Raw genomic sequence first — 72,089 nt, forward strand, 5'->3', positions numbered from 1 at the left:
CGAGGATCTAAAAGAGTTCTTATGAATAAGGAGAAGAAAGAGCAAAGCGACGTCGACGTGCGAGACTGTCAAGGATAGGGTATGTAATAGCTTAAGGGGCTAAAGTGCGAAGACCATAATACACCATTGTAGACCTGAGAGGGGCGAGTGATCAAATATTCTAAGCGGTAGGCGAGACACCCAATCTAATACGCGGGAGAGAGAGGATGTGATAATGACGCGCTCACATATTTTCAAGTGGGGTCTTGTAATATAAAGAAGTGAGAAAAGACTTCATTCCATGAGAGACAGTGTTGACTCATGTGATTTCCCGATGCCGCTTTGAATGCAAAGAGAGTATATTATAGTTTGTTCTTTCCTTGCTAGGCACCTGAAGTGAGCAGACGAGAATCTATGCCCTGGGGAGATCTGGCTTGGCCCGAACAACGTAAGAGGAATGATAGATTGAATTGTTTTGTTGCTCGACGACGGATAAGGATAGGAGCTCAATTGTGAGTTAGACGCGCGAGTCAATTCATATAAACTATGATTTGTTTGCGACGTGAAAAGAGTTATGCTTGAGGAAGGAATCATAAGACTTCTGAATTTGCCTGGCGCCACCCAAGGGAGCGGGTCTTTGGCATGGTGCACTCAATCTATTTAAATTCCTCCCAAATATATAGTAAGTAGATCTTTCTTTCGGTTCCCTCAATTCTTTTCTTTTTGGTCCCGAACGATAGAGGGGAATTATATTCGTAATCAGTGCCGAGAGTCAGTTGGGGGCTATTGATAATGACGCGCTCGCTTGGGAGAGAAGAGGGGAAAAGTAAGGAGTGATAACGACGCGTTCTAGTGCTTCCGTAAGAGGAATTTGATTATACTAGTCAGAGGTAGTATAAAGTATTATAGCTCGACAATAAGGGCCGACTAAAAAAGAGAGAAGCTCGGTTCAAAGAGAGAGAGGGCCACGAGAATTGGTAGGTCGTGAGGAGTGCGTAACGAGTGCCACAGAATAGCGGAATAGATTCTTATGGCAGAGAGGAACTCAGGAGTGATTGCCATTTTCTCTTTCTTTTCTCTTCGGTTTCGCCCCCTAAAATCAATCTAAATAAATTATAGTAAGGGCTATCGAACCTACTTGACTTTAGATTGCGCTACTTCTATTCTAGTTTAGTTGATCAAGCAAGAAGATTGACCTTTCGAGTAAAGGGAGTGGGTCGGGACGAGGTGCGGAGCGAAGAGCCATTTAGCGCAGGCTCCACAGAAAAGTCGACTAGACTAGGTCGAGTAGCGTACCTACTTTCTTTAAGACTTTAATAATGCCAGGCCGACCAGTAATGGAGAAGTTTCATGTTCTGGGCTCAATTGAAGGTCTTGGATCGGGAGTGAGGGACGGGCAGAGAAGGCAATTTATTATAGTATGGCCACGGCTGAGTCATCCGAATCCAGAGTTGGGTTAGGGGACCGAGTAGCCTCTGCCTCTACTATGCGTAGGTTCACACGAGATGCTTGCGTTGCGCCAAGCGAAACTCATCCCAGGGGCAAGCAAGATAGTCAATAGGAATCCTGGGAGGCTAGTCCTCACAACTGGTCATGGTTACCGGTCAGAAGAAAGCCTAGCAAGTCATGCCTGGACGGATGTCTTTTCATCCCACTACGCGGTGACGAGCCGAGCTAAACTCAACTCATCTAGCTGCTCCCAGAAGGTGCCTGGAATGAACCTTGCAAGAGAGGTAAGAGGAGCCGCGAATTCATTATTATATAAGAGCAAGAGCCGACCGCATCTTCTGAGTCTTTCCAACGAAGCTCTATGCGTCTTCTTCAATTCTTGTCGATCTTTCTTTTCAATAGTTCTTGAGAGACTTGAGACCAAGTGCAGCTCTCGTGAGATAATAATCATAATAGAGACCGAAGCCGTAGCTAGGGCGAGGGAGCGAAGTATGAAGTTCAGTAAGGTAGGGACCCGTTGAAGTAAGGTTGGGTTCCTCAGATAGGGGTTAGGGGTAAGATCAAATAAGGAGATCCGATCCCAAATAAGGAGGGTCCTACAGGAAAGTTGCGCACTCGTTAGCTCCCCAAGGCAGACGAAAGACTAGTTCTGCAGAGTGTTCGTCTGAAAACTGAGCCTCGCACCGCTCGTCTTTCCTCTCCAAAGCAATGGGAACTCTCTCTAGCCTCTATAAGCATGCCTCACTCTAGACCGGTTAGGAACTCCTATCAATGGCCTCAGGCCTAGCATCGGGAATCGCACGCCAGCTCCTTTCCTCTCTTTCTGTCACTCAGCTCATGCCTTGTCAGCCCGGGATCGGAGAAGAAAAGAAGGGCTCAAGTCATCCAAGGATAGTAGCGACCTGAAAGACGACTACTAAGTAATCGACCAGACCACTAAGTCATCTTATTTAAGAAAGGACTTCTTAGTCAAATGCATGCCACCAATGAGACTCTTCGGGGATCGACTACCACCTCTAGCAATGCATCGGATCGACCAGCCCACGAAGCTTCGATAAAGATCAGAAAGAAGACAAGGCATAGGACCTCGAGTCGGGAAGAGATAGGAGTCGCTCGTGAAGAGATGGCTTTTAAGTAGTCGCCTAGAACTACTGTGCTTTTAAGTAGTCGCCTAGCCTATATTAATCTCCAATAGGAGGTAGTCGCCTAGCCTATATTAATCTCCAATAGGATCATGCCTTTCCCAATTCCCTTCGAAAGAATAGATTAGTTCACTGAAGTGCTTTGAGAGGGACTAGTTCACTCCAGTGTAGAGTACTTGCCCATGATAGGGGTCATATCGAATTGATAATCATTCTAGCAACTCAGATCATGGGTTCGAAGAAGCATCCCACTACGCGGTCTAGATCGATGAGCGAAATAGCACAGCACGCCCCCTAAAATAAATATAAATTCCGAATTTAATGTTATGTTGGGCTGGAGCTCTCGGAAGATCAGGAAAGAATAGATCGAGCGAGAGAAGTAGCGCACGGCAGATAGAATCCCAGCCAGCCCATCCGAAGGTTAAGACCATGCTCGGTGAGGATGGGATCAGTAACAAAGGCACCAAACTTTCCTGGCTACAGTAGTAGAGACCAGAGCTCCGTCCCTGGCTGCGAGAGAAGGACCGGCCAAGCAATGGAAGACAGCGAGGGGAGGGCAGCTGAGTCGGTTTAGAAGCGGGGTTCGGTGATAAAGAGGTCCTATTCAGAGAGTCCCTGGGCAGAGGCTAGTCTAGGAAGTGATCCACAGAGGGTAGTGGTAGTCTAGGAAGGTGCCTGAGATTACAGAGGGGAAGAGATCTTGACACACCTAGAGAGCTACTTATTCTTAGGATGGGCACGGGTACTATCTAACTTAGAAGAGCGAGAGTCCAGTAATTGACTACTTCCATATATGGTTTGATGTTCTTGCTTAGAGCCAACTGGGCCCATGTGAGTGAGACCCGGACATCTCTTAGTAGCCCTCTCCCCGCGAAGGGGAGCAACCCGGCCCAGGCCTACCTTTGAAAAGAAATAGAGTAGCAGCGCTGAACCAAAGGCATGTCAAAAGAATTATTCGGAGGTCAGAGCTTCGCAGCTGGCTCGGGTCCCATAGATTCAGGATACTTTCTGAGTTCTAGATTAAGCTAACTCACACTTAACGGCGGGGAAAGAGATTGCAGAGAAGAATAACCTCCCTTTACGTTCAGGACTTGGGAGATCTTTAAAAGTCAGTTGGTGCCCCGCTGCTCTTATATGTTGAATATAGCTGGAGTCAGGTAGGCTGAATATTAGAATGGAGAAAGAAAGAGGCCATCCCCACCCGAACCAGAACTAGAAGAGAAAGCAAGTGGAAAGCGTAAATAACTTATTGAGTGAGTAAATAACTTATTGAATATAAGGAATCCTTAGGCCCTCCGGAGCAGCGCAGCTTTTTTCAAGTCCCAGAGTCTGCTCACTCTCTTCTCTTAGTCGGGACTCTGATTCTCTGTTGAGGTCGAGAATTTATTATAGTATGGCAATTTCCTATCCTAGGCTCTTCAAGAGGTGTAATCAGTCAATCGGAGTCGGTTTCTTTTCATTCAGATTGCAAAGATCGCGCTGCGCTTGACTTCGCCGGTCGGTGCTACGCCTGCCATAGCGAGATGCTGGGACCGGGTTGGTAAGCTGATTCTATTCTTAGGTCGGTAAGCTGATTCTATTCTTATGAGATTCTCTTGTTCGGTTCAGTCTTTTGTTCTAATATAAGAGTTCAGTCGAATCACCATCTAATCTCAGGGCTTTGTAGAAGGCAGAGTGCCAGGCAGCTCTAACGGAATGGCCTACCCTACCGCAGAAGTCAAGCGAGTCGACCTTAGAGTGAGTGGAACCTTTAGTGGGAACTAGCGAACGTGAGCCCACCTCAGATGGACTGGGCCCGGTCAGCGGAGGCGTGCGGAATGATAAATGTTATCCGACATCTATTATCAAGTAGTGAGTGGCTATGAATATTTCATAGAACATAAAGATCTGAGTTCGTCTCCGTTCCTGGACTCTCGTTCAGTAGTTCACTAGCACTCATTCCTCTCAGTCTTCTCTCGCCCAGCCCACGTCTCGGATCTACTCATCAAACATTGCTTGACCCAAATATATATACAGGGCCGCCACTATAAATAAATACCCGTAAAATAGGAAGTCAAATAGGAAAGGAAAGAGAGAGTAAGATAAGATTCCAAAAGAAAAGAAAGAAAAGTAGTCTTCCCAGTTCTCTGCTTCTCTGGAACAAACCAAACCAAGGATAGTCTAATCAGCCGCAGTCGGTGCCATACTATAATAAATAGCTAAGGAAAGTTCTCGGCTTGACCATAGGGAGGCTCTGCCCCAGCTCCTAGAGAACCGACCTTTTAAGTAAGCATCATTTAAGTAAGCTCCAGATATAGTTGGGGAGTAGGTTTCTCGGTTCATTTCTTCTCGACTAAGAAGAACGGTGACTCATCGGTTCAATCAGAAATGGCTCGGGTAGAGTCAGGTGCGCTAGTAGCGAGTGAGACTGAAACTGAACCCGGTGCTAAGAGTCTGAGGGCATAGGAGGAGGAAGCGTATCCAAGGCGGGTCGCGTTAGCTACAGTGCAGTCGCCGTCAAAGGGAAAGAGTCCCCGAGCCAGACTCAGAATCAAAGGAGCGAATGACAGTGAGAGGAGCGGGAGCTACAGTAGAAGTAGGGTTGGCATTACATTAATAGTGAAGTAGGGACGGCATATCGCATATCATATCATATGAGGTCGTAGGGGTGAAGCCAATAACCCAACTTCAGCCAAGAGAATCCGAGTTGCGCCAATTCATAAGAGAGCTCGGGTCAAGTAAGTAATAGAACAAGTCTGCAATCTGGCTCTCTGTCCGGCCCAGCAAAGCGAATTTAATTCAGGCTTTCTTTTTATTTAAGAGAAGAGATCAAAGAGAGTTCGGTCGGAGGCGGGGCACCCGGCACTACCGGCACTACAGATAGGAGATCCCACTTTGCTTTGGGCAAGTGAACGATCGCGCACATGGCACCTAGCACCGTTCATAGACTTGAGTCGGGTCGGCGTAGTTCAAATGGGATTCGTAGGTTGGGCTACCATAGCATAGGTAGGGGAAAGACTAGTGGAGCAGAGGACAAGGCGGAGGACAAGACAGTAATCGCCCACGAAGGGCAGGTTTTCTCTTAAATAAAAAGAAAGTAAGAGCAGCACGGGGAGATAAGCAGCTATGCCGGAGAAAGCTCACCCGTAGAGTGAATGGGAAGATCAGTATACGTTTTGAATGTACTTATATTTTTGGGCACGACGTAGTTATTTATGCAATGCCATTCAAATATTCGACCTGTTGCTGAGTATAGTACGAAGCTCAGGAATGCGACGCAAAGACCACTAGGGAGGGCAAACTTGTGCCGATATGACTTTGCCGATTCATTCTTATAATTATATTATAGGAGAGCCTAATATAGTTCGGTTTGCAAAGAAGTCGCTTCTGTTGCCGACTTTGCAATCCGCTGCTTTACCTTTTCTTTCTTTGCAATCAAGACGAAGGCTGGGGTTCTAATGAGACTAGAGGGGTTCGGAGCGCGCAGAAGAAAAGAATGAGGTGCGGCGAGTTCAAGCGAAGTGAGGAGCCCGGGGCATAGTTCGGGTGAGTGAGGCTACGTTCCTGGGCTTAGTCAAAGGTGCGAAGCGGGGAGGCTCAGGTTCCATTCTTTACAAGGCAGGGAGTGGAGATTAGATGATCTGAGTTCTCCGTTCTTATTAGAATAGAATTAGATGAGAAAGGGGAGGAGGAGGCTCAGTTAGAGGAGCGAGAGCAGTGACGCCTTAGCTACTTATTTAGTCCGGCATAGCTGCACTTGGAGTGATGCTGGGAGATTCAGTGAAAAAATCAATCTTTCTTATCCTGTCTTTGTAGTCTTCATGAAAGATAGGAGCTAGGCGATTCCCTTCTCTGACGAGGTTGAGTTCTTGAGGTGCGAACGAGAATGACTATTAAGTAGACTAAGAAGCGCAGGGACAGAATGGGCTAATCCAAAGACTTCCCCCATCGTTATGTCGGCTCTCTCTTACTATAGCAAGATAGCAAGAACTAAGCCGGGAACCAAAAAGAGAGGTAGGGGAGCCCTGGTAAGCTATCGGGAGAAGAGCCATAGGATAGTGCTACCAATAAGAAAGTGAGGAAATTGAGATATTTATTTAATAGGGACGCGGAAAAGTTCAATAGTGAAAAAAGAGCTCTTCTTAACTGAAGTAAGTAAAGCAAGAGCAGTGAAAAAAAAAAGAAAGCAAAATACACTAACATATTTACGCGTCGTTGTCACTCGCACCTATCATTTCGTGATCTTTCTTCCTATCATTGCGTGAAAGAACGTAGGCACGGGTTCGATTCCTGGGCTGACTCGGCTTTTGCCCATGAGCGGTACGGAGGTGGACTAATCCAAGTAGCAGAGCAGAGGCACAGGCTCGTGTGGGAATGCATCGGGAGTGATTCTACCAAGCCCTGCAAAGCTTTGTCTTTTCATTTTCTTTTGTTCTGGTCGGCGGAGAAGACAACTCTCAGTCATGCGCCTACGAAGCTGATTGGCACTATATAGTTTATAGTGAAAGCTACCAGAACAGAAGAAAAGAGTTAAAGCTAGCTACCAGTTAAAGAAGAGGGTTAGGTATGCCTGATTCGCATTACTCTCACTGCTCTGCCCGGGGATTACTTTAAGCGGTGGGCCGTTCCTCACGAGCTAGGTGGGCTCTAACATTCCATATGAAAGTCGGCTTTCCGCTTCCGCATCTTCGCTTCTCTGAACTGAACGGGTTCTCTCTCCCGATAGCTATTCTTCGCACCTGCCCTGCTCTTTCGGTCTTCACTTCCCTGGCCTGAGAAAGACATGCAGAAAGACATGAACTCGGAAGTCGCCTAAAATAAATATAAATTCCGCTCAAAAGCAGGGCTCTCTTGGGCAAGAATCTCTGACCATGTCTGGTCGAAGTCCGGTCGAGGTAGATCAGTGAGTGTGTCTGCCGTGGCTGGTCTTTCTTCACCTGGACTAGTTAGAGCTTCTCTTCCCTTCCTATCTTCAGTCCTTCTATAGGGCCATAGCTTTAGTGAGCACGACTCCTATAGGGCCTGTCTAGTAGGCCTTCCAGTACGTGAGCACTACAAAAAAGCCGTTACAGCCCTTCTCAACCAGCAAGCAGTTTAAGCAGTAGGTAAGGCTGCTCCTGGCGTCCACGTCCTCCACCTCCACAATCTCTGTCCTTGCTGTCCTTCCGAGATCTCCTAAACATAGACTGAAGCCTCCACCCTGAAAGGATTCCCAAGAGACGCGACCAGATCCGCTTCATAGTTCTGCTTATGGCTCTTTGTAAGTGCCTCCCGACATTCTAACTGATCAGACTCCGCATCACTTTCTTGTCCCTTCTTACTAGCCCAGTCCCTTCTCTACTACTCAAGCTATCTACCCTTCTCATTAAATAAACAATCTCCACTACTAGAGGCATGCTTCGGATCAAGTACAAGAGGCATGCTTCGGATCAAGCTATCAGACCCGACATGCACATGCAATCCTTTGATTCCTTCTCACCTGTCCTTCAATCTTTTGACCCGACATGCAAGAAAAGAAGACCACCCGACATGCAAGAAAAGAAGACCCGAGAGCAAGCTGATCATCTGCCTGAAACCAGCTTAAGGGGGGCTTCCTTCGCTATCAACATCCATCCATTACTGACTAGAACTCGAGGAGGTTCTCACACATGGTGCCCCACTAGGAGGCTCAACATCTATGCAATCACTGCTGAGTAGAGGAGGCGATCTCAACATCTCTATCCAATACCTCTTCCTTCGCTAGCTCTTCGGATCATCCCATCCCTTCAATCCAAGAGAATCAGTTTGAGCAAGATCACTATCACTGACTCGAGGAGGTAATCCAGATCTTATTCCCACTACGAGTAGAAAACAAGGCTTTGATGGATCAGAGTCTCGGAGAGGTCCGTATTGACACTAAATTCAAGAACTACAACATTTCGATAATCAAATTAAAAGATAGCGGTTCACGAACTCTTCGAATCCATTTCGACTAAACTTTCATTTTAAAATAGGGCCGACCCTCACTCTTCTTGAACTTTGACTGCTTCCACTGGGACGACTTCCTCACTTCTATATTATATAGCTGAACTCTCTGCGACAGCTCAATCTTTGCAAAACTCATCGAAATGAAAAGACACCGAACTCGGCTCGGCTGACCTTCTCCGAAATATATAGTAAGGGCAGTTGCTTGACCGCCATACTATAATAAATTCCCGACCTCAACGCATTGAGTGCTCCCCGACCGTAACTCGGAGCTAGCCTTCTAGAATTGGCATTGGCATTCCGAAGATCTCCTCTGACGAAGCCGAACCGAAACACCCAACAAAGAGAAGAAGAACGGAGACGACCCGAACTCGAATGAATCTACTTAGCGAAGCCCCAATAATGGTCAACTGAGCCTCGTCACTGACAGAGCCCGTCTCTTTCAGAGCCTCGCACCTAATTGAGTGTTCTTGCCCTCGCCGCTCCTTTCTTTCAGTCGCCCCTTCGTCTCTTCCTTCTTCGGAGCTTGGGACTAATGGAAGGTTCCATTGGACAGGCCTCTCCCCGTCCATCGCACGAAGCCTAGGAATTCTTAGGTAGGAATATTCGGAAAGAAAGGACCACACTTATACCATTGGTCGCATCGTCGAACTCAGCATGCTTCCGCTCTCTCTTGTCTAGCTATGACTCACCACCTCTCCTATAATATACGGCATAGCTGCTTATCCGTGCAGAGATCTATGGCGCACCGACCTCAGCCTCTCCCATCCCGATGCCTTCTCTATCTCTACCCTGGCACCTCCACCAATCAATCCATGCTATTGACCGATCGATGACCGAATGCAACAGAGACAACGTGCCCTCAAACCGAGGTAGACTAGCGCAGTAGGAATGGCCAAAAACAAACTATGTAAAGCTGCCCCTCTTTGCCATGCTAGGCAGAAGCGCTTTCATGACAGGCAGTCGACCGCTTCACTATCTAGAATTTAACTGCTAAAGTGGTGCGCTCTCGGAATGAATCTACAAAGCCCTTCTGGGGGGTGCTTCGACTGAGCTTGGCTGGGCCTACGATAAGGAGTCGAGCCAGACCCGGAGCTACGTAAAAGAACCAACCGGAGCTTAGCAAGGATCGATCGAAGAACTAACCGCGTACTCGACCGAGCGTGCTTTGGCTTCTCTGCCTGAGCATTCGCATGAATGAGCGCGATCTCTGCAATCCATCAACTGACTGGTCTCGCACCGAAGAAAGGCAGTTTCAGGATTCGAACCTCCTTATTATAGTATGGCTTCAGGTCATGAGCCTGATGAGTTTACCCATTACTCTACCCTGCTTCTGAGCTCTGAGCCATTCTTTCTCTCTGTCCTTCTTCTACCATCAATAGAAGAGTCCTTATATTGCTAAAAAGAGTCCTTATATTGCTAAAAAGAGATAGAGGGCCTTCTGAGTGCTAAAAAGAGATAGAGGGCCTTCTGAGTGCTAAAAAGAGATAGAGGGCGAGCCTCTTTCTTCGCCTTCTTGGTCCAGGCATGACTAGCGGTGATGGGAACGCAGACTCTGCTCCGCTCCACTCCTAGGTTCTGTGATCTCGATCTGCCGTTCTGAGCCCGTCCTCACCGAGTCCGGTCTTTCCTCTGCTCTTTGATTCTTCTACCCGAGGTATCCCGAGTAGTGAACTTGCTTTGAACGAAGACTTGCGAGATGCGAGAGTTTTGCTTGCAAAGATTTCGGAGTTTGCAAAGATCGCGCTGTGAGGGACTGCAAAGATAGCACAAAGTTTGACTTTGCCGTTCCTCTGCCTGGTCATAGGCCTTGAACGAGCTACGAAGACCCGTCCTGCCTCCCCCGTCCAGTCTAGCTCGGCCTCTCATGCACTTGCCTCGATAAGGCTCTCTGCCTGTCAAAGCTTCGCAGTTGAGCATTCGCCTCCCTTCGGTCAAGCCTACCTTACCTGCCTGATCTAAGAAAGACGTGCCCCTAACCCCGCCTGGCCCATCGCACCCGCGCTACATTATAGTTCTGATCCCATCCTATTAGAGTCTGGTCTTTCCTCTTTAAGCCTTGGAATATTCTCTGCGCCTCTTCACCGATTCGGCAGAGCCAGTTAACTAAACTGACTGCGCTTTCCTTGTCTTCTTTCAGCGTCGCTACCTTCTCTTTGCTTCGTGGGCTGGGCAGGGCTCGCTCATTGCTTTCTGGTCGCTTCCCTTCCTACCGATGCGGATTCAAACTGAGCTCCTAAACCTACTTCGGCAGAGCTGGTCGCCTAGAGCCTCGCTTAGGATAGGGAAGGCACCCTCTAGCTCCGTATGGTCTAAACCCCCACCCTCTTCAACAAAAGTGCATGAAAATTACAATTTCCCATTCATTTGTGTTCAAAACTGCCACTTTCGTGCCCAAGCAGAAGTGTGTTAATTTGACAATTTCACGCATAGCTGCGCATCTCTCAACCTTCTTTATAAAGAACATCTCCGACATCTACTAAACTAAAGCATTGCATTCTCACTCTTGGTAGGCATGAAAAGAAGAGTCTGCTTCGGAATTTATATTTATTTAAGGGCATTCCATTCCACTCTTGAGTTCGGCGATCTCCGAAGATCAGAGAAGTGGCTCCGGGTCTCGGAAGGGATTGCAAAGATTTTGCTGTCGCTCAACGAAGCCCTTCCGGAAGTCTCTCACCGATCCGATCTTCCTCCCACTGAGCTAGGTCGCTGGTCGGCTCGGCTTCTCATTCCGGTCCTGAACCCTTCCCTTGACCACGGCGAGCTACACTTCGCATCTTCGTGCCCCTAACCCCATCACTCTGGATTCGGATGACTCAGCCCTTTCTTCGCTCGCTAACTGAGCTTCCGCAGGGTGGGGAGGATTAGCCGTGGGATTAGCCTTTGCCAAATGAACGAAGAACTCGACGGAGCCATTCCCATTCCTCTCGCGTTGTGATTGCCCTCCGCTGGCACTGACTGATTTAACTAGACTAGTTATAGGATTGCAGAGATCGCGCATAGCTCAACGAAGCCCCTTCTTTCTCTGATCAGTTGAAGCAGTCGATCTCTGCAACTTAAATTAGAGTAAGGTGAAGCAGTCTTTGTTATATTTCTTTTCTTTGATATTTCGAGTTACGGTTGTCAACTAATCCTCTGGTAGGGCTAAGCGAGAGAACAGAAAAAGGTTAGACGACGAAAACGCTCGTCAAGCTCAGCTCGCTAGTACACTGCATGCTTGTTCGCTTTGCTCGCTTCGTTCCCCCAGCAGTGGTCGCCTTGCCTTTGTTCGCGTGCCAATCAATCAATGGTGCTTACTTTTCTTTTTAAGATCAAGTGATTGAAGATCCTTCCGTGCCTATGCCTGCCATTGAGTCTACTCCTACTCCGTTCTTTAGCCTCGCCCAAAAATATAGTCAATTATGCAAAGATTTCGTTCTTGGTTGCGGAGATTACGCGTAGCTTACGTAGCTGCTGCAGAGATCGTTGCTTGACTCTGCTGCCGTTCCTCTATAGGGAGCATTCGGATCTCGCATAGCACCTTCCGTTCAGGTCTCGCTCCCTAACCGGTCTTGCAGTCACGGGTCTGGTCCGCGCTTTCGTTCAGGTCTCGCTCCTTTTCTTCAAAGACTACTACTGGAACTTATGGTAGAGAAGAGATAGCTGGAATCGAACCCGAGTCTTGAGTGCGCTCTGCGGGTCCGCCTTGCCGTGCCTTCCTCTGCCGCACCGCTACGTGGGTGACTTGCCCTTGCCTGCCGGCTTTCTTTCTCACTTCAGGAATGGTCAAAATGGGATTCGAACCTTTGATATGAAAGATGATTGCGCTAGCTAAATCCCCATCTATCTTTCCGATCACTCGCTGTTGTGTATGTGGCATCTTCTCTTTACCCCTCTTTTCCCCGACGAACCGGACCGACGGAGCTTTCCTCATTCGACCTGAGATTAGATGGTGAAGTCTGTTTGTTCGGTTTCGGGAAAGAAGACGAAACGAAGAGGGAGGCAGCTACCTTGGAGGAAGTAGATTCATAAGAGAATCGAAAGCATTCCTTTGCCACGCCATTAAAGCCGAATGACTTTATTGCTAGTAGTTGCACGAGTTCACTGACGCATGTAGCTTCGCAAGAGATGGTAGGGCCCGGGCAGCCCTTTAGACGCGCTGTGATTGCAAAGATTTCGCGCTTGCGCGCTCAACTGTTGCGGACCCGTTCGTCCCTTGACTTATGATAATTAGTAGGGCCCTGGCTTCGGTGCATGTTCGTCACGATCTTTAGTGAGACCTGTTTAGCCTACGCTCCGGCAATGGTTGATTCAGTTCCGGTTGTGAGTCTCTCAAATGAGATGGGAGTAGCTGTCCCACGTGGGAATGGCGATCTACCATTGGGGATATTATGAGTGATGATTCTTGCTCTTGCTTAGGCTGGGAAGAGCTCATCTTGTGGAAAGGGAAGATTTGGGGGCTGGTCTGGTCATTCACTTCTTTGCTTCAACAACATAATTTGACTCGGAACCATAGGAATTAGAAGAAAGATACTTCCGCTCGAGAAGGGTTACCATTCATCCTTCTCTGCTCCCCAGGTAAAGTCTCGAGCTCGATCCAGCGTGTACGTAGGAGTTTCTTAAAAACCTCTCAGTTGCGCCTGGTCCATTAGTCTTATTGGGCTAGCACCCACCGGTAGAAGAGTGAGAAGTCGGCCCAGGTTGAATGAAGCATTAGCTAGAGGGATCGCCAACTCTCTAACCAAACCTTCTTCGATTTCTAGTTCTATATTTAGAGCTTCTCTTCTTAAGATATGGATGCTTGACCTTAGACAGCTGCTCCCTCGGTTAGAGCTTCTAACAAGATAAGGGGCCTCCTCCCCTAGAGCCAAGTAATTGGATGGCTCGAGTCACCACACCCTATTTACCTATGCCCCTACCAGTCAATCGAAGAATCCAATCCATGCACCGCTCCGTGGGCCAGTCTAGTTCGCATTCCAAACATTGATTCAAGTACCATTGCTTGACTAGTGCCGCCCTTATAGTCTCATTCCATATTTGAGAACTTCTTATGCATAGGTCTCTCACTACTGGTAGCAGCCAACCGAAGCCAACTCCACTTACTATATCACTGGTTCGGAGTCTATCTCGCATTGAAAATCTTCCCTTCCCTACCTATGACTGATTCTATAGACAGAATTTAAAGTTATAGTATGGCAGGATTTTCTTTGAGACTATATGTAATGTATGCGCATTGAGCTTTTTCAAAACATGAATATTAACTAGATAGGCAAGAAAGAAAGCACTCTGAGTTCAGCACTTACTATAATAGAAGGCGGGTCTCTGGATTCAAATCCTACATCTCGTGACTCACTTTATTTGATGTCGAATAACTCTTTTGATCGCATTCAAATAGTACATCTTGCAATGCACTTCGTTAGCTAATCTGACCATGCATTCAAATAGTAGATAACTACTTGTTACAAACTCTATTATCATAGAATTGAAGACTTGGTCTATTCAATAGAGACTTGGTCTATTAACGACTGGCGAGATTCCTGGCGATGTCTGCGCGGATTATTCCTCCTTTCATACCTCTATGGTCAATTATAGTCAAATGTTCTTATTCCATGATAGAGTTTCCAATCAATTAGCCCCTCGTATTATATGGACTCGATATTCTAATGTACGAGTCGACTCCTCACTGGAGCTGCTGTCATATATAGTAGGTAAAGTCTATAGACCTTAATCCGTGCAAGGCTCGCAAGGATCGCTCTCTGTCTACCTTCTCTCCTTCACTTTGCTTTCGTTCGCCCGCAACCCACCCTTTCCCAATGGGGGCCTTGACCCGATCGACTTTCCACTGAGGTCGCCCGGACAATCCTACATTAAGGCCTGGCCCCGCCGGTACCACCACAAAAGGGGCGAAGGGATTGAAGACCGCACTCGGATCACTGGTAAAGAAGAATGGCGATAATGATCAATCAAAGTACAGAAGAATCCTGGACGGGCGCACTATGCGATGCAGGAGGACTGAGGAGCGAACAATGCTTGAGTAGACGAAGACTATGCAGTAGGAGCGTCAAGTAGGGGGTGATATAGACTTGGCCATAAAGAAGTGATGGATGGGAACTCAAGAAGAAAGAAGAGAAAGCCCCTCTGAGCGAGAGAGGCGGGACTTTGTCATTTTTCCGGCGTCCCTCATTCTTCCAGTGGGTCGGTCTCATACGGTGGGATGGAGCATCAGGGCTGTCTCACGGATTGCTCAGATGATTGGCTCGCGGCCCTCCCGGTCCCGATTACTTCTTTGTGGCGGGTTTCAATCCATACATTGTGACTATCGTCAATATGAACACCTTTCTGACTCTGTAGTAGACAAGTCGTTGCCCTTTTCCTTTTCTTCGAAAGATCGGCAAATAGCCTTCCAATCAGATCAGACTCAGTCTTTAGCTCGCTCCTTGTGCTTGAGAATGTGCCTATTCTTCTCTATCTCGAGCGTCTATCTTTGACAAAGTGTTCGAGTGGGAAGCGGCTTTCCCGTATCTGTGAAATCAGAATCATCCCTTGAGATAATGGTATGCATATCCGTGCGCAAGCTGCAGCAGAGCCCCTCGGCGCTTTCCACTCTTCGTCGCTGGTGAGATAATTCACCGCTTCCCTGCCGACCGAAAACTATCCAGATCTCCGAGATCGTACTCTGATCCCGATTATTCCGTTGAGCCAGTTCCAGATAATGTGGAAGAGAGATGCCAAAGCTTCATTACCTTGACTCAGAGCCTCAACTCGGTGGTGGTAGAAGTGGGTGATCAAGGACTATCAAAAGCGAGCCTTCGTACCCCCCCACTAATTTGCCGGTTGGGCAGAGTGTCATCTCAATCTCTATATGGGAAGATAGGGCGGGATATTGGAGTCGGACAGACGACCCTCGGCCAAACCAAACCCTCCAAGTCATTCTTCCACTGTGTAAGACGACCTGGCTAAGGAGAGCTCTTCATTACATGCGGAAAGAAGGAATGAACCAGAGGTTTTCCCCGTATTGAATCGTGCCATGCTCGCCTGATGAATCTCTCTTTCGGGTGCTTATCGTCATCAACGAAAGATCTTGATTGCCAACCTCCTGGAGCAGATTGTCGAATAACTCATTATGTAGTTGTAGTCACATGACAATGTTCGATAGCGCTTCAGGACAGAATTTGCCTAAGATGCTAGAGCGATAGGAACGTCTGTAAATAGTCGTATCTCGTGAAGCTCCTCTTCATGGTTTGATCGCTGTCTAAGGTTGCTTCAGTGGTTTGGCCAGGACACTCAGGCTTCTAACGTGGATCAATCTAGAAAGTCTAGTGGTCAGACGCCCATGTCTTCATGAAGAAATTGAGTGTAAATGGTTTCACGAACGTATGGAAGAATGATTAATGTCAGTCACCATCCTCGACGCCCCTCTCTTTGGTGTACGACTCTTTCTACGCTGCATAGGTTGATCGCTCCGACTCATCAAATGCATCGTCATCGATGCCCGGACCCTCTGCCACATCCCTGAAATCGATCTCCTTTCTTCCACCAACATAACACATGGTCAAACCCCCAAGCGTACTTCTCTAACAAATGGGCTGACCGATGCATGAAAAGGGGCCGCCTCGACCATGATGACGAGGAAAAGAGAATATCTTGCGGACATAAGTAGTTACCTTTCAAAAAGAGAATCCAATCCTCTCATCCGCAGCGCCAGCTGAGACCTATGTAATGAACCACAACGAAGCCCATCCACCCCCCCTGATGCCAGTCCCTGCAATAATCAGTCTACTCTTTGACCAGAACACTTTCATTCCTTGATTCACCCTTCAACCATGATTCTTCTAGGCGGGTCACTCCCTTAGACCAAGAATAGATGGTTGGTGCTAGCACGGATATGGACTTGAATACGGATCAATTGATGGCCTTAGCAAGAGAATGAGCCACTTATCATCTCTTCGAGTAGCTCTTCATCCCCACGCTCCCTCAGGCAAGTGAGACTCGTTTCACCTAGTTGGATTTATATGATTAATCCACTTGATATATGGTGTGCTCTCTCTCCCCTTTTGGGAGCTACTATTAGTACCTATAAATTCCTACCCTCCGGTATCAAGATAAAGAAGTACCCTTATCGCTCTTGTGCGCATCCCCCAGACCACCGAGCAATCACCCACGAACCGTCCGGGGGATCGATTGCATCTGTGCCCTGACTGCCACATCCGCACATTCTGTGCTTTTCTCGGTTTGGATGCTTTCCGTCTTGCTTGGTCAATCTCACTGAGCTATGGAGCATATTTTCAATACCCTCTGATCCCCCCGCACGTGCTGGGCTCTGATCCTTCGCTCGATATGCCAGGCTGTGGTACGATGGGATTGACCCGCAGAAAGACTACTTACTCGACACTACTTGACCAGGCCCTAAAATGAATATAAAGAAATTGCCGACCCTCTCTCTTTCCCTCAGAGCTGTACTGGGTTGGGCCTTCCCCTTTGCAAGGGCTTTTGGGCGTTGCACTTTGGGGCTTTCACTTACGGTAAGGACTGGGGCTTCGTTGGGCCGGCCTCCCCCTTTGCGGACTGGGGGTGGGCTTTTGTGGAAGAGAGTCGGGCCCGGAAGGTACGGAATCAAACCTTGAATAAGCTTGAGTAGCACCGCAGCAGATAACTACCAGTATAGTTGCTAACATGGCCTAAAATATAGTAAATTGTATAAATTGCTACCCTGTATATATATTGGGGAACTTATATTATATACAGGCGGAATTTATATTTCTTTTAGGCCATATATTTGGCGGGTTGTAGTTGGGCTCGCCTTAGCCTCGTCACCGAGTCGTCTTTCCTCTATAGTACAGTACGCATTCGGATCAAGTTCATCAACTCCTTAGACCCCAACTTCTTCATTCGACTGAGCGCACCGCTACGTGGGTGACTTGCCTGCCTGCCCTTATGAGCACCTATCCTATTAGAGTCTGGTCGAACCTATTAGAGCCATCTGCCCTCCTATGCTGATCCGGCTGCTCTAAACCGACTCCGCTTTCCTTTTTAGGCTCGTCCGTACAAGAACCGCTGATCTCAGGCACCTTACGACTAATCTTCTCTCTTAACCGACTCCACTCCGTGCCTCACTGCACCGCGTAATGGGTGAATCGACTGACCTAGTTGGGGACAGGGTTGCCTGCTTTCTTTCTTTTCTTCTTGATGGGACAGTCCAGGTATGGGAGAAGCAGGATTCGAACCTCCAAATATATAGTAAGGTTAGTTCGAAAAATGTCATGTTCAGCGGCGCAGGGTTCTCTCCTTCTTTTATTCTTGGGCTCCTTCGACTGATTTCAAGCATCGGATCTCAGGCCTACTTTCACTAGAACTACTTGAACTATCCAATATACGAGTACTTTCACTATCAATGCCAGCAATACGAGTGGTCATTGGCCTAACCAAGAACCAATCAACTGATGAAAGGTGAGCTTGAGCTGATTCAATTCTCGTAAATCGCAAGATCAGGATCAGGGGTGCGATCGAGCGAAGACTATTCCACCATCCCTCTGCCTGGTTGACTGCTCTGCCCTCTGCCATCAGCCTGGCCTACCTACCATGGGAATGTAGCCTCACTCACCCGAACGATGATAATTGGCAACTACTGAAGCTATTGCTATTAGAGAGGACTCTTTTTTTAATCAACCTGAGCCCAACTTCTTCATTCGACTGAGCTCGAGCTCCTTTACTTGACTGTTCACTGACTGCCTCCTAGCTAGCTTGGATTCCTATGCCGTCAGCCGCGCAACTTTGAGTCTCGTATCTTGATTCTCTGCCGCTTCGCCCACCGTTTCTTCTACTTTGCCCTCCCTACCCATACTATAACCGACCGCGTAGTGGGATGCTTTTCGAACCCAGCGAGCGACGAGCGAGCCAACCTTAGGGGGCTTTCTGGCTAGTTACGCTCGTGAGGCTCATTGCTTTCTGGTCGGATCGCTCAGTAGGAGAGAGCTTCCCTTTTCTGAACCGACTTACTATAAGTTCCTCCTAATCGGATCTCAGGCCCAATATATATACAGGGCCGCCAAAGGAGATAAATAGCCCCGAGAAGATAAATAGCCCCTTTGGCGTAGACTAACTGTATATAATATAAGATAAGTACCTCTGCTACGCCTCTTTGAGTCGAAAATAGACCCTTTGGCTAAGGAGATAAATAGCCCCAAGAAGATAAATAGCCCCTTTGGCGTAGACTAACTGTATATAATATAAGATAAGTACCTCTGCTACGCAGAGGCATATAAATAGCCAAAGGGGCTATTTACGACTAAGTAGACTAACTGTATATAATATAAGATAAGTACCTCTGCCACAACTTACTATATTTTTGGGGCATATAAATAGCCTTTGGGTCTATTTTCGACTCACAAAGAGGCATAGCAGAGGTCTTTCTATTTTAGTAAGATGGTTTATTCTACTTAGTCGTAAATAGCCCCTTTGGCTATTTATTTGCCTCTGCGTAGCCGAGGTACTTATCTTATATTATATACAGTTAGTCTACGCCTTTGGTGCTATTTATCTTCTCGGGGCTATTTATCTCCTTGAGGCATATAAATAGCCAAAGGGGCTATTTACGACTAAGCCTTAAGTAGACTAATCCACCCTACCTGCATTCATAATATAAGTTCTAATCCGCCTGTATATAATATAAGTACCTCTGCTACCCTGTATATATATTGGGGAGAGAAATAGCCAAAGGGGCTATTTACGACTAAAGGAGATAAATAGCCCCAAAGGCCCCTACTTACTATAATTAAGTTCTAATTCGCCTTACTATAATATAAGTTCCTCTGCTATGCAGAGTAGATAAATAGCCTTTGGGGCTATTTACGAAAGGAGATAAATAGCCCCTTTGGCGTAGACTAACTGTATATAATATAAGATAAGTACCTCTGCTACGCAGAGGCAGATAAATAGCCAAAGGGGCTATTTACGACTAATCCGAATTTACCTAAAATAAATAGAAATTCCGAAGGGCTATAAATAAATTCCCAATATATATACAGGGGATTCTTGGCTCCCTTTTTTAGGACTCTAATTGAACTCTTACTAGCCGAGCCTGATTTGATTAACCAACTAGACTAGTACACGTCGCTGGTCGTATTTTTTTATGGATTGCTTCAATCACGGATTGCTTCAGTCGCGGACTGCCACTACTGGAACAGCTATGTCGGACAAGAAAGATTGTTAATTTCGACGTTTTAGACTATATATACTTGCTTAACTACTTAACACTATAAGGACTCAGCCTTATCTTATCCAACCCTCTTCTCTATCACTGCCATTGGGAGCAGCCAACTGAGCTCCCTAAAATAAATATAAGTTTTTGCTGGTCGAATGATGTCTTACTCACTTGCAGGGCTCTATCACTCCTATCCTTCGCCGTACCTTGGCGTCGCTGTCGCTCGCTCTTTGAACTCAGATCTTATGAATAGACCCTCTGACTGAATCGCTTCGACCTTTGCCCGGAGATTCAGAGTTGTGCTTCCTCACCTGGCCAATCTCCTACCACCTAGCATAGCTTCACTTGTCTTCGCTTCTGCCCCCAACTTAGAAGGTCGGATCGCGAATGGAGAAAGAAATAGGTGTCTTGGGCCAGGCCAATCAATGGTGCTGCGTTGCGTTTCACTCGCTCGTGGAACTCCTACGCCAGGCAGCTACTAGTCCTTCTCGGTGGGCTCGTCTTCTCAAAGCCTTCCCTGGATGCGTGCTGATCGATCTGATCGCGGAGCACCTTTCCTTTCTTCGTGAACCCGATCCGAGAAGATTTGCAACTCGAAGCGCAATCTCTGCAAGCCCCGAAGCGCGGCAAAGTCGAGCGCTAGCGAGATCTTTGCAATCCGCTGCTTTACCACTTGTCCCCGAAATCTTTGCAATCCTTATTCGCTTAGCTGGGCTGGGCCGGACGTACGATGCCGTCCTTTAACGGAGAGCTGCCATCGATAGGGACACTCGAACTATGAAGGTTGCTAATTTGCAAAACCGAACCCGGCTCTCCGAGATCAAGTTTAAGGAAGGTCTTCGAATCCCCCGTCCCGCTGGTTTGCACTCGCTCGCTAACTGAACGGTTGGATTACCAACTCCAGATTCGTCTGCGGGCTCCTTCGCTGCTGCTTTCTCTGAGCACGTGCTTCTTTAGCGTTTCGCTCTCTCTTCCTGACTTGACTCGTGCCGTTCCAGCTACTCTCTCTTCTGCTTGAGCCTGGTTTGGTTTGCCGCTCCTGTCCCCAACTGGTCATAGGCCTTGAACGAGCTCCTTTGCCGCGTAGTGGGGAGAACTCCGACTGCTCCGCGTCATATCAAAACACCGCGTAGTGGGACTCCCTTTGCGTCGGCTGGCTGCTCTTTGATTCTTCGTCGGCTGCTTTCCTTTCATACCAGGCATGAGAAAAGATTGGTCGTCTTCCCCGGGTTCCGGACCGGATGGGAGGGCTTCCCTTCTCAGATCGGGTGGGGAGCTCGGGAGTGAGTCTTGCTCATGTGTCATTCATTAGCCCGGAGAGGCCAAAAATCTAGTAAATTGAGAAATGAGCAAAGCTGGGCCTCCCTCCTTGAAGCGAATATCTTTGGCACGGAGCCTGGGACTATTGTTTGGTCCTCCGCCAGCCCTCCATTGAACCGAACCAGAATATTCGACTTCGCTTTGCAGGGCCCTATAAAGATAAATTCCGAGAACTCGCTGCTATTGAATGAAGAGTGCCCTGCCTTCGCATTCGCTTCGCATTCATGAGCGGCAGCCCTTGGGATGACCTGGGATCCGTTAAGTGTTCGAGTCGTGCCGGTCGCACCATCATGAATCGACTGATTGGTCCTCTGCCTCACTGCACCATCATGAATCGACTTCCATACAAGAACCTAGGAAGGGATCTCTTACCTCGAAGGACCGACCGACAGAACTATGGTTCCTTGGCCTCGCCACCCTTGATCTGATCTAAGCGCTAAGCCTTCCTCGACCACCTCGACCTAAGATGATCTCAGGCACCTTACTCAACTACCGTGTAGTGGGATCTTAGAAATGCATGAAATAGCCAAAGAGCACTGAAGCGCTTAGACCTATGAAGCAATCTCCTCCACTGGAAAACGGCAACTTGATATCTCCTCCTCTATGAGAGAGAGCAACTATTGGAAGTCCTCCTATGCAATCTGTCCGAGGTTCAAGCAACCCACTAGGCAAACTGACCTTCTCTTAGAATTTGTCTCCGGTTCTCTTATAATTTATCTCTGAGTTATAATTAGAGTTTGGCCTTTCTGAGACTCTTCTACTTGCATGTGTGTCGCATCAAAGACCTTTCTTTGCAATCCTAAGAGCCAACCTTATTTTGACTGATTGAACCGTAGACTGAATGAATCGACCAGGAGTGATTCTTCCGAAGCCCGCGCTAGGCTGGGTGAATCGACTGAGCTTCCGCAGCGCAACTTTTCTTCTTTCATCCCAGGCATGAGAAAGGTCGTCTTACCTGGGACCCGAGCTCTCTTCTGAATTGGCTTCGTAGTAGTGTTTGATGCCCCGGCAAAGAGATTCAATGGTCGATCAGAAAGCTTGCCCCGCTCTCCGAATTCGGATTCCTTCTCGCTGACTCTTCGGTCGTCTGAAACTTGAGTTCGCTCCTCTCCCTCTCCTGGAACTGATCTTGGTGCCCCGGTGCCGATCTAATCTTTCTTCTTGCTTGGGTAGAGCGGCGACTTGCTAAGCTAAGCTCATCGCACCAGGCTTGCCCATCTTAGCTCCTATATAATAGCGCCCGTTGATTGCAAAGCTCAACTCTGCCGCTTCAACTTTGCCGCTCAACTTTGCCCTTGGTCGATTGCTCCCGAAAAGACTTCCCCCGTCCTAGGACCTCTGAACTAGCAGCTTAATTCTTAACCAGTGGGAAGCTCGCTCTCTGTCTTCAGCCTCTGCCTCTGTTGTTCAGCTGAGGTGGGCTCATAACGATACACTTTGTTGCACTTTAGAGTTAGTGCTTAAGGGCAATCGTAAGGAAAGAGTGTAATTTTCATGCACTTGGACTAGTGAACTTGGATGCGTAGCTGAACTTTTTCGGAGCCTGGGGGACTCTGCCTTGGATACTCATTTGCACGGAGTACCTATACCGCTACGTGGGGCAGTAGGATTGCAAAGATCTCTGAGCCGCTTCTGCGCTTCGTGGGCTGGTCGATCCGATGCATTGCGTGGAGGTGGTGGAGGAAGGCTTCCGAAGAACAACAAGACAACAGTCAAAAGAAAATAATTAGATAATCAATAAAGAATTGCGAAAAGATAGAGGAGTGCTTCAACGACGAGACAAGCTCTTATTAACTTCTTCCTTATATAGCTGAACTCTCATGGCTATCTCACTCATCTCCGGATCACTGACTGCTTATTCTACTGCTACTGCTTGCGGAGATGCCTGCCTTGCTCCGGATCACTCTCTTATGAATCTATCGAGCCAGACTATGGTATGGTCGCCTTATGAATCTACAAAGCAAAGCTGGGCCGGACGTACGATGCATTCCCATTGCTAGGCTAGGCGTGCTGTGCTTCTACGAGGTGGCATGCTGAGCTGATGGGGGAAGAGTGGGATTTGATTCTTCCTCGCTCCCGGCCTGTCAGTCGATCCTTATTCTCTCGCTGGCCTGTCAAAGCTTCGCAGTTGCTTTCTCTTCTTCACGGCTCACTGAAGATTCTTAGTCTAGCTCTGGCGGGCACCGAGGAAGATTCATAGGAGCAAGCACAGCGTAGCCGAGTTGAATCTTGGCAAGGCGGTCCGGTCCGAAGATGATTTAGAACACAAAGAAATGACAACAGTGACACCTGAGAAGGTTCGATAATCAAATTAGGGTCCCAAAGCCTGGTCCTACTGCGTATATATAGTTGTCCTACTGCTACTATACTATATAGTGAAATTAAAGCTACCATGAATTGAAGAAAGAAGAGGGTTGTTAGGCCCCCGGATAGGCTTTTGGCCCAAGCCCCACACCAGCTCCTATCAATCGCACCGCTACGTGGGTGAATCGGATGGACGATTCAGAGTTGTGCTTCCTCTACCGCTACGTGGGGATCTCCTCCGCTTACCTCACCGAGTCCGGTCCCAAACAAAAATAAAATCAATAGCACAGAATCCAATGAACTGAACAGCGAGTGAGTGCTTAGAGCACCATTGATTGCTTTGATTGCTTTGCTTGGATCCAAGACAGGAGATGCTGCTAGTTCCTTCGCTCGTGCACGGAGTGAGACCTAGCCAAGACAGGAGATGGAGATAGAGACTAGCCAAGACAGGAGATAGAGACTAGTTCCTTCGCTCGTGCACAGAGTAGAGTAAGGTTCGCTCGTGTACAGAGTAGAGTAAGGACTGAATAGGCGAGCCGTAGAGTGAGGACTGAATTGGTGACCCGCTCCGATCCCAAACTTTCCTTCTTTCCTTTGCCCTAATATAGTAAATTGCCGACCCTTTCTCTGATAATCTAATGCATTTGAACGGAGACGACCCTATGATATTCAATAAGTCATTCATCTACTTTGGGATTGCAAATCTTTCTAAAAGCTCAACTTTGCCGGTCGGCCTTCCGCTCCTGATCCTATTTTATCCTCTTGAAGAGCCTATAGTTGATCTCATTCTTATAGTATAGGAAAGGGATTCTGTCTGGCAGAGCTTCTTTTAAGTAATGAGATTTAAGTAATGAGAGTGCTTTTAAGTAATGAGAGTGCTTAGTTCTCTCTCTCTCTTATTTCATCCGCATCATCTTATCTATCTCTTATAGTCTGTCTTCTTTATAGTTCTGATCTTTATCTTTATTTAGATTCTTGTCTTGGTCGCCCGGTCAACGAACCATTTCCTCCAACCGCCCTTCTTTCATCTACATAGTTCGTCCCTTCTTGTCTGCCTCTCCCACTGCCAGTCACTATTGTTTGGTGCCTTTGTTTTCCTCCCCATCGCACCCGACTCAGATGAGCTCCTTTGAAGACCCGAGTCAGAGCCCGAGGAAGAGCGGGCAAAATCAAGTTAGCTGCCCGGCTTAGACACAAGGCGACAGCGCGATCTCTGCAATCCAGCTACTACGGCGAGAACCGTAGCAACTGAATCTCATTATTTGCTTCAATTTGACCGCTTCAATTGGTTTAGCTCATCTTTTCAAGTCGGGTCCCCATTCTAGGTCTAGTAAGCTTCTTTGGATTGGAACTTATATTAAAGGGCGGAGAGGTAGCGCTCATCAATTCAAGTCGGGTCCATAGAAGAGGGGTAGGTAGGTATAGCTTTGGATAAGATAAGAAAGAAGTGCGACTAGCGGCACTCGAAGAGCATGGCTGGGAAGAAGCAAGAGAGGCAGAGCCAGATCCCAATCCCATCCCTTTGCATTCCCATGCTCAAGTTCCACACTTCTCGGCATAGCAACATTCACTCTGATCCCCAGAACCCGACTTGAGAACTTGAATCTTTCCCGTGACCGTGACTTGCGCGCTTGACTCTGCCGCAACTTTTTGATTTGCTCAACGAAGCCCTTCCTCTGCCTTCCGTGCCCTAACCAATCAACTTCAGAATGGCATGCGAGCGAGACAGTGCTTCATTCTTTCCTTTCCTTTAGCCGATTCATTAGTTTAATTATAGATAGTTGAGCCGAGCCTTATAAGTCATTCCACTACGTTTCACGAGCTCGCTTCTTCAGTGATTCTTTGAACAGATCATATCGATTTCTAGTTATTGTTGTGTTGTCAACTAATCTCATCTCATCGGCGAAGGCATGCGTAGGAGACCTCTGTCATGCGCCGGAGAAGTGGCACGCTCTAACTAGTCCCGCTAGTTAATCAGGCTCTACTGAAGCGAGGGAAGCCCAAGCCCTCCCATCTAGCCGAGTCCCACAGGCGAGTTGAGAAGATAATAGGCCTCGCTTTAGATTCATTGCCGACCATTAGACGCAGCCGAGCTCCTATCTTTTCCTTTCATTATAATTATAGGAGTTGCGAAGGGTTCAACTGAGTTGCAAGTCTACCGGGCTGAGTGAAAGGTTCAATATAGCCATTCAAGTAGTGGAGCTCGGAGAGTTGGTTCTATTTTAAATCTTTCTAGTCCGACATAGTGATAGAGGGATTCGAACCCATGATAGTGAAGCGCAGCTTGGAGTCAAAAGGAAGGTGCCCTTCCAGCAGCAGAGAACGTGAAGTCGGCTCTTGAGACTGCTTCTTTAGCATGGAGCTCTCCTCCACCAGTCCAGTCTTATAAGAGAAGGGGAAGCAATCATCACTCCATCGTCGGGGAAGCTACACGACCAGGAGGAAAGACGAGCTTTAGAGGAGCGAGCGACAGCTTAGTAGAGGCTCCGGACCAAAAGTCTACAATAAGAGTGTTAGCAGCCCTTTCTTCCACGCCAAACTGACGAAGCACTAGAGAATAGGGAAGACCCAAGTGCTAATACTAATTGAGGAATCCCACAATTTACTGTATATTAGGGGGAAGCAAGAAGAAGGCTCTCAACTGCTCACGACGGACCGGCACGCAGAAAGGTGCGAGGAAGGAGACGCCAATTATAGACGCCAATTAAACTATATATAGAAAGAAGAGTAGCGAGAAGGGGGAGCCCGAACCCCTCATCTCTTGGCACAGTGGATTCTGGAAGGTGTGAGAAAGAGACCTGCTCTTCTTGACAGTGAGTCAGAGGGCATAGGGCCTCATCACTACCTTCCGGGGAAGCCTGATCAGAGAGTGTGGAAGGAGCCGACCCCACTGAAGCATGCCACCCTGTCCCGCACACCTAGCAATGGGCATGCCATCGGTAGCTTAGTAAATCTACTGGTCAAATGAAAGGATAGTCATAGGTCTCAACTGCGATTACGAACTGACTTGTGGGCTGCGCGAAGGCTGAGGGCTTCATAAGAGAGCAACATATGAGCGCCCAAGCCCCACACCCTGCCCTGGCAGTGAGAGATCCTTTGATTCCATGGCTGCTGAGTCAACAAAGACAGATCGAGAGTCAAGGGGCGAAGCTCTTATTGAATAGAATAGCGGGCCATATCAGTGGAGCGAACGAGAGTGACTAAGAGAAGTGCAGCGGAGAGGAAAGACCAGACTCTAATAGGGCAGAGTCAAGCGAGAGCGCGATCTCTGCAGCAGCGGATAAGCTATGCGAGTTGGAGCATGACCTACCAATTCACACCGAGGTGCGAGTTAAAGGTGCGAGCTCATTCTTTCAAGTCTTAGGAGAGTGGAGGAACGGCAAATGAGAGGTGGGTGGGACAGCTAAACCGTCCAGCTAGACGTCCCTATCGAACGGGGAAGGTCCCTCTCTCTCACGGAAGGAAGGAAGGTGGTCCCTATTGAAGAGCTAATAAGAGTGAAATGGCTGGCGTCCCTATCGACCATCAATAAGGGAAGAAGAAAGATAGAGGAGATGGGAGAGTGGGGTACAGAATGAGGATGAATCTGGCTTGGACGAGGCTCCGAGCTTACTTACCTATTAGCAGACGATCAGGTCATATAGCAGACGATCTAGTCTATTAGCGGACGATCCAAAAGCAAGATCAGATCTATTAAGAGGGCCCTTTCATCACTGCTACTGCTCTTATGTGTCTTCTCCGCGGGGTGGGCCACTCCTCTCTTCTCTATGTCTACCCCGGCAGGCTTCCGCCCCCCTTCTGTTCTCTATGTCTACCCCGGCGGGCTTCCATAGGTCTGGAGAATTAATAGCTTCCGAGGGCTTCACTAGTCGGGTCATCTATAGGTCTGATCTGAGGCACGAACATAGTGAACATAGATACTTGGACCTATTATCTTTCCCGGGTCAAATTCCCGTAATAGTAGGCTCGGGCAGAGAAGCAACATTGAGAAGGGCAGAGAATCCCATTGATGAGGGCTCATACTCATAATTCATTCTTCTTGGCATAGGCCGGGGCATAGTCTTGTTGGCATATGCCGGGGCATAGTTCCTCACTCCCGCCTAAGATCAGATCCCGGCCATGGTAGAAGAGAACTTAAGATCCATGCCATTTGATAGGAAGAGAATAGGAAAGGAAGAAAGAATCAGAGTAGTTCATGGAAGCGAGCTCCGCGTCATATCAAAACACCGCGTAGTGGGCCGTGGACTATTATTAGCTCTCAGCCTTGGACGGAGCCAGGGAACTCGGCCTCTCCCGCACCTATTTACTGATCTTCTTCTTGGTGCCCCGGATCTATGAATGATTCTTGCTTGGCTCCCCGCTTCGCGCCTTGAGCTCCAGAAAAAATCAAAGAAATATAAAAGAGAATCAATCAATCGTGCACGACTCTATGAGAGACTGAAGATCTCTTAGAGAGTGAAAATCACTGTATATATAATAGCGATTGTGATTACTTAATCTCTCTATCTGTCGTTTTACTCGTCCTGAACTTGGTCCCGTCCCATTCACTCCGCTCTGCGTCCTTTTTCTTTCTCGCCCCTCCTCCTGGACCGTGCTGCGTCGTGGACTGAATCGCTTCCCCAGTTAGGGAGATCCGATTGGGCTTAGGTGCCTCACCCACAATCGCCTATCGAAAAGGTAGCAAATGGAACTCTCAATTGAAGAAAAGGCAAGGACCGGAATCTTGCACAGAGGCTCATAGGACTCTGAAGCCCAGGTGCTCCAAATCTGCAGTCAGACATCTGAGATAAACTCAACAAAAGAGAGGTTGGATCAGAGAAGGGAAGTTCAATCCCGACCTACTGAACTTGTCAAAGTCGTACCACCAATTTGATCCACATCACTCTCTCTCCATTGCATTCTTTGTGAGCCGGTCTCTAACCCAATCATTAATCACTGTAAGCGCTCGATTGGATCTGATAATTGCTTCTACTCCTGTGCCCGCCCTCACAAGCCCATTCTTGGAATCCGCAAAATCAACTCCTATCATTCCTAATAAGGGAAAGACACATGCTTCCTCTCTTCTTTCTCTTTTTCTATTGGTCCAATCACATCTGTGCTCAAATAGGCCATTAAAAGGAACGAGGGCACCGACGTACTTACCGCTAGTCCGAGAAGACATGGGACCGCTTAAGAAGAAGGGGTGTCAGTGGGCCGTGGCACGGGCCAGTAGAAGTAGTGGCTAGTCGTCCCTATCCTCCGTGCTCTCCGCTTATGGACCCTTCTCTTTTGATTGGTGTGTGTGATTGGTGGCTATTCCCGTCCTTTGATTGGTGGACTTATCCGCGCATCCTCTGTCTGCCCTGTCGAAGGCTTATAGACATGTGCTGGGATTGTGAGAGGTGGCTATTCCCTATGGTTATAAGTATTCGTTCGCTCCAGCCTTCCCTGCCTCTAAGTCGCACCCACCAGACAGATAGGAATTGATAGGCCGGGCTCCACCAACGTACGAGTCCAGAGGGAGGCCCTGTATATATATTTGGCGATAGCGACGTGACTATAATTTAGTTGATTTAGCCCGGGGTTATGTTATTAAGAAAAGAGCTTTGGCACTAAGCACATGAAAAATGGAATTGACTTTAAATGATCTGCCCTTGCCACTTGCTGCGCATTCCGACTGCCTAAGCTGCTTCTCGTTCAGAGTTCGAGTCAGGTACATATAATAAACATGTTGAAGCCCCAGTAGAGGTTCGGATCGGAGAAGAAGAATCAGACGGGAATTTACTATATTTTTGGGCCCTCTCCCAAGCAACAGTCGTTCATGGATTCGGATTAGTTATCAGTCTTGTCGGAATAGGACCAGAGCGGAGTAGCGATTCGGCTTAGTGAAAATGGGGTCCCAATCCTCGCTATGGACCAAGGTGCGTAGCCTCATTCTCTTTCTCTTTGCCTACCGCTCCTTCGCCCCAATGGGCAAGCAAGACGAATATCCCGAAAGAACTTATGCTATCTAGAGAGGAAGAGAAAGTGATCTGATTCCCGTGGGCGGAAGTGCAGACCCTTGGTCGGAGACTACTACGGATTGCAATTGCACGCTTGGGATTAAGGCAGATTCGAAGTTAACGACTGCTGCTCTCCTTGGGTATCAAGGCTCGACTGAGGCCCTTACTATATATTTCGGTTCGGATAGTCGGTCTTGCGCCTGAGAGCAAGCACTTGCCAATGCCCCTCTCCCCATGAACCACTCTTGCTACGAAGACTTCCTCAAATTCTAAGAGTGACGCTGGGAGAGCCTCCACCTGGACAGAAAGTAGAGGGATTCGATTAGGGCGGGAGATTGAATGATGAGTTATAGAAGTGCAAGAGCACTCACCATTGCACCGACAACCAAGATCACTAGCGGAGTTAAACGTATAAAAAGGCAGCGGCATTCAAACAGGGCTTCCATTTCACCGAAAGCCATATCTCAAACTCCGTATTGCTCGATCCCATGGACAGCGAAGGACAGATTCTCGGTCCCATGAAGGTGAATAGAGTAGGGTGATAAAAGCACATCATGTGCGATCTAAGCGAACTGGAATTATGGAAAGGTATGCAGGGTAAAGGCAGGAAGTGCCTATTACGTGCGATAAAGGCAAAGGGCTTGCCCATGGAGCGAGACTCTCTATCTATACTATAGCGAGACTCTCTCACGTATGCATCGGAAAGTAGTAAAGTAAACTAAAGGAGAAGGAAATACCATTAGATAGAGTGAATGGCCGATAGAACTTACTTAAGGAGGGCACGCAACTATACTGGTAATAATCTGCTGCGGAATTTATATTGAAGGAGATAAATAGCCCCAAGAAGATAAATAGCCCCTTTGGCGTAGACTAACTGTATATAATATAAGAGTTGTACCTCTGCTACGCCTCTTTGAGTCGAAAATAGACCCAAAGGCTATTTATCTTCTCTGCATAGCAGAGATATTTCTATTTTAGTAAGATGGTTTATTCTACGCCTTTGGGGCTATTTATCTCCTTAGCCAAAGGGGCTATTTACGACTAAGTAGACTAATCCGCCTTACTATAATATAAGTACCTCTGCTATGCAGAGTAGATAAATAGCCTTTGGGGCTATTTACGACTAAGGAGATAAATAGCCCCAAAGGCGTAGACTAACTGTATATAATATAAGATAAGTACCTCTGCTACGCAGAGGCATATAAATAGCCAAAGGGGCTATTTACGACTAAGCCTAAAATCAATATAAATTCCGTAAGGCAATAGTCCAGTACTAAGTTACACCCGAGCTTTCTATAAGACTTCGGCCCAAAAATATAGTAATTTACGTAAATAGCCCCAAAGGCTATTTATCTGCCCAATATATATACAGGGTAGCAGAGGAACTTATATTATATACAGGCGGATTAGAACTTATATTATGAATGTAGGGCCTTTGGGGCTATTTATCTCCTTTGGCTTTCACTCCCCAATATATAGTCAGTGTACCTGATATGTACGTTCTCTTCGGGGATCGACCGTTGAGGGGTCCCTGTATATATATTTGAATGATAGGCTCGCCATACATATAAGTTCATTGACTAAGGGCAGATCTTTCGTAGTTTTGAATAGCCATTCACGACTTTGCTGAGGGCCGTAAGGGCCTACTATATATTAAGTTCCTGGAGCTAATCTAATCTCCGGTTAAATGCGAGGAAAGAACTTTGACTTTTAGTTGTTAGTTGGGCACAGTTGACCAAGCTCTCCATGTCCGGAGACCACCCTCTAATCAGCATGAATTTATTATAGTATGGCCTCCCAGGCATCCAATGCATTTAGTACAGCTGACTGAACACCAGCACAATCTTGATGCAAAGATTCAACATTTCCGCACGCGATTCGCCGTTGAAGGCTCCTTGATTTGATACTAGCACTTGAGAGCGAAAGGAAGCCTCTTCTTTTGATGATGATCTAGCTATGTTCGGCTACGACTCTTTCTTCTATGATGCTATTTAGGTTCCATTCCTAAAGGCAGAGGAAGGTTTCCCTAATGACTGATCAACCCATGGAACTATGGTTTGGCTACTTCTGTATGGTCTTACCGAGAACCCTTCAGATAGGTCCATGTGTGACTATTATTTGTTTAAAATTTCATCATTGACCGGGCCTGTATATAATATAAGTTCATTCCATGCATCTCTTTTCTCTGGAGCAGATAGATCTAGAGCAAAGCCCTTCTTTCACTCACATCTGGTACCGTGGAGCAGTACCTATGGAAAGGATCAAGACCATAGGGGAAGGGGGAACAAGCTCTTCGGAACGGATACCCATCTCTTTGAAGAGAACATTTGCAACCCGTTCACTCCAAAAACGCTTAGGAAGGAGTAGCACACTCTCCTAGGAAGGATTGCCCCGTCCACCGTGATGAATGAGTTACACAGGCCCGTTAGTGACACCGTTCTGGATAAAGAGATGTGGGGTAAGATCTTTCCTTCTTTCAGGCAGCGTAGATGCTCATGGTGCGGCATACTTGTTGACAATGGATCCCAAGTAAATGGTAAAAGAAAGGAAGTTGACTGATGCTACTCCGTCTTCAGCCTAGCCTATCCCGCCCACCACCCTTGGTCTAGTCCCCGGAGTTGTTTGCCAGGAATAAAGAGCAGCTTAGGTCAAGTATCCGTAGTAGAGTAGTTCTTCCGTGGCATGATCAGAGCAGAAGACTCTCCCCATGCGGTCAGTCAGGAGAAGGTTTTTCCCACCGAAACTGACATCATTGAGAAAGCCCCTGTGAAAATGGCCTCAAATCGATTTCCCTTAAGGAACGACCCCAGAAAGATGCCAAGGTGGTTTTGGCCATGGCGAGATCAAAGATTTCCATTTCTGACATGTCGCTATAAGGGAATTTAATGTTGATTTTTTTAATTCTCTCCCACTGGTAAGGAGGGTCTCGTTTCCAAAGGAGATCCTTTTATATGTCTATGTAGTTTTGAAACTTCTCTTTTTGCTTGGGATCTTCAAAATCTTCTTTTTTCTCGGATATCTATTTATGGACGAACTTCAGCGGGCTGTGGCTCCATTTTATCCCGCGTCGGGGGGAATGGGAGGGGGGTTCAATCCACCACCAGGTCCTTCTGAGAATTCGTGGGTCGTTGCTCCATCTAGTGCAGACGAGCTTAGAAGGGGCCAGGAGGTGGGCGAAAGCCAGGCGCCTTTTTGCATAAACATGCGGGACCCGACTACGGGGATGCCTATTTATAAGGCGCCTAGTCCGGGTGGAAGGGTTGAGGTCTTTGATATTCCGGAAAGCCCGACGGATGTCAACAACCCAGAAGGGGGCACCTGTGTTGGGCAGCCATCATACTCGTCTCCGGAAGCCCCCTTGCCCCGGTTTACCGCGGCCGAACGAGAAGTGGCCCACCCTGCTCCTAACGAGGTGGAGGAAGTTTCGGAATTTATATTTATTTTAGGCGAATGGAGCTTCACGCATTAATAACAGAGAGAGTGCGTGAGGAAAAAGTTATAAAAAAGCATATACCACGTTACCCGTATGATCCCTGAGAATACAACCTCCACCCACTCACCAGAGGACACTGGTTCTTTTTCAGCAACAACCTGCTTTGTACCTTCCTGAGAAGCAGTCTTTTTCCCACACGAAAGAGTGGAATGCCCAACGTGCTAAGTAATATATGGAACTGATCACGACCCAAGGCTTTTGTGAATATGTCTGCAAGTTGTTGACCAGTAGGAAGATGAGCGGTGGAGATGACCTTAGCACGAAGTTTTTCACGTACAAGATGACAATCGATTTCGATATGCTTGGTGCGTTCAAGAAAAAACTGGATTGTCGGCGATGTGAAGAGCAGCTTGATTATCACAGTAGAGCTTCATAGGTTGAGGATGAGATATACCAAGGTCCTGAAGAAGCAATTGAAGCCAAAGAAGTTAACAAGTGGTGGAGCGACGAGTAATGGGACAGCTTGCCCAGTCAGAATCCGAGAAACCGTAGATCTTTAAATAACATTTGGAAGGTAAGAAAATACCTTTACCAGGTGAGAGGATTCAAAAAATTCGACGATAAAGCTGCTTCGTCCAATTTAGCGCGCTTCGATTCTGATGAATGGATGTCTATCGAAGTGAGGTCCTCCCGGTTCCGTTTCCGGCGAAGAGAGGTGAAAGCTACTGTAAGGACTGTTGTTATAGTAGCCAGCATAATAGCGCTGGCGCTAGTAGTATCTGTGAAGAAGTTCATTTCATTTATCTCTTTTAATAGATATACTTGTTTAATAGAAAGACTTTAGAATATCCCTACTATCTACTACCTTAATTTACTATATTAGGGCCACTGAAAATCACTCTTACTCGGGCCTCGACAGGGTGAGAGTAGTTAGGTCGAAATGAGCGTCTCCTTTGCGAGGAAATCGGACTATTCTACCGCGCCTAAAATAAATTCCCTGACTGGACTTACATCCAGGTAGTTCATTCTCTAGGTTATGTGAGCTCTTTGCTCCTGGTAGACCGGTTGGTGTTCATCAGTCAGTTTGCTTCTTTCTTTGCTTTGACTGACGTAATGGATTTGCCCTTCCTTCCGATTCGGATGGGGATGCGTAATCTTATTCGGAGTCTTAGCCACCCTTCTTCACATCACAGAAAAAGAGAGCTCAGAAGACCTCGTCTATTGGGTTTTTTACATGGATAAGCCTCCTATGGGCTGGCCGTCCTTCTGTTTCGAAGAATGGAATCTTAGTTAGGAGAAGAAGACCGGGGACAAAATCCACTCCCAATCGAGTCCCCTCTTTAGGGGAAAACAACATTAGCGGAAGGGTCAGGGGAGAAAGAAAATTGAATTCGAGATTTATGTCCCCTCTTTAGGGGAGAAAAGATTAGGGTCCGGAATATAATATAGTAAATGAGGCAGGACTCTCGATATCCGCAGCTCCAAAGGCGGATGGAATAACCTCACATAATTGGATTTTATCATCGTACCGGTGTCGTCAATATGTTTGGTCAATTAGTCAAGCGGATTTCCCCCTTGACTCTATCAAAAAGAAGATTTAAGTCTATGATGACTATTATAGTCTTTTATCGCGCGTCGTCATTGATCAATAATGGTAATTTGGTTCGACTCCCATTCCTGGTCTCTTCCCCTACCTTTAAAGGCTCTTCCTCTCTGATAAGGGAATCAATCCTTAAGAGTACAATAATTCAAAGTTCGTCCGGAATAAGCCTAAAGCTGCTGCTCTTCAATCAAGTTCATTCCTTTTCCTCTAGCAATAATTCAACGAGAACAACTGCAACCGGAACTGAATAAACTAGAAAACCAGAAACATAATAAGAAATGAAATCCGCTACACCAGCTGCTACTTACTCTAAAGGGACTATTCATTATATAAGGCATTCATTGCGCTCGCTTGAGTGCTAATTTACTCATATTGCAAGAGCTTTAGTGCCTCAAAATACTTGACTTTCTGAAGAACTCTGATCACTCACATGGAATGAACGATAAGCAGCACCAGCTTATAGCTTATATTTGTATTAAGTCCAGAACGCTGTCGATCGAGCGCGTCATTCGTCATTATATTCGCAGCAAATTATAGTATTACGAACTTAATATATAGTAGGGGTGTACCTGATATGTACGTTCTCTTCCCTCTCGCTATCGCTCTTCGGCGTCATTATATTTGCTCCTCTCGCTATGGGTGAGTGTGAAGTCGTACCTCGAACTATTTGAGAACTCGGATTCACTCGGGCTTCAAAATGACATATTTGCCGTACCAGTCCTTTTCAGTGCTGCGCGTAGCTCCTATGTTTTCGGAAGCGAAGCTGCTCTCCTTTGCTGCTGCCGGTTGTAGCTGCTCTTTTCCGGTTGAAGCAAATCCTACTCTGGAATACTTGAGTCACCTACGGGCTCACTCTTTTAGTGCCTCCCGAGTCAGTTAGGGAGGGCCTAAAATAAATATAAATTCCGAGTATAAGTGATAAAGTATTGTATTCGACGCGTAGGGGCTACGAACGAGTGATAACGACGTGTCACGACTATCCGATGTTCGTTGCGCTCCTGGCACCTATCCTTATGTTCGCTGTCCGTACGATTCCCCCAGCGGTACTAGTGAGTTAGACGGGTAGACGTGGCTTGGGAATTTCTTTATAGTATGGAGTTCGACGCGGTAGTTTTGTAGAACGACGTAGGTATGCAACTTAATATAATTAAATATAGTGACGTCGTAAATGTAATTTATTATAAGCAGGGGCCAGAGCAGATTACAGTATTACGTGAATGGACTTGCGTAATTCACTCTACCCTTCCATTCAGATAAGAGACTACGGGACGAGCGAGAATTACAGCGACGTGGAGTGATAAAGTATTCGTATTCGACGGGAAGGGACCTCATATAATTAAATAGGGTGCCGCCCCATATAAATATAAAGAAGTCAGAGTTCCTTCTGTTCATGCTTTTAAGAGCGAAGAGTCAATTCCTTTTCCTTCTCTTCGTGCTTTTAAGAGCGAAGAGTCAATTCCTTCAGGCGTAGCTCCTTTTGTTTACTATAATAGTTCGGGACAACACAACAAATAGGATCGCGCTTTATCGGGACAAGAACTCACATCCCACTGCCGTGCACATATTATAAAGAAGAACTGGTGCCTAGACTACCGGAGATCTAATTTGAATGGCCTTGCCCAATACAATATACGTGATAGGCTACTCCTACCGCGAGCTTCCGGAATAGAAAGAGCTTATAAGGACTCGTAAACACCTCCGCTAAAGCTGAAAGAAAAGCTGCTACAAGAGCTCCCCACCCGGTCCTCCTTCCGAGTGAAGAGATTCAGATTCCGATTCCATGGAAAGATATTAATATGAGAATACGCAATTCAGATTCCATAGGAAAGATATTAATATGAGAATACGCAATTCAGATAAATTTTCATCCTGTCCCGACCTAAAACAGACTGGATAAGAGGTGTCCAATTAAAAGACAAGATTTGCTTATACGTTCGGGACTATGAAAGACCCAAGAACAACCGATCCTCCACTGAAAGCTCATATCCCATTCAACGAGAGAGAAGGCTTATACTTTCTCGGGCTCGGGAGACACTAATTATATTTTAAAGCTTTTGCCAGTGGCTTAGTTAGTATTATCCGGTGGCTTTAGTTCTTCCAATCCTGTCCAGTTCCCATTCAGCGTTACTCCTCTTTTCAGTAAAAGTGCCTTGAATCGGGACTCTACGGAACTCACTAAGGCAAGGAGCGAGTGATAAAGTATTCGACGGGGAAATCAGTCCTCGGGACTCTCCGGAACTCACTAAGGCAAGGAGCGAGTGATAACGACGCGGACGTCTCGCCGTAATTTAGAAACGACTTAATTAAGATAAGAAAGGGACGAAAGTGCGAAGAGCGAAAGCGAGAGGAACGAACTGAACATGTAATTAGTGACGTGGTTAATATTAAAAACTACCGCGTCGAATACAATACAATACTTTATCACTTATATTCGTATATTCGCCCAAGCAACCCACGGACAACCCTCTGACGCAACATCTCTCTCTCAGCAGATTACAGTATATAGTTCATGGCGCCATTCAACCCTGTATATATATTGGGAAAGATCTGACCCTGCCGGTTTTTTTCGTTATACTCGCGGATTATCAGTCTTGTCGCTTTCTCCCCCAAGAGCAGATTACAGTATATAGTTCATGGCGCCATTCAACCCTGTATATATATTGGGAAAGATCTTACCCTTGGCTTAGTTAGTTGAATCTCTTCCGGTGGCTTTTCTTTCGAGCGGAAGGCACGACTAAAAGGAGTGGTGAATGCTTTTCATGGTTTTCCTTCAGCTATTTATAATCCGCCTTATTCTTAAGCTCCGCCTCAATGGGACGAATACAAATGTTAGTAGCTCCACCAGCGTACGAGGAAACAAATAGACTCGACTGACTTGAGAGGAGATCTGTCGTAGTTTTGTAGCTTAAATAGCAACCGGCCCGGCTGAGATAGATCTTTTCTAGGAAAGAGTAAATAAAATAGTACGCGTTCGAGACTCAGTTGAAAGAGAGTGATAGGAAACAGCTGCCGGGAAGAGAATAGGCACCATAGCGAGAGGAACGAGTTCAAAAGTATTCGACGGTAGAGGGATCGCAATTATACTGGTAATAATTTAGGGTATGTAATAGCTCGCAAGTTTTGTAGTAATTATTTAGGGAGAGGAGCGAAGATAATGACGCGCGAAGACCGGAAGGGTTAGATCTTTCTACGTTTTTCATAGTAAATGGAAAGAGTAAATGGTACACCATTTACGACGTAGGTATGCCTGCCATTGTCATATTAGACCTGTTGCTAGCAGGGCCATTCACGTAATACTGTAATCTGCAGCAACAGTCGTGCCCGGAAAATAAGTACGCTCAGCCATTCACTCTCTGGAGCGAAAAGAGCTCAAATTGAAATCAATCCCTTCCAATTAGGATTAGGAAAAGGAAAGCATTCAAGCGCTTATTAAAGAGGAAATGCCTCTCGTACGGGATCATTAAACTATATCTGCCTCAAGGTATAAGATTCTTTCTATTTTATTTGTTGAAATCAACAGGAGGGAGATTGCTTTCAAGAAAGGGAGGGATCGACCGAGAATAGAATATAATCCGCGAGTGATAACGACGCGGAGAGGAAACTTCCCCTCGCAATACTTTAATTTAATTCATTCTAAGGGACGAAGGGATAGAAATAAAGGCCCGAGGCAACGACGGGTAGCGACGTCGACGTGGGATCGAGCGAATGCTAGATAGAGATCATTGTTAGAGAGAGAGAGGAAACTTCCCTTAAAAAAAAAGGGGAATTAGCAAGTTCTTTTCCCCACCTTGAGAAGATATTAATTATTCACTTTAGTTCGTTTTATTTTAAAATACTGAAATTGGTACGCTAAGAGGCTAATGAAGCACAATTGTTAGTGGAGTCTCTCATCAGTACGAGTGCTCCTTGGCCCCTGATTTCCATATAAAGAAAGGACACGACGAGGAACGAAAGTGTGAAGAGCGAATTCAAATGAATGAGCGAGAGTGACGAGTGAGTTAAGTATTTGTAGTAGACGTGAACCTACGAAAGGGTTTGCCAGAGAATTATACGTTCCTATCGTAATGCATGATTACTTAACTAGTAGGAAAGAGTCCACTCGTGTCCTAGCTCGTCTGAGAGCTAGATGAGCTTCATAAGTCTCCTCAGCTCCACTCAAATTAGCTTCAGCTATTGAAAGAGGAGGCGGATCAATGTCAGTACTTATTTCTGCTCCTAAAATGGTGATTTCATTATTACCTATTATAGCAAAAACACCCATCAGAGCCACCGTTAACCATTGGTCCTTGTTAAGGTCTTTCCTACTTCTCACCTATATCTACAGCCGTGGCAATGGGGGTTGGTGCCAATTTGCCCACTACAGATCTCTTTCTTTCACTTCTGATTCTGAATGGTCAGTACACTAGGATTATTTTGAATTTATTCAACTCCTCATAGCTTTCGCGGTAGCTTCATCGATCTTACCTTACCCACCAAATAAAAGGCTTGCTCGTGAAGACTGTCTAATTCTCCGGAAAGGATCATCCCCCTAATTCTTTCTGCAAGACCAACATATTTTATTTTCCTGGTTAGGTTCCCCAGTAAATACTTCTGCCACGAAGAAGGGTTGTGATAAGAAAGGCTCAAGCGTGCTCTGGCAAAGATCTCTTAAACGATCTTCTTCGGATAATTCGTCCAACCGCTATCGCTATAGCTATAATTAGAATGTCCTTAAGTTCTTTTCCAACCGCTATAATGAAAATGTCCTTAAGTTCTTTGTAACGTTGTGAACTTAACTCTTAAGCAGTTTCGTAATATAAATTGAATAATATAATAAAGCAATCCCTTGCCTCCTCTTCCTTACTACCAACGATTCGAGGTTCTAACATAGTTGACGTTGAATCTAAAGGATCCACTGCAGGATAACTTTGGCAGCTCATCCTCTTGATAGTACGGTAGTAGCATCTAAATGTTCAAATGTCGTGGTAGGAGCAGGGCCCTGTATATATATTTGGCAAATCGTCCGCGGGTACATAAAGTAAAGGGCTTGTATCGAAGTTATGGATCTGGTAGAAGTCATTCTTTCTTGCAAAGAACCCATTTCTGTACTAAGGGTAGGAACCCACTGCAGAAGGCATTCTCCCCAATAAGGCGGTCTGATCCCGCTTGGACGAAACGATATTGTCGATGAATAGAAGTACGTTCATTAACATCCCGGAAATATTCCGCCATGGTTAGTGCAGTCAAACCTACTCTCATACGAGCTCCCGGCGGAATTTACTATATTCTTAGGGCCATTTGACAAAAAACTAGATGCAAGATTTATTGAAGACTCCGGATTCTTTCGTAAAGATCATTTACTTCACGAGTACGTTCGCCTACTCCGCAAAAGAAAATACAGATACGCCAATTTATTTAGATTGATTTTAGGGAGCTTTGGCAATGTTGTTCATCAATTCCATGATGAGTACTGTTTTACCTACTCCCCCAAATAAAGTAGTCCTCTTTTTCCTACACGGCGATAAGGAGCTAAACACTACTTTAATTCCTCTTGAAAAGATTGTTTGTCTATAAAGGCTGGTGCGGGTCTATGAATAGGAGATGTTGTGCAAGTATCTACAGGACCTAAATTAGATTATCAAGAGCCGTTGAAAAGTTATTCGTCCGAGTCTAGCTCCTTACTATATATTTCTGGTGAAAAATGCTTATAGGAGCTCCCGTATCAATTACTTCCATTCCTCTCGTCAATCCATCCGTAGCACTCATAGCTACAGCTCTCACTCGATTATTTCAATTGTTTCACAAGGCATCATCCGATCATTCCTCGGCTGTGTGGAGGCGCGGTGAGCGGCATAGCAATCTCTTTGCCTTTGTCACGAGTGGTTGGTTGATGGCGTCCAACTCTAAGGTTAATCCTAACTGCGGCAGACTGGACTGGATAAGCTGATCTTTGAAGGGGCTCTTTCTTCGTTGTTTGTTGCGCGAAGAGTCCTGACTTACGAGTAAACTCCATAACTCTTATTTACATCACTTCAAGCAGTGTGCTGTGCAGTACTAGGCTGGATCAGTTATAACCGTTGGTAAGTCCGGTAAGTCTCAGTCGAGCAGGGATTCCGACGATAATACCAAAGCATAAGAGTTTCATTATTATTACGCGAGGAGGTAATAAGCAAGGTCCATCATTACGCGAGGAGGTAATAAGCAAGGTCTATCTCTCATGGTTCAGTGTGTGTAGAATTCTTCCTCTTGACAAGCGGGTTAGCAAGGCAACGTTTAAAACTATAACTACCCCGAATTATCCTCAAGTAAAAGGCGTCTTGGACACAATGTAGTTTTCCTCCAACGCATATACTTGGCTTTCTCAGATCCCTGGATATCTTGGAAAGAGACATGGAAGACTCTACCTAACGCGTAGGTACTGGAAAGTGCTGAAACGGTTATTACATCCTGTGCATTGCTGGGGAGGGTCTTATCTTGCATTCCCACTGATGTTACCTTTAATCAGGAAGGTCCCATCTAGCCGCTTAAAACCTTCTAACATTCTGTCCATTGATTTATCGGAAAAGACAGATAGGTGGCCGGTCAAAGTATTTGCTTGTTGTTTTGGCCCGTTGTTGGCGCGATGTGCTGGGGACCCTGTTAATGTATTCTATTCGCCCTTTATTAAATAAAGCGAAGTATTGTCACTGCGGAAAAAACCCTTGGATGGCTCTTGGGCCCTCTTCAGCCTCTCACACCATTATATGGTTGGCTGCGTACCTTCTTAACCCAAGGAGAAAGGGACCTTTTCTAAAGTATGCCCTTCTCGGCGATGATATTGTAATAAGGTAAGCTGTGGCTGAAAAGTACAGAGATCTGTTAAAACTTTCGTTTATATATAAGAATAGAAAGAAATCGATTCCGCACTGGGAGCGCTAGAGTTCGCTAAGCAATTTTGGATAGCAAGTTAACTTGACGTAAATTTCTGCCAAAGCTGTTTTAGCATCTTCGTCACTTATCGGTCTGTGTCAGTTAGCTGAAAAGTAAAGTACGGTCTTAGTAGATCGTGTCTTGTAAGGTTAGCTGGTGCTCGTTGTCTGCCAACGGGGTTTATCACTTTTGATCTCACTGAATCCATAGGGGACAGTATGCCAAAAATACGGCCGAGGGGTCGCCCTTCATTTAGTAATTTATAAGGGCATCTTTAGATGGCTCGACCATCAGTCCGAGAGAAGAGTGAATCTGTTTGGCTTTGGGCCATTCACGTAATACTGTAATCTGCTCTGGGGTTTCTCACTTTATTGAAATTAAGTTGTCCGGAAAAGTGCTTTTAAGCCGGGTTTCTAACTCCAACTTTTGGACTCTTTCCCTCATCCCTGCCCTTATGGTCGAAATATGCCTATCGGGTCTATCCGTAGAGTGAATGGAAAGAGTAAATGGCGCCTGCCCCACCCCCACCCATTGTAAGTAATACGCGACGCCTGAAATTACGGCGCTAGCAGGGCCATGAACGTAATACTGGTTTCTGCTAGAGCAGATTACAGTATTACGTGCTAGGTATTTCTTTCCCAAAGCCATTCACTCTTACGTTCGGGTACCTCAAATAAGCTCTTTAGCCCGTCTTTTGATCCTCTTGTTTCACGACTTGCCTGTTAAAAGCATATTGTATCTACTGATCTATCATGTGAACTTCCATTTCATTTCTTTCCCTCCTGAGCCCGAGTCCTATTCTTTCCCGCTCGTCTCGTCTTTGGTGACTCAACTGATCTCGGTAGTCGTAGTCTGTTCTTGGGTATGAGTTAATTCCTTAAGGTTTCACTCCTCATATTTCTTTTGGAGCTACACCTTGAGCTTGTCTTCTTTCCAGTTAGTCTTGTCATCGGGTACGCGTTCTAGGTTTAAGCCTGAAGGCTCCTATCCAACTGTGAATGGCTATATTCATATATAATTATTCATGGCTACCCAACATTCATATATCTTCTAGGCTTCCAACGTCGTGAAGAGAAAGAGAAAAGACCCTAGGAGCGTACGGCAATTCAGATAAAAGGCAGCAGGAGATGTTGATATGTGCGATTGGCAAAGTGTTCAGTTGTTCCTTACCCGCTGCTACCATTTATTGGCCCGTCCCGAATTAGGCGACTTACATAGAGAAGCATATCAGCCCCTCTCAATATAGCAATTTACTATATAGCGCCTATTCCTAATATGAACTGCCTTCCGTTCAGGTCTAGCTCCCGTGGCATCTTTTCAGATCTGAAAAAAATAAATATAAATGTCAAGTTACTATTTCTTTCTCTGAACTATATTGGTGACGAAGGTCTCTCCTAATGGTCCGCCAGCGGTTGGCTCTGACTGCGCGCGTGATTCTTAGGTGGGCTCAGGGGCACTAACCATTTGAGGCCAAGGCTTCAATAGCGTTAAGGTTCTCTGCCCCGTGTAGCTACGTTTTCAATCATGCATAGTTCTCTTTAGCGTGTAGCTTCGCCTAACTTGTCTTTTGCACTCGCTCCTTCCACGTAGTTCCTCTCGCTGTCTGGCCCCCTTTCTCTCGCTGCCGCCTGACTGACCTGACGCTCCCCTTCACTTATCTGGGTTTAGCTATCGGGAGAGATGCTTTGCTGAGATGCTTAACTCGCTAAGTCACTCATAAGAGTGCTTTCTTTATCCTTCTTCTCGATCGGTTCAACACGTAGCTATCAAGTATTCCGTTGAGTGCATCGCTGGGAAAGAATGGACCGGTAGAGGCGCCTCCTACCATTGACTCTGACTCCTTCGTTAGCGCGGCTCATTAGTCCTGTCCTTCCTTTCGCTCCTTGAACAAGAGATCAAGAATCCCCCTTCTCTTATGCGCTTGATCCCGGCCATCCCCCTCCCATGAACTCAACCTTTGCCCTTCTCTAATCTTTCCACGTACGAAACTCTCGCTCTTTCCTTTCAGTCACTCTCCTTTTCGGTCTACTACGACTGAGAGCAAGAAGCAAATAACACTGCTGAAAGTAGGTGCAGAGCGGGGAAGAAGAGGACTGAAACCTGAGGCCACGTGAGCACGCCCGCTTGGGGTTAGTACGGCTGGCACCTGCTTTGCTCGTCTTAGTGGGAGTAGCTATTCATAAGTTGACGTGGCGTCATTATCATTCGCTCCTTCTATTCTTATGGGCACCCGCTCCTTGTCCCTCGTAGACCTAGATCCGATAGCCGCTTTCCAGCTTCTTGTTTATGGTCCACGCCCTCGTCCACTTGTCCCTTTTATCCGGGGCAGACCAGCTACCTTCTTCCTATGGGAGGGAGTACTCGAATTTTATATAGTATGGCGAGTTGAAGAATTCAAGAACAGGGGGCTACTTCACGTCCTTGAAACTGCTGTCGGAAGTTTCATTGAATCTCCACTTTGGCCGTCCTCAATCTCTCGTCGGTCCAGAGCTACTATCATCTGATTCTCTCTGGGTAGCTGAGTCTGAGGTACTCATTCGTTCAAAGTAATGCAGTTCCTTAAACCGCTCGAACACGCACATTTCAAAGGGAACCTCACGAGCTGAGTCTCTGGTAGGCAATCAATGGATCTCGCTCATAGGACTTTCATTCAATAGTCTCCACGGCCGAACTCCACTCATAATCACTGGTGAGCGGGACCAGAAAAGAGAAAAAACCAAGAAAACTAGCGAGTAGAATGAAACGAGACAGCGAGCCCTCTCTCCCCTGGTCATCCTTTAAGCTAGCTTCCGGTTCCATAGTTGCACTCGCTCCTACCTTGACTAGGTATAGAGTAGATCCAGTCCTTCTTCCACCTCCTTTGCGCCACTCGAGTTCGCTCCTCGTGACAGTTGTTCTCTTCCTTTCGCCTCGTGACGGTTCTTCCACTCCTTTCGCACTTGAACAGTCTTGGGTCATTCTACTCCTTATATAGGAATTGTCACGAGCTCGAGCTCTCATAGTTCCGTCCTTGTACTCGCATACGCTTTCATAGTTCTGTCCTTACACTCGCATACGCTTTCATAGTTCTGTCCCATTCAGTTCATTCTATGTCCGAGGGAGCGAGACCCTTACTCAACCATTTCGCGAAAAGAGACTCTGATTCAATAGGTGGCAAAAGAAAGATAGATAGAGAAGAGGCTCCCCTGCCCTGCGAGTGAAACTGAGTTGGTCTATCCCCTGGGCTGCTACGCTCCACGCTAAGCTAAGCTCATTCTACTATACATAATTGAACAAGGAATCTCTCGCAAAAGACAGTATAATTGAACACACCTGATCACAAATCCTATTTCAAAGAAAGATCAATGAGAAGAACAAAAGAGCACTTATGAGATCATTGATAAAATGCACTGAAGATCTTCCATTATTGAAAGAACTCAGTCGGTGACAAGAAAGACAGAACTTGGTCACGCACTATGCTCCGATCCTCTCCCTCTTTTCGCACCATGCTCCGCTCCTCTCCCTCATTCTTCTTATCTTACATAAGAGAAGGAGCCAATTATAGAATAAGGACTGATGATACCTCTCCCTCTATCTTCTTACATTAGACGGAGACTCTTGATCTTGATGGTTGAAGGACAGATCGAAGGGAGCATATAGAAGATGGACTGATAGAAGAAGGACTGAGAAGGGGTAGAGATCCACTCATCCGACGCGGGCCTTTCTTACATGAGCTCGTCGTCGCCCCTCCTCTTTCAAATCCTAGAGACCTTTCCTCATGAGGTAAAGAAAGTAGGTCTCTGCATCTTGAGTTCTGAATGGCATATCAAAAGAACTCCTCCGGGGCTTTCAGCTTCACTCTATATCCTTTCTGCCTGCCGGGCCAAAGAACTGCTACTCCGTTGAGTGTGTGATTCAATAGCTGTGGCTTAGGGAGCTTAGAGCAGTCTGATCCAACCTCTTTACTCTTTACTGGTCGAGTGCTCTTTCTACTTGAAGTAGTTCTCGAAGGCATTGACCTCTAGAGTGTCTTACCTAGGTCTACTTCCCAGCCAATCTAATGAGTCATGGCCAGACTTGAATTCAACTGGACGGGAATTCTTTAGTGGGTTCGGGTTAGCGGACGAGGGATTAGAAAAGAACTAATATTGGAGAGCGCAATTGATACTTGAAGTCGTCGGTAATACCTCTATTATGTCCTTGCCAACTACTTGTAGGTGCGGGCTAAGCACTTGATGGTTTTCCATGCCCGTCTCATAACACGAATCAATAAATTCATTCAGGCCGAGGTTAAGATTGAGGCTAACAGGATAAGGGATAGTTGATCTGCTCCACCCACGCTACTGAGATGGATTAGATCAGCATAGAAAGAAAAGCTGCTGTAGTCTCCGCGAAGTCCTTGGTTCAAAGTCATGATTGTGCTTCTCGTATGGATTCTTATTCCTTCATAAATAAGCAGAGGTCATGAACGCAATGAAATGGAGGAGGGCTGTCCTAGGGAGAGCCGAGGTGCGAAGAAAGACTCTGAGCCAACCCAGATCCTGATCAAAGGCTTGATTCCAGGCCAGGTCACGTACTTGACTTATAAAAGAACTGAAGCTTTATGAGGGGGGGAGAGAAAGGTGGGAAGTTCGGTGCGAAAGGAGCGAATGATAATGACGCCGTAGGATAAAGTCAGAAAAGCCTTGCTCTCTATTGAAGAAGAAAGTCCAGAGTGGCGATAATATCTCGTCTCCCTACCCTTGATTCGGTCGAGCTCCTTCACGTTCCCGGGGCTAAGTCGGGTCGGAGTCCTTATTTGTCGCTCCGCATCTTCGCTCGGAGTAAAGTTTGCTCCGACTTCGCTTCCCTTCTCATCACTGCGCTGTCTTCGCTCCAACTGCTATGAGTCGAATGGCATCATCTGCTCTCTTTGGTTAGGGCCTATCAACTTGGTCTGGTCTTCTGCAGCTCATAGTTGGCTTTCTCTCTTTCGCTCCCTTTGCGTCACGTTGTTCGCACCTTCTTCGGGTCTTTTTCTGAGAGGCCGCTTCATTGGTCCATAGGCAGATCCTCCAAGGGTGGCTAAGGAGTCTCCCACTATAGATTGAGTCCCCTACACTCCTTTCTATCACTCTTCTATCTTTTAATAAAGAATTCAGAATGCGAGTGAGAATCTCTCGTGTGCGCTAACTTCTCACTTCTTTCTGTCAATTCTTGGTGCCAGCGAGATAGTATGAGAGTGATCATAATGTCTCTCGTAAGCGATTCCTATTACTATCACTCTCATCTCTTCTCTTTCTTCCTTTCTCCGTGCACCCGCTTCTTCTAGTCTTTCTGCGGAGTTCGTTCGTAGAACCTCCTCTTGAGAACCTGACATAAAGTGTAGCCGAGAATGAAACTACCTATCAAGCTTGTAATACACACATTCCTTTCTACCGTCCGGGGCATTATACCGATCGTATGGGCTTCCTTCTCTAGCTGGCAACTGAACACGACCTTCTTTCTGACTAGTCCGAACACTTCAAGAGCCCTATGACCCATACTCGGAGGAAAGCCAACCTATACTGCCTCAGCAAGGCACACCTCAAAGGCATCAAGACCAGTGGACCCTGCTCCCCCAACAAGAGACTGCCCGGCCTCCTATGCCGATCCATCCCTCGCAAGACTCCCCGTTCTGAGTCGCATAAGTGTCAGGTGCCCCGGCGCCTCCTTTTCTTTCAGTTCTTATCTCAACTCACACATAGCAGAGGAAGGACTCACTTTGGATTAAAAGAAAGGAGGAGGAAGGGGACCTCAAATGTAGTATGGACGAGGCTTGTGGAATCCCCTGCTCTTAGGAAGAATGAATCTGATAGTGTTCTAATTCTGCAACTGCATGATGTGGAGAATCCGGTCTTAGTCAGCGCCTATCTTCCTCTCCTCTTTTGAATGGACATCGACCCCTTACGGGCTTTGGAGCTCTTTGATCTTGATGCTTGAGAAGAAGGCACGGACCTGACTTTCGGAATATAGAGTGTCAGACCCTTCCGCAATTGAAGAAGAAGTAGCGGCACATGAATCAGCATTCTCTAATGATAAGATTGTTCTATATAGGTCTCTTTGCAATAAGAGGGAGTGAATGGAAGGGATAGGCTCAGTGTCCGTCGGAATCGAATGCCTCTTGTAGTAATGATTGGACATTGATCAGGAATGAGCCTCGGGACTGAGACTCTCAGGGCAATAAGCCCAAAGAAGAGTCTCTCTTTTGAAGGAATCCCCAGCGGAGCGGGTGCTAATTCATCGGACAAGGAAGATATAGTCTCAGATGCGTAGAATGCTAGGCTAGTTCCTATCGAAATCTTGTCGGCATTAGAGCTCTTTGCGGAAGACCAGTCACTGCTTTCTGATCATTTGGATGCGAGGCGAAAGAAAAATTCAATCTAAATCCACGCACTGATTCGAGGTGGAAATGTTCGGACAAATGAACGGGGCATCAGGCCTTGTCAGGAGCTGGACTCAGCGCTTTCCAGATCAATGGTCCTATCGCCGATCGTGACTTTCATTCAAAAAGAAAGAAGAGAAGAACTTGCACCCGAGGAATAAGAATGAAATTCCCCGACCGAACGCTTATCTTTGGCTGAAGAGGTCTCAGTTCATTTAACTAGGAGCTGGGATCTGAACAGAAAGAGGAACTCGACCCCGTCTCAATGCTTTTGGATATAGTGGCTAGTCAGATCTGGATAGAGCTTGCTCGCCCGGACAATCAAGATTCGGCACGCGAGGGAGAGAGTGAAGCGGTGCCCAACCGCCGACACCTTTTAATAAAAAGCCACCCGGCCCTGCGGATACGGATGCACAAATAAAGCGTCTTTTTCTGAGAAGCCTTATCATATCTTTTCTAGCTTGCCTTGCCCCTTGATACACTGAGCTCCTAGTGGTGCCTTCTTAGTTGATAGCGCCCCCTACTGAGTAGTTTCTACTGCCTTTCTTACAACGATTGAGAAGTTATTTAATCACGGAGTCGGTTAAGACCTCTCATTCTAGCAACTATCAGTTTGAAGTGCCCCTAATATAGTGGGATTTGCATAATCTAATGGATAGAAGAGTCTAGTTCCTGTGCTGGCTCAGTAGAAGAAGAAGGAGCTGGCTCAGCGTCAATTGAATAAGTGTTCTCTAAGGTATGTTTTTTCTATACGAAAAGAAAGATAAGGCGCAACTAGAGCCATAAGGAGTTCTACTCTCTACGTATTGGTTCGAGCGTCTCACTCTCATCTGCGGCCCCTGCCCTCTTACTAGCGGCTCACCTCTTTGTTGAAAAGCTCTTGAAGCCAGACGCCCAGAGCCCTCCCGGGGGCCGACCAAGCCTGATACATTCCGGGACAGAATCCCGTGCCACGCCTACTCAAAGAGCCGTCCTCCTGTCTCTTATGACTATTCACTACTAGTAAGAAAGGCAACTCAGAGGGCTTTCTAACATCAAGGAAAGGAGTCGGCTACCTTCTCCGACTGTTGAACAATCTCTCCCTTATTCCTCTAGCTGCGAGTTCATGGTAGAGTTCGTGAGCCAATTCATAAGTCTCGGCCGGGTAGGAAAGAGCTTTCCATGGTTGAAGGAGCGAACGCCCCACTAGTAAATTACGCAAAAGAAAGTATAGGACATGGGCATTGCTTAATGCGATCCGGATCTCCCGCGAGCATGGAATAGCACACCCTTACGAGTTATACGTGATAGAAGGCTGATCTTTCTGTAGGGTATAGGTAGGCCTACTCCTCATTAGGACTCGGCTCGGCAGATCCATATCTCTCTCTTATCTATAAGAAAAGACAGCGGGGCAAGAGCGTGCATGAATTATAAAGAGTTGCTTACTAGAGGTCACATCCTCATCCGTAAGAGCTGGGATTGTAGGATTTTTCAGCTGAGGGGAATTTATTATAGTATGGCCTGTACGCGTGCCGAATAGTTCGAGGGCCTTCTTTACTATAGCTCGGACTTGGGAACAGAATCCAAGACAGAAAGCGTAGCGCTCTCGCGGATCTGGTTCACCCGGGGCCTCCTTTCCTTATGAGAGATTCAGTTCTATAAAGAAAAGACTCTAGATTCAGTTCTATAAATATAAAGAAAAGACTCGCCTCCAATTGTGTATCAGTGCTAGCCCCCCTTGAAGCTAAATCCAGCTAAAGAACATGCCACTTGCTCATGCTAGTCGGACTGGGAGAATTGAAGGGGAAGGGCCTCAATAAGTCTCTCGCGTAGCACCTTCTGACGCTCCGAACTGCTGGCTTATTCCCCGGGCTAGTTCCCGCTAGGTCTGATGCCGGGCACCCATCTGCTAGGGGAGAAGGAGAATTTCTAGGAATCTTTCCTTTATGAAGAGAAGAACCGAAAGTAGTCTTCGATCGCTTACTAATAAGATTGGTCCGAGCTTATATCTAAGTCACTTCTGTCCAAGTCACTTCTCGTCTCACTTCCCCTTTTGTGAGTCTTCGATGTCTTTCTTTCTATGGTCCATCCTGGGTGATAAACCCGAGCTCTTCCCTTCTACTTTGATTAGTATGGAGCAAAGGAAGGTATAGCGTAGCCTCTCTCTCTTGCTCACAGCCTTGCGCGCACTCCTGACTACTAAGGACTACTGGAAATGAAAGAAGCGGATCTAAGCAAGGAATTCAACCCCAGACAGGAATCGGGCTAAGAACCTTATTCCATCCTGGATTGGGTGGGCTCAAAAAAAAGCAGGAATGGGTCAGCGGCGGCGAGGAACTTATCCGATCGAGGAGGGGCTGAACTTGACTTGTAGACTTTCTCCCCACACATCCTTCTGACTTGAATGAAGGGTCAGGGATCGTACGTGTATCTATAACCTGAACTTGGAGATTCCCCCGAGAACCTGATCCAATCAAGGTTAAAAGCAAAGGCAGAACTTCCGGTAGAGCCAACCTTTCAAGGGAAGAGGCCCGCCTCGTACGAGAGCAGTAGTTCTTTCTGACGATTCTCGAGAGCGCGTCAGCGTCGTTTTCTCGCACCTTGACTCTACCAGGCAAGGGCAAGACTTTGATTCCGCCCTAATATAGTTAAATTCCGGAAAGAAGGTAGAAAGAGCTTCTCAGACAGGGTAGAGTCATTTGCTTGAGTTCATGGGCTGAAGGGAGTCCATCCGGGAGACTACTCTGCTTTCTTCAAAGAAGATATAGGACTGTAGCTGAGACATCTACTAGGGTCACTCTGGACATTCTTCCTATTATGAGGGTGGGGAAGCAACTATCGCACTAAAGAGCTTCATCTCACTCTTCAGGCTAGCTAGGTAGGCACTCTTCCCTTGCCCAGTCATAAGGCAGAAGCGTGGAATCAAGAAACTCCTTCTAACTCTAACTATAAGTACGAGATCAAACTCTCTAGAAGGAGTCCCCGAGGCACGGAGTGGAGCCCTCTCACCCGGGTTAGTTAGGCAAGAGTCCGCCTTCCGTGCCCTAACTACTGAAGACGCTTCCACGAACTATTCTACTCCTAATCGGATGCAGCAGCAGTTCATTATAAGATAGAAGTACTCAACTCATATCATTTAGAAGCGGGTGACCTTAACTTTAAAACGAGATTTATATTTATTTTAGGGCGGCCCTCCCTATCTTTCCTCTGCACATATCATGGCGTCACGGGCAGTTCTCGCTCCTCCGGCTTCGCTCCTATATAAATAATTATGATGATGGAGCGAACACAGCCTCCGTAGATCTGCAGCTACCATGACTGCTGATGGCTTCCTGCTCTCATTCCAGCTTCTTTGACTCTTCGACTTCGCATATCAAGAAGTATTGATTTTTACCTAATATAAAAGTCAATTTTCGATTTGGAAATATAGTCAATTGGTCGCCCACCGCTTGACTTTGAACGATATAGGACCTCCTTCTCAGCCTAGCCACCTGCACCCACCTTCGAAAAGGATGCGACGCCAGCTTATGCATTTATATTTATTTTAGGCAGACGAAAGAAGCAGAGGCCTAAAATCAATCTCAATTCTACGCTATGCGAAATATATGCCTAGCGCAGTGAAAAATTAGAATCGTGTGGGTCGGCTACCAGCGGGAGGGTAAAGACTAGTGGAGCATGGAGCAGAGGACAAGTTTGAATTTGAATAGGGAATTTATTATAGTATGGTAAAATCAATTGAGAATGACTTCGGCATATAGAGAGAGCGACTACGCAAATGACTTTAGGGGAAAAAATACATCGCCCGGTTACTCAAATCCATTCTCTCACCAACCCCCAAGCTGATTTGGCTAAACAAAGGACTTGGTGATTAGTAGCTGGTTCAACAAGAGCAATCTTATCTTATTGGCTTGCTTATTCAACTCGTTTGAGTAAACCCCGTCTTTTTGTCCTAAATGCCTCTTCCCGTTAGCGCAATAGGCTGCTCGATTTGCCATCTCAAACAACCTCTAATAAAAAGGTCTGAATGTTTGGAGTCATATTTTAGGAAACGCGGAATGGAGGAGTAATTCAAATGTTATATAGATACGGGAGAAGATTAAACCTCTCTTGGCGTGATTTGAATTAGACCATCTCTCTATCTAGGGAAAGAGTCCCGCCTTCGATGCTTAACTTAATAAGTACCGAATCCAAGTAGAATCCTAAATTCTATACATCATAAAGACGAAAAAGACCCTTTGCCACTTCCTTTTTTCGTAGCTTAAAAGGCGTCCCTTTCTATTATTTGGATATGCCCTTCCTTATTTACGCAAATAAAGCCGCCGGAATGCTAGACTCTACCAAGTAAAGCAACTCCAACTGTCACTGCAACTGGCTCGCAAACTATTCCTGCTTAGGGATACAACCTATGGCAACTCCCAATGGCTGACTTACTCCAGCATTGCCTTCAACTTCCTTGAAAGACTCCTTCTTCTTCCTTTCGTGCTTGCTTGCTTGCAACCGTTGGGAGAAAGCTTCAAGCCACCAGCTATATCTCCCAAGCCAGCAGTATCTCCGTCCCAGCCTTTACGAGCTCCTCTCTTGGAAGCTTGGTGGCAAGGGCCCGCCATCCGACTTACAGCCGTCAAGCCGTCTCGTCCGTAGTGCGCATATCTTCGGAAGGTGCCCCGCTAACTCATATGGAAAGGGATATTTCTATCTTAACTTCCTCCAGTCATCCAGTTCGACCCCCATAGGCAGGACTCTAGTCAGAGAAGAGGTTTCTAGGCACAAAGCTACTCCAGGAAAGAGTCGACCCCAGGGATTTCGGACATCACTTTATGCTAAAAAAAACCAGATCCTTCAGTGGATCTTGAATTGAGTTTGAGTTAAAGGAGATGCCTGACTTCTTTCTGAGTTATTGAGTTAGAAGAGAGACAGGAGACGAGAGCAGATTCATTCATATGAGTTGTTCTTGTTTGAGTTGCTTGACCCGACGGAAGGGATCTGTAGCGAGCCCTCGGCGATTGAGAGGATAGCCCTCTTGGATATTGAGTACCTTTCATCCGCCCCTAGGGACCAGTAATCTACCCGAAGTAGAATAAAAGTCTATTCAAGCCTATCTTTTTCTATCCCGTATTCTGTCATCGTCGCTTATACCGGCATTTCCCTATCTCTTCTCGGATACTAGTTCTTTTCTCCGAGGCCCGATAGCACCGGTAAGTACCGTGCGTGTCTCCCGGGGCATTCACTATTCCTATTTTAAGGGTTTAGTCTCCCCCCGAGTGTTTTCCGCCTTCTTTTAGCTCCAATCAAAGACTTTTTTTTTCTCAAGTCAGTGGCCGGGACCTTACATACAGCAACCAGGAGTGGATTTAAATCCTCAGCCATATGGACGATCAGAGTCTTGTGTGGAGAGCACCCTGGATGGCTCCATGCGATGTGATATACAGATGTGGCAAAACCTAAAGGTTCCTTTACTCGGGCTGTGGGGAGCCATTAGCTATGCACCTGCAATGGTTAGGAGGCAGATTGGATACTATTAAGACTTCATCCGATCCGCAGCGGTTATTCTATCTTCTTCTCTCTTTAAGATATAAAATTTTTTGACTCTCATAGGAGACCCTGGGGAAGGTATCGAGACTGGGTATGGAAGGCGAAGAAGGTAATTCCGTGTTGGCTTGTCCCGGCTAACTCAGTATATCCGTGGGTTCGGCCTTGAAAGATAAAGGCGAACAGGGATAGGAATTCTCCAAGTTGGTACGGTTCTCGAAAAAGAAAAATGGTTTAGCATGGTTCGTTCACATGGGGTTTTTATAAAGAAAAACGTTGTTCCCCGAAGTCTTTCTTGTTGGTAGAAAAGAATGTCGTGGAAGACCCTTGGGTAGGATATCTCATTCCCCTCGATTAGGTCATTTCTTCCTTTTCAAAGTGAGATGAGATCTATAGGGTGACTTTTGGATCAATATTTCGTTAAAGGTGGATGGGGCTCAATAGTCTCAGTAAACCTCAATATGGAATAGGGCAAGTTTCGGGACACAGGGCTCTCGCCTTCGCTTCGGGTCCTTTTTAGTTTAGGCGCTAATTCTTCTCTTGATCCTGAACGGGAACGGATAAGATAATAGCGGCAGTGGATGGAAGGAGGGTCAGACTCTACGTTTTGGAATTACGATATGATCAAAAATACTAAGTCCTACAGAGCCTGGGGTGCTTGCCCCGTTGCGTTGATTTAATTTAATGGGGTGGGGGGCGCAGAGATTGGAACTATCTACGCAAACCCCTTGAGTCTTGCCAGGATTATAAAAGAGAAACTTTGTATGGAAAAACGCCAAGAAAGATTCTTGCGACTTCCATTTACAAAGACCATGAGGGCCTAGAATTAAAGCGAGTCATTGCTACTTGATGGGGTTGCCTCCAAAGATGTGCTTCTAGTAGGAATGCTATACATAAAAAACCAAATCACAATGGGTCGAAGCCCTCCTTTCCCTTCCCCTTTGTATTTTCTCGAGAGGGGGGCTTAAGGGACTCTGAAAAGAAAGGTCAGGCTAAGGCAAGCAGTAGCATCCCGCCAGTTCTTCTTGTGACAGAAAATCTATCATATATAAGATAAGAAAGGGCTTGTTCACGAATGCCCTATTTTAGGAATCATTGGACTAAAGGAAGAGACCAATGTTGGAGACAGATCAGAACCCTTACTCAGGCGCTTTCGAGCCTTCTGTTCTAAGCGCCCATTCGTGCTATTGGTCGTAGGCCAACAAAACTCGAGTGAATGGATTGGGGAAAGCCAAGTTTTCTTTGTATCAACCCCGGGGCTGTTGAAAGGTCGAACTCGCTGAAAAAAGTTCCGTTTTTAGGTTGCTTCTGAGGTCCCGTGGTGGAAGGCAAGGGTCATAACATGAGGGTGACAAGGATTCTGTGAGTGGACAAATGCCTCTATCCGAGACCAAGAAAGAACCCGACTTAGAAGAAGTTTAAAAGGCAGGATATTTCGGTTTTGTTCCACGCTTTCGTGCAATCACTAAAAACCCGGTCTCCTTATGCTGTAACAAGTGTTGGAGCGAAGGCGAAGGAATTTTCCAAGTTCTTCTCTATCTGACTACCAAGCAGTTTCTTATGCAACAGGTGCTTAGCTTATACTTACTTATAGTAAGCGCTATATTGATCTCTTTCTAGCAGTCTCAATGAAGTAGTCCCTTATTAGGCTCTCAGTGTAAACCTAGTGAGAATTGGACGGTATATCAACAAGCCTATATAATAAATAGTTGTATCACGCCCGATGGTTTGACTGAAGATTGAAGATCCTTCATTTCCACAACTCGAATTCAGCGCCCTCCGGAGATTGATTCCCCATGTCTGTTCTCCTTGCTAGAGCTAGGGGCCTTTTCCGCGGGGATAGGATCTAGCTTGATTCTATGTATACCGTAACGTTGCTCTCTAGATTCCACGATATCTTATTAGTCCGCTCCATGAGGCGTAACAAAATGAATGTGATAAAGAAAAGTTTTCCTGTCTTCACTCCCTTTAGCTGACCATTAGCTACATCTGGGGCCCCAATCGTGTGACATCATTACCTGGCATTTCTCTCTAGTCACATAGCTTCAAATCAAAGGAATTCGAATGAAACTAACTTTTTCATTCAGAACTCACAGGGCCCTTCACGTACTGGGCTCTCCTTGACAGTCGAGTGCCTTTCGCCCCAAAGCCTAGCGGCTCAGCTCTTTCAGACCCCAGCACCAGTCGCTCAAGCACCAGGTCGAACTTAATATATAGTAGGGGTGTACTACTGGTATTTCTCTTCGGCTTTGGGCCAAATATAATAAGTTCCGCTATCGCTCGAGATCTTAGAGAACCTTCCCTTTACGTAATAGGGCATTCTCCTATTCCCATGAACCCTATCTACGAGTAACTAGTAATATAATATAGGGATGTCGGGTTCTTCCGGAAAGCCTGATGTCAGTTTCAAAAAAAATTGTTGCATAATGGTTAACTCACTAAAGATAAAGAAGAAAGAGAGAGGAGGAACGGTCAGTAGGCGTCAGTGAAGTTAATCCGGCTAAAATTCTTTCAAATGGGAAAAAGCCATCATGCAATGCCTGATTAACAAAAGAGAGAATGGAGTGACTTACTACATCCCAGTTTCTTTGAAAAAATAATGGCTGCATTCCGCCCGGTTCACGAGTTTAGCAATAGAGAAGATCGTGAGTTCATGCTTTCTCGGATCCCGGAAAGCAGGAATAGAGGAGGCACAGGCCTGCCATTAGAATAAAGCAAAGGCAATTAGGTCATGAAGGGCAAAAGCCAATGATAAACTTACTTCCTAAGGTGGAAGGGCCGGAGAGAATTACTCAGTTTCGCCCTATCAGCCTTTGTTCGGTCCCCGTTAAAATTATTTGTAAAGTGTCGGTTGATAGACTGAGGCCTTTGTTGGTGCGTATGATCTGAGATCCGATGCGAACTGATTTCACTGTCCGAATCAAGGTTCAACGGAAAGAGACCGCTTTCGCGGGAAGGATGAAAAGAGCACAAGATTGTGCATTAAGATAAAAGCATTTTACCCTACAATCGGCTTGCTTGATTGGAGGGTTGATGATAGATCGAAGAAAGAAGAGCTTAGCCAAGAATAGGTCGAAACGATGTCAAAGAACCCGAGCGAGCTAAGAGAGAAAGAGGTCACTCACAGAGGAGTTCCATTCGTTCTTACGGCTAACGTGTATAAATAGGTCCCTAAGGAACCCCCGAAAGGGCTGCCGTCCGATGGCGCCTTTAAGTAGTGCTTTTGTCACAAGCCGGGGCCTGAACTCATTGGACTGACCTTTCGAGCTATTAGATGGATAAATATAGATAGTTGCAGACAACTATCTATATTACGATATTTCCGATTCTCCCTTCTCTGTCCCAAAGTCAAGTTGAAGTAGAGAATCTCAGTTCTGTTCTAGTGACAGCCTTTAGACTATCAATTCCTTCCTTTCGCCTAATCAAGGATATAAGGTGGCATCTCACCGAATAAAAAAGATAAGGTTTATCCCTCCTCACTGAGACAGTCTTGGACCTGGACCATTTCACGCTCGGGGCGTAGATAAGGTTCTGAAGGAAAGGCCGGCTTCGGGCAACTAGGTGAGTTGGAAGCAGAGCCAGCAGCAGTAGATGGATGAGGGCAAGTTGTTTGCCAGCTCATTAAGCTGGAAACCGCCTGATGAAAGAATTGTGTTGACTTTGGGGCGGCTAACCACTACAAAGACAGCAACTACCGTACTACCCATTGCTATTGGGATTGAAAACTATAAATTACCTCCTATTTCAAACCTTTTCACTGAAAGAAAATATTGAAAATCAGAGGTCTTCCCTTGCGGTAGAAATGGAATAGATGGTGGATCCTTTCTCTTTCTAAAGCCCACCGTAACGCCCTTGCTTTCCTTTCTTTCAGAACCTCTGTCGGTTTCTGTGGAGGAAGGACTACTTTTGAAAGCCCAACCTCTAAATGGCCATGGTTTGATGATAGGATGCAATTCTGCCGCTGGCGCTCTTTGGATAGGGCCATGCCTTTGACAAGCTTTGCATCCCTTGGCGTATCTAATGCAATCTTTCAAGATGGTTGGCCAATAGCATTCGTGTCTTCGGATCAGCCATCTCATCTTTATGCCTGATTGATGTGCCCCGCGGATACCTTCGTGTACTAAAGACATCAGCTGGTAATACTCGTCAGGGCCTACACATCGGAGAAGAAGACCATCCTGACCCTTCCTATATAACACCCCTTCTAGTACGGTATAATGAACTGCCGTGCTCCTAATTCTCCTTTCCGCCTTTTCTTTCAGAACCTGCAGATACCTGATTATAGGGTACCTCCAGTCGGAGTCAGTTCCACCGTGCAGGCAGAAAACAATTCCCCGCGGAATTTATATTTACGGACAGAAGGGTGAATTTTCTTCTCAATTGTCACCACCTTCCTGACCAAGCCATCAGGTAGTTGTACTCCAGCTGCTATCTGTGCAAGATGATTTGCTTCCTCGTTCTTGTCCCTAGGGATATGCTGAACAGAAACGTCATCAAACTCGTCTAGTAACTGGACGGCCATAGCAAAGTATGGTGACAAGGCCAAACTAGTACATTTGTACTCGCCACAAATCTGTCTGAGCACAAGTTGGGAATCCCCAATAATCATGACGGTGGAAACTCTTAAGTCTGCCAAGATTTCCAGGCCAATGATTAGTGCTTCATACTCTGCCTGGTTGTTTGTGCATTCGAAGTCAAGTTGAAAGGACATCTCAGTCCTGATTCCGCTGGGAGATTCAATGATTATGCCTGCCCCGGCGGATTCCGCCGTACTAGACCCATCGAAGTCAAGAGTCCAGGGAGTTAGTTGTATGGCCGTAACCTCGAGGCCATTATCCTCTTCCGGTCCGATTTCAACGCACGGGTGTTCGGCCAGACCCCTCCCGGGAGAGAGCGGAGCAGATAACCGGTAGTAGGGCGCGTCGGCGACACCGAAGATGACTCCTCTGGTAGCAAGATTTAATCTTTTGCAATATAAATTTTAATAAATCATTACTAACAAAAAATTATTAATGCTATTAATTATCTTTTATTCTTGTTTCGCAGGGATGAGTTCTCGTTCAGACGCTCTACGCCGTTCGACCTTTTCGAAGAAGCGTTTGTTGGATTTTGATGTTGAAGCAGAAGAGGAAATTGGTCAAAAATTGGTAGGAATTTTTTTCTCTCTGGGAATGAAAGAGACAGCAATTACATAACTCTAGGTGTAGCAACTCTTAATGCATCTGAAATCAACAAATCCATGATGCCATCAGGAGGTTTATTAAGAAGACGTAATCCTAAAGGCAAATGTTTAGAGTTGGAGGCGAGCCAATCGGCACAAGTGTTGGCCTCACCTCACGATGGACGTGAGAAAGAGAACAATTCCACTCCCTCTGAAGTAGCATTCCAATAGCTCGTACCAGTGAGATACCTGTCTCATTAGTCTGCATAAAGTGTATAACTTGCTGCAATGCTTTCACCGAGTCTGATTCCAGTAATACTGTTCGAAAGCCCAGGTTCCAACACACCAGTAATCCATGATATATTGCCCAGAGCTCTGCTAACAACACTGAGGTTGAACCAATATTAAGCATAAACCCATGTAACCACAGTCCACTTTCATCTCTAATAAGACCCCCTGCAGAAGCAATATCATCACAAGCAGTAACACTTCCATCTACATTAATTTTAACAGTAGAGCTAACTGGTTTGGACCATCCCACAATATCATATCAACATAACGCATTCTTGCCTGCAAAGAATTATGAACATCCCAGATTTCTTTGCTTTGGCTTTGCCAAGAATCAACTGTCTTGTCTGGGATATAGCAGGAACATCCATATTATGCAAATGGCAATTTCGCCAAAACCAGAGAAGCCAAAGTGTAACAGCAAAAATGACATTCCAAGGGACTCTATGCTGCTGTTTGCTTAACTTCAAGTTCGAGAGTGCCCAGGAAACTAGATCACCAGATAGAAAATTGCGAGGCATCCTGCCTTCAACTAGATTTTGCCACACACACAAGACAAGAAAACCTGCAATCTCGCAAAGCATGTAATTCATCCTCCTCTCTCTGGTTACATCTAAAACAGAGCACAACAGACATTATATGTCTTTTTTTTCTAGCCATTTCCAAGTTGGAGGAGTACCATGAAGAAGACGCCAGAGAAATATGCGAATTTTGTTGGGGCAATGCAACTGCCAAATAGTATTCCATCTCGATTTATCTCCATGATCAGCAGCTAGTTGAATTCTATAAGCAGTGCTAGTCGAGAAAGATCTCGATGGAGAAGGAAGTCAGCAAATTGTATCATCCTCTAAAGAAGATTCATCAATCCAGACAGCCGCAATAAGCTTAAATATGTCATCATCTAACTGATAAGTTAGAGCAGACCAGTTCCAACCATTTCCAACCCAATAGAAAATATTGACGGCTGACATCCATTAAATAAAATAACGATTGGGAACTTCTGAAGCGAAAGGTACCGTCCCGCTACGGGTTCTTCTTTGTTTGAAATGAGTTAAAAAGGGGTCGGCTACAATTATCACATCACCCGATTGAGTGGTAGGCAGAGTACGGAGCTACATCAACTACCAAAACATTCGATTCCGAGGCATCTGATGAAGGGAAAAGCCTATTCTATTGAGCTTCCTGTCAATCGAAGTAGATCACTCTTCACCTAAGAAAAAAGATTCACAGCAAGAAGTAGAGTACTTTGTGAGTAGCTACCACCTATAGTTAGAGTACACACGAAATTGAATAGAAAAGATATCATGGGAGCCGAATTCAACTCTCCTATGAAATTCCTTAAAGCCAAAAGGTAAGCCCTTCCAATAAAGATGTCTTCAAGCTAAGGGAACACCCCTTCCCTTAAACGCTACTTAGACGGCGCTTTCTTTTAGAATGATGATCCAGCAAGTGACCTCTTGCATGGAAATTCCGGGAATTCAACTTTGAGATGGGGAATGGACCCTACGGCCATCAATGCGTGTTGGCTAGGTCGGCCTAGCACGGCGTCATATTGCGAAGGAGCGTTGATCACTTCTCCCGACCCCGGCGTATGCGGAGATGTATATCAAGGCTTTGGTCGGTCACTTGACGAAGACTTTTTATTTATATGTTTAACAGATGATCTTGAATATAGCATTCAATCCTCTCGGGTAGTATGGTATGATCTTTCCAGAGAATATCGTAAGTAAGAGTGAACATTAGTTCCTTTCTTCTTATTAAAGGGATCCATGTTCTCTTTGATATCTTTCCCTCGACCCGTTAGGTTCGAACTGACATAGGTGAATCGGACCAACACCTATAAACCACCAACAAGGAGTCGCTTTAGTTACGCAGTTCGGTTAGCAGGCAGGCCGCCTTCCTACATCTGCGGGCCCACCGGTTTAAAGAGTCCTCTGTCCGGACTCCCCCTAGACCTCTGTCAGGCCTAGGGAACTTCTCTAAGCTCGAGAGCTCCTGTCTCCTCACTTAAAGCGTAACCGGCTCACCTCTACCCGGAAACAAACCAAGCCCTTCCCTTCTTCTTTCATCATTAAGTTTCACCCGCCTTCTTAGCCTTTTCCTCATCGTTAAGGGGAATCGAAGGGACAGGGCTTTTCCCCTTCTTCATAATGATTGGTTCCAGGCGCACTCCCTGAAACCAATCCGTCTCGCATGCCAGTCCGTCTGTCTCTATGTCTTGGGCACACGAATCATCCTCATCACTAAGCTCAACTTCTCCCTAAGGAGAAGTGGTGGCATCGGGGGGAGTGAATCTTGTCCCGGTTGTATCCCCATTGGTGTATCGCTTAGTCGTAGAAGGTGAACCGCTTTCTTTTTTTTAAATTTTTCTATCTTTCCAATCAATCGGCTAAGCATTCTAAGTGGCCGAAGTTGTAGGGTCCTTCTTTTTTGAGGTAGTTTCCCTCCCGACACTGATTTTGCTTTCTTCACTAAACGCGGGTATGCTGTTGCAGGGCGAATGCCCATTGCCGATGCTTTTCTGGTAAGGGGAAAGAGCTTGAAAACTGACTTTCTTTGCCTGCCCCAGCGGCCCCTGCCCAAGATCCCATATCTACCAGTCTACGGGATTGGGCTTGACTTGACCTTTAGAAAATAGATCTGCTCATAGGAATGAAGGTGCTATACTTTGAAAACCGATCAACAACTACCAAGATTGCATCATACTCCCCCACTCGTGGTAGACTAGTGATGAAGTCCAATGAAAGACTTTCCCATGGACGGCTTGGGACTGGCAACGGCACTAGGAGACCAGCAGTTTTCTGCCTGTCTACTTTGTCTTGTTGACAAATTAGGCATGTTTGGGTATAAGCCCTGACATCATCTTCCATTTGAGGCCAGTAGTAGTTCTGTGTCACAAGGGCCAGTGTTCGCTGCCAACCTGGATGTCCGGCCCACAACGTGTCATGACATTCCTGCAGTAATGTCTTCCGAAAATTTCCTGTCTTTGGGACATAGATAGACCCGTTCTTTCTTTGTGAGGAGCAGATCATCTTCTATCCAGAACTCTCTCGTCTTCCCCTCCTTGACAAGGTTCATAATAGCTACTGCTTGGGGATCTTTTGCTAAATTATCCCTGATCTGGTCTTTTAGTGAAGTTTTCATCATGGAATTGGATAAGTGAGCCAAATACTTCAATGCCGCCAAGTCTGACTTCCTGCTTAAGGCATCCGCCACTCGATTCGTCTTTCCAGGCTTATATTCTAGATTAAAGTCAAACTCTGCCAGATGTTCTTGCCATCGAGCTTGTCTGGGATTTAGCTTTGGTTGTGTGAGAGAAGGATCACTTCGACCGGGCCTGAATCACCACTCGCTCCACCTGAACCAGTATGCTTCATAATACTGACCCAATCTCGATTTTGAAGTCAAGACATCACAACTAAAGCGGCCTGCCCGAAAGCCTTTTGCCGAGCGGAAATGTCTTATTTCACTGAAAGGCTTTGCAAACACATACTTTCTCAAGGGAATGAGCGAGAGAGGGTAAAATGCTTTTAGTAAGGATTTGGATGCGAAAGGAAATCTCTTTGAATCTAACTCGAAATATCATTGTTGAAGAAAGATCTCGAGCGAAGCGAGGTTCTCTAAGATCTCGACCGCTAGGGTAAAATATATGATATAGCTGTCTATTACTTTGTGGATTTATGTTTGTGATGAATGATAAATTGTGTGTATGAATCCATGAGGGTAGGAATTGATTATGTATTGAGGAATCATTAGACCGTACACCGGGGCGCTTCGTGACAGGGAGAATGCCTTGAACCGGGTGAGTTTCCGAGTGGTTTCTTAATGCATAGTTAATTCTTATGAGGGATAGTTAGCGGTCATTCGTTGTTGGGGAGAGGTCCGTAAAAAGATATCCTGTGACAGGGGATAGGGTTCTTTTAGTACTCCTGGGCGCCTGAGTGACACGGGAATGCCTTGAACCGGGCTTCTAGAATCATCTCAAACCGACAACGAGTGACGTAAGAACACCAATGCCTTATTCCGAGGATACCTGACGAGGTCGAATTGGATAAATTGGTTAACATCCCTACAATTGAACAATTATTGAGGAAAGGTAGAGGATCCAAGTCAATCAATCCATACTCTGAGGAGTCCGAAGTCCTATGCGGAAGGCTATTAGCCGTTTCTTTGGGTGTCATTTCTTTATCACTATCGGAGGACTCTTGCTCGAAATCATAGTCTTTCTTATCTACAAACAAAGTAATACCTTTATCTTTTATGGATACATTAGCTTGCTCATGAAGTTCAAACTCACAAAATAATTCATCTAATTTTACCGTAGATAAGTTCCTTGTAAGCATCTACATGATGCCCAAAGAGTAGTTCACTAGCACATCTCACTAGATCTCAACTTTCAATCTTTTCACCAATGACATGGAGACCATTTACGATCTCCTTGAACCGTCCGTGCATTTGCCTTACATTTCGTTGGTTCTCATTGAGAATGATTGAAGTTGACCCACCAATAAGTCTCTTTTGGCACGCCTTGTTTCGCTTGAGCCCTCATTGAGTTCAATAAGCTTTTCCCAGAGTTTTTTGGCCGAGTTGAATGGACCAACCTTGCTCAATTATTCTTTGGAGAGTCCGCATTGCAAGGTTGTTGTGGCTTTCACATTGGCTTGTGCCTTTTTGCATATATCCTTTGTCCAATCCGTTGTAGGAAGGGATTTTCCAGAATCATCCTTTGGCTTTTCGAATCCATCTATGATGCTAAACCAGTTATCAATATCATTCATTAAATAATACTCCATCCTACCTCTCCAATATGCGAAGTCGTTGCCATCGAAGTAGGGTGGTCGCGCGGTGCTGTATCCCTCTTGAAACGCCATTGAATTCTTTCGGTTGAATGTTACTTCGCGCGAAAGGGACCAGGCTCTGATACCACTTGTTGGGATCGAGGCGTTCGCTAGAGGGGGGTGAATAGCGTCTTTCGATTTTTCTCTGCGAGTTTGTTAGCGGAAGCAAAGAGATAATGATAAAGCACAAAGAAACAAACGCTAACCCGGTTCGATTTACTTGGTATCCACCTCAACGAGGTGACTAATCCAAGGATCCACACACGCAGCCGACGATTCCACTATGAAAACAATCTCCTTCTCGAATCACACTTCGAAGGCGGAGAAACCTTCACAACAGGACTTCTTCCTCGTACAAGATTTGTAGTGAAGTATGAGAGGAAGAGAAGAGCTTTTACAATGTAAAAGAGCAGTAAAGAAGATGAAAGAATCTGATTATTTTGCTCTGCGACGTTGACCGCTCTTTTTATAAATTTCAGTGCACCAGTCGACTGCTCCTAGGGCCAGTCGACTGATGGGCTTCAACGGCAATTAAATATGCATTTAATTTGTCAGTTGTTGCTCAACGGTAGTCTACCAGTCGACTGCTCCAAGGCCAGTCGACTGGTCTCAGTCGACTGTCCACTCGACTGATCTTTCTGTTCTTGGCTGTGTGTTCTTCGGATCAACCCCAGTCGACTGCTGGCAGGGCCAGTCGACTGCCTAAGCTGAAAACTCACTTTTTCAGCTTCTTCTTCATCCCTTAGCCTTGACACAAGTCTTCAAACGCCTTCCACAAGCCTCGTGCACTTCCTTGCACTTGCTTGACACGTTTCCCTCGACTTTGTCGTGCTAAGACTTCTCTTGCCAAGAGGCCTCGCCTCCGGGACTTCACCTTTGCCAAGAGGTCGCGCCTCTGGGACTTCACCAAGTGCCAAGACTTCATTCCTGGACTTTCCTGTGAACTCAAGTCACACATGTTAGATCAACAAGCATTGCCTAACTTAACCTGCCAAACATTAAAATCCAAATCACTTGGGCCTAACAGTACATTTATAGCAACAGAGGTTTATCGATTATATAGTCAGTATAAATCAAACAATCCTCAGATGGTCCTGCTCAATACACACTGAGTGTACTAGTGTAATTCTATAGTCAAGACAGACTAAGACCAAATTACACTACAACCAATCCAATGGTTTGTTCAATTCATCTTGGTTGTGAACACTATTTGTAATCTATAAGGAACTGATAACATGGTCTTCTGTGTGTGACTCCACACACCATGTTTATTTACAATATAGATTAAATGAACACTTGCATAAAAACTAAATATAAACATTGACCAAATATGATTCTTATTTCATAATGTTTATTTACATAGATAGCTAGGATTCAGGTATACATCCGAACAGAGCGAAAGTACCGATGGAAATAGGATGTTAGTCTGTGCGAGTGGAGACCTATGACAACCCCGAAGAGAATGTTGTTCGCAGAACGGTTAAGCTCGATCTCATCACAGAAACCAGGGAAAATACCAACGCAAGGCTCAGTACTTATCGACGGCGGATGAGTCAAATGTACAATCGACGAGTCCGACCTCGCTCGTTTCACGTGGGGGATTTCGTTTGGAAAAGAAGGACACCCATGGAAGGATTGGGTAAGCTCGAACCCAAATGGGAAGGACCCTATCAGGTTACCAGCCGCGTTGTAGGAGGATCGTACTACCTAACTGGTCCCAAATGAAGGGAGTCGCTTGGAAACCGCTTCGTTGATTTCCCTTGTACAAAAATTTTTCGTACAAGGGACGAAACTTTCCAAGAGGCCCCACGGATCGCTGGCTTGTTGTGTTTGTTTTTAGGTTCCATACAACTAAAAAATTACAGCGGAAATAAATTTTAGTTGTACCTTTCAGTAGGGTTGGTCCTTCTCCAGTAGGGACCTAGAGGAGGAATTAATTTTGGTCTCCTGATGAACTTAAGCTTCCCATGCTCTTCACCGAACACACAGCTTAAGTCTATCAATAATAACTCATTCCACTAGAGAGTTATTATTGCACTACTGCACCAATCCCATATTATAATATGGGCTCCTTCTTGTTGGTGCAATATTTGTCCCAAGTGCATTGAGTTTCAATGTTTGGCTAAACTAAGTCTCCCTGTGTTTAAGATATCGTATGTCCGTCAATTAAATGAGTTACTGACAACTCGAATTTAATTAACTTCTAATCCAAGAGTAGTACCACTCAACCTTATTATCATGCGGACAAGGTCCACCTGCAGGGTTTACATGATAATCCTTATGAGCTCCTCAAGGGGACATCATCAACCTAGATTATAGGACACAGTTTTCTTCTATAATTAACAACACACCATGTACATAATACTACTTCCCAACTCATCGGGCCTTTTGATCTATCGATCTAAATCTCACCCTTTGATGAATTAAAGAAGTACATACTAAGCACATGTGTTTGTTATTATATCGGGATTAAGAGCATGTACATCTATAGTAACAGAGGTTTAGTTCAATTATATAGTCAGCATAAATCGAACAATCCTCAGTTGGTCCTGCTTAATACACACTTAGTGTACTAGTGTAATTCTATAGTCAAGACAGACTAAGACCAAATTACACTACAACCACTCCAATGGTTTGTCCAATCCATTTTGGTTGTGAACACTGTTTATAATCTACAAGGGACTGATAACATGGTCTTCTGTGTGTGACTCCGCACACCATGCTTATCTACAATATAGATTAAATGGACACTTGTAAATTTTGACCAAATATGATTCTTATTTAATAGTACTCATTCCTTTCTCGCATTTTACTTTATGTCGTTTGCTACATGTAATAAACATCTATGATGTCCTTCAGCTTTCTCAATAAATACCAACCTCCCATACCACTTGGCTCCGAGGCCGACGATCTTCATCCTGTTACGATCCTACATTGTTCACCCCTCCCGAACTCCGTGCTTGCCAACATGGCCTTTCGACAGGTCAGAACTCCGAGCTCCGTGCTCAATGACTTAGTCTTACGAATGGTTGGATTCCCGAGCTTCGTGCTCGCCAACAGAGCCTTACGACAGGCCAGAACTCCGAGCTCCACACTCGATGACTTAGCCTTACGATAGACTAGATTCCCGAGCTCTGCGCTCACCAACAGAGGCTTACAACAGTCCGAAACTTCGAGGTCCGCACTCGATGACTTAGCCTGACGACAGGCTAGATTCTCGAGCTCCGCGCTCACCAATAGAGCCTTACGACAGGCCAGAACTCCGAGCTCCGTGCTCGATGACTTAGCCTTACGACAGACTGGATTCCCGAGCTCCGCGCTCGCCAACAGAGCCTTACGACAGGCCGGAACTCCGAGCTCCGTGTTCGATGACTTAGCTTTATGACAGACAAGATTACTGAGCTCTGCACTCACCAATAGCGTCTTACGACAGGCCGAAACTCTGAGCTCCATGCTAGATGACTTAGCCTTACGACAGGCTGGATTCCCGAGTTTCGCGCTCGCCAATAGAGCCTTACGATAGGCTGAAACTCCGAGCTCCGCACTCGATGACTTAGCCTTACGACAAGCTGGATTCCTGAGCTTTGCGCTCACCAACAGCGCCTTATGACAGACCGGAACTCCGAGCTCCGTGCTAGATGACTTAGGCTTACGACAAGCTGGATTCCCGAACTCCGTGCTCGCCAACAACTAGTCGAATTTTCGAGCTCTACGCTCATAAAACTACGCCTCATAACAGGCCAGATCTCCGAACTCCATGCTCAATAACTCAAGCCTTACGATAAGGTAATGATGATACCTCCCTGCAGAACAAACCATACTGACAAAAATCACCGATAAACTTAAGACCCGAAGAGTCTGTACATTACACAATGAGCCGATAAATCAAGTCCAAAATATAAAATACCCTTAGTTAAATACAGCTAGGGGAGCAGCGGCAACAACCATTTTGCTGGTCGATGTCCTAGTTATGGGGGTCATGACTGGAGCCAGAAGACGAAGCAGAAGCTGGATCGACAGCTATCAATTCATCCTCCAACGCACCTAGCCTCCTTAAGCCGTCATGGTACTCCTCCTCGAGTCATTCCGCCTCTTGGACGGTGCTGGTCAGTTCTTGTTGATACTTTTGAGCTTGCTCAGAGGCCCCAACAACATCTCTCTCAAGCTTGCGCACCCTCTTGACAGTTTCAACCATAGCCTATTTTATCTGCTTGTTTCGGAGAACCATTTCATCCCGTTCTTTCTCAATCCTCTCAACTGCACTACCATACATGGCCGCCCGGAGAGCCCACAACCCCTATTTGTGTTTGGCCTCGTCCCTCTTCTCCCTAAGCCGCTGCAGGCACTCCTCAAGGGTGTCGTCCATCGAACCTGCTGAGGAGCCTAAATTCAAAACCAGAATAAAACGCTGATGGCGAGGAAAACGGACAGCCTCCCTAATATATACCTGCCACAGGCACCTGCACCACTCTCAACGTCAATCAAGGCCAGTGAGACTGGAGAGGCACGAGAAACCAAAAGAAAGCAATCTTCCTTTCCCAAAAAGCTAACCTACGCTGCCTAGCACAGAGAAGACAAAGGAGAAAGGTGGCAACGTGGCACCTCCGGTCTTGTCATGTAAGCGTCAGAAAGTCATGGGTGAGAAACACAGAGGGACGATGATGTGAGCCTTGAAGAACATGTCTACGAGATGGGTACCCACGAGAACCAACCACGATGGTCCACCATGACTACGCCGAGCTCGCAAAATAATCTTCCCATGGACCTCAAATAACGAGAGGAGCCCCTTAGTCCGAACCTCACTAGTAAGGCAGGGAAGCAGAGCTCAAACCGGTGGGACCTTGCCCATCCAAAGGGTAAAATAGACCCTTCGGATGAGTAAAGACATTAACCCTAGAAAAGCGACTGACATGTGTATCGGACACGATCACACTCAAAATGTTTATTTATGTTCGGACCTAGCAAACAGAACTTACTCAGAGACACCAAACAGGAGCTCTAAGGATTATTTGGATTAACTCATCAAAAACTAAGAAACATCAAACCCTTCAAATACATAAGAGCAAGAAAGTAAAGCAGAAAGAGAATCTGAGGTCCGTTAGACCTCGGCAGCTTACTCCGGACCTTGGGGAGCAGGAAGGTCAATAGGCTCTGACCCTTGTGAAGCCGGAGGAAGATCGGCAGGTATCGGGGACACCCCTACCTGGCCGACGGAAGCATCCAGAGCTTCAGGTTCAATAACCCCACCCGGATTAGGAAAATCTTATTGGACGACCTCAGGTAGGGCGTTCCAAGCTGCCTTTAAATCTAGAAAACTCAGGTTGGCATCCCGAGCAATGAGGCCCGACCTCATAAATTGAAGGATTGCTCCGTCAAAATCATACTCTATCATTTTGCCGGCCTTTAAAGCAACCAAATGGTAAAATTCGGGCGAGGCAAGGAAGGTCTGGTGGCACTTTGTAAACTGAGCTTCCTCTCTCATTTGCATATCTTCCATCTCTACTTGGGCCGCGTTGAGCTCGGACAAGAGCTGTTCTTCTTTAGTATGAGCTTCTGATAACTGTTGAACCCATTGTTCACGCTCCTTAGCGAAGTCAACCTCCAACTACTAAATCTGCTCTTTTGCCATAACCAGGTTGGTCTATCATTTCGTAGACAAGCGCTCCGCCCGTAGGCAGGACTCTTGAAGTTGTCTTTTAACGTGACACAATTCTTGGGCCTTTTCTTTCCATTTTTTGACCTCTTCCTCCACTTTTAATTGAGCACTTTGGGCCATCATCACCTCAGCCCGGGCTAAGTGTTGGCGTTCTGGATTCTATCCGCTCTGAAAAGCATAGAACCCCACAGGACAAAAATTTTATCCCGCCTGGATCAATTGACAAAGTCTACAAAAGACTAAGTCAATCAATCATTCAGGATCGCCGATTCCTAAATTATCTTCTACGGTTTCTACAACTAGTTCTAGAAATTAAAACTGTGGAAAATAAATTTAACAGAACCTTGTTGATGACCTCGGAATCTTCCACTGTATTCCTAGCTTCTTCCTGGACGTTGGGTGGACAACGAACCTCCAGAAATAAAAGATGCAAATTCTCCGGATGAAGAACCTTGGATCGCTTTTCTTCTTCTTGCAGCTTCTTCGCCTTCACGCCTCTTTGCTTAGATCCGGCCACCACCTTAAAGAGGAGGTTCGGCCACCTTAGAGAGGAAGGGAAGTGGCGGTGGAGAAGGAGGATAAAGGGAAAGGGAAGGAAGAAAGATAGGGCCGGCGGCAAGAAGAAGAAGAGAGGAGAGAAATTGTTTTTCGGAAAGCTTTCTCTCTAACCTTCTTCATTGTCTATTTCCGCCCCTTATTGCCTCTCTTTTATAGCCTTAAACCAAAGACCAAGCCCAAATCTTTCTAAACAAATTTTTCTAGAATTTTCTGATTTTTTAAACCAATTCTAGATTTTTAGAAAGATTATTAATCTAGATCTCTAGATTAAATCGCAACCGTCGGATTCTTTAGATTTGATTTTTCCTTTTTAAAATAAAAAACCAAAATCAATTTTATCCAATCTTATTTAATATTGGCCAAATATAATAATAATAAAATAATTTTAATTCAGAATTATTTTTATAATTAATTCTAAACTCTAAATTATTTCGAATCTCAGCCAATTAAATAAATTGCAACTGTCGGATCTTTTGAATTTGGTTTTTTCCTTTTAAAATAAAAACCAAATTAATTTTTATTTAATTTATTTAATATTGGTAGGTTCTTATTAATTATTTCTAATTAGGAATTATTTTTATAATTAATTCTAAATTCCAGAATTAATTTAAATCTCAGCCGATTAAATAAATTGCAACCGTCGGATCTTTTAGCTTTGGTTTTTCTTTCCAAAAAAAAACCAAACCAACCTTATCCTCATTATAAGTGGCCGGCCCACCTATTGGGTTGGTTTAATCCTTGAACCAATTTTATATTAAAATAAAATTGAACCGATGAGAACTCATCCGTTGGATGCAACTCAATCTCATCTAACGGTTACGATATAATCTCTTTTAATATAACTTAATTGATTCGATCCGACGGACCTGATCCTTTCCCTTGGGCGTGTGATTCCATGAACCAGCTCTGGTTCACCTCGTGAACCGGTTCTTCCTTTCCAAAGAGAATTAAAACCGAACCGGAGAGATCTCGTCCATCGGACGCGACTTAATCTCATTCAACGGTTCTAATCTATTCTGTTCTATTTCTCTTTATTTATTTCGATCCAGTGGATGCAACTTGATCTAATCCCATGGATACAAGCTGATCTCATCCATTAACTCATCCTACGGTCGAGAACTAATCTCATCCAACTGTCGAGACTAAATCTCATCCGACGGCTAAGAACTAATCTCGCCCATTTGATTGCATCCTTTTGAAGATGTCTTTAGGCTACAGTGGGGACCTTAGGAGGTATTAGATCTGGCCTTCTGATGGGTTTCAGATCCTGTATTCAACCCCGAATACACACCTACATCCATCAATAACGATCCATTCCACTAGAGGATCATTATTGCACTACCAATCTAATCCCCAAATTACGTTATGGGTTCCTTCTTATTATTTTATGCATTGCTCCCCGTGTTTAAGATATCGTATGTCCGTCAATTATCTGAGTTCACTGACAACTCAATAATCGACATCTAAGACCTTGAATAGTACCACTCAACCTCGTTGTCAGCCGGACCAAGTCCACTTGCAAGATTTGACTTGACAATCCGTATGAGCTCTCCAAGGGGACATCATCAGCCCTATTGGGATACGGATTCCTTCTATAATTAATGTCACATCGTATAGCCAGCAACATCACCCAACTTACCGAGAATATTTGATCTGACGAAAAGATCTCACCCTTTGGTAAATCAAAGCAATGACTACTAACTATATGTGCCCATTTATTACATCGGGATTAAGAGTGCATAATTATAATAACAGAGGTCTTGTTCAATTTGTGAGTCAGAGTAAATCGAACAACCTCAATGGTCCTACTCAATACACACAAAGTGCACTAGTGTAATTCTACAGTCAAGACAGACAGTCACTGAATTACACTACAACCGTTCACGATAGGTTGTCCAACGTCATCTTGGTTGTGAGCCTTAGTTTATAATTCACAAGGGATTGATAATCATGGTCTTCTGTGTCTCACAGACACCAAGTTATCTACAATGTGAATTAAGAGGACTTTATTGCAAAATACACTATTGCAATCATCTGACCAAAACATGATTTCTTATTTCATAAATGTTTATATACAAAAGACCTAGTCTTTTCAGTATACTTCCTAACACTAAGTCCACGTCCCATAAAGTCTCGGACAAACCTTGAGGCATATGAGGTCGGTCGGCTAATTCTGCTCGCAGACGAGTTATCTCATTATCCATCCAGGCGATACGTTTCTCTGACCGAACAACTTGACGGTGCAAGGCTTTTTGCTCCATACTGGTCTGCAGAACAGAAAATTTAGTTAATCCACGATGCTATCAGTTACCCACAACGCGAAGAGATGTACCTTGATATAGGACTCATACAAATTCTCACTCAGTTCTACCATCCCGAGCTGGGGAAGTAGCCTCTGGTGAGTTTCTAGGCGCTCAGTAGCAGCTTCACAGACGGTGCGTAAGAACAAACTCCTAGAGTTAATTTGCATACCCATT

General features: G+C 45.8%; 1 pseudogene; it reads right to left on the reverse strand.

Annotated features, from left to right (window-relative positions):
- Positions 1-38,756: 38,756 nt before the first annotated feature.
- Positions 38,757-52,189, reverse strand: LOC141835069 (ATP synthase subunit beta, chloroplastic-like; annotated as a pseudogene).
- Between the last annotated feature and the right edge of the window lie 19,900 nt (positions 52,190-72,089).

The sequence above is a fragment of the Curcuma longa genome, chromosome 9 (genome assembly GCF_044706935.1).
Source record: "Curcuma longa cultivar G26 ecotype Majalengka, Jawa Barat chromosome 9, ITB_CL_G26_1.1, whole genome shotgun sequence".
Classification (NCBI taxonomy): domain Eukaryota; kingdom Viridiplantae; phylum Streptophyta; class Magnoliopsida; order Zingiberales; family Zingiberaceae; genus Curcuma; species Curcuma longa.